The sequence below is a fragment of the Mixophyes fleayi genome, chromosome 8, assembly GCF_038048845.1.
Source record: "Mixophyes fleayi isolate aMixFle1 chromosome 8, aMixFle1.hap1, whole genome shotgun sequence".
NCBI lineage: Eukaryota > Metazoa > Chordata > Amphibia > Anura > Limnodynastidae > Mixophyes > Mixophyes fleayi.
This window is the reverse complement of record NC_134409.1, coordinates 30,530,339-30,602,427: the sequence shown is the minus strand read 5'-3', so window position 1 is coordinate 30,602,427 and position 72,089 is coordinate 30,530,339. Positions and strand designations below refer to the sequence as shown.

Below are 72,089 nucleotides of genomic sequence, written 5' to 3'. Positions count from 1 at the left end.
TGGATGGTCAGACCCAGATGCTAGATGCACTGCTTGTGAATCTGAGGAGCTGTAGTTGCCTATGGGAGATGGGGAAGACCTGCTGGAGCCAGCCTGGTTCAGAGAACTGGCAAAATCAAGTGCGGACCTCAATTGTGCTTCTACATGTTCTGGGATGGTAGGTGACAATGTTATCTCTTCTACCTCCCAGGGAACTCAGTCCATAGAGACCCTTCCTCAGGGCACGGTGTCTTTAAAAGCCCCTGATGACTCGCCAGCATCACAGGAACCACCCTGGATGCAGAACCTTGAAAGGTCTGTTCAGGGGTTGGTTAGGGTGTTTTAATCCCCAGAGAGACTGCTAGTAACCTCATCATCCAATAGACACAGTAAATGCCAGGGTCATTTTCAGGTCCAGGGATTGGTGGACTCTGATTCTGACCTTTCCATTCAGGAGGAGGGAGAGATTCAGAACACATTAGATAATGATGATCAGACATCCTGGGAGGATGATTCCTCCAGCAGACAGAGGGTGGAGGACCTGATTCTAGCAGTCCACAAGACTTTAAATATTGTAGAGGTGTAACCAGTAGTTCAGGAGGTGTCCCGCTTCAAAAGGAAGAAAAAACAGCTGATTTCTCTTCCTTCTTCTCTACATTTAGCTGAAATTTGGAGGGAATCTCATCTAAAACCTGATAGCAGATATCAAATACCTAGAAGGTTTTGCCTCTCATATCCGTTTGAGGACACAGAGGTTACATCATGGGTGACGCAGCCTATTATAGATTCACCTCATCTGGCAAGATCTACCACCATTCCTCTCCCCAGTGCTGCTATTTTAAAGGACAGCACAGACAGGAAATGTGAGGGAATGTTAAAATCTATTTATCTTGCTTCAGGAGCTACGCTCAGACCCATAACAGCAGCTGCATGGGTGATTAAGGTAGTGAGAATTGGGCTTGTTTCCTAGGTGATGGCATACAGTCCGGAATGTCCAGATCTGAATAGTTCACACTTGCTCAACATAGAGGAAGATTCATTTTATTTGAGTGATGCAGGGTCTATTCAGAACCTCATCCTTGGCAGTAGCAGGGAGGCGCACTCCATGGCTCAGGTCCTCGGAGGGGGTGTAGCACCATTTAACGATACTGACTACCCCGACAGTGACTACAACAACATGGCAATTCCGAAGAGTACTCCCCCGACTTGAAAAAATAACGACTTACCATAACACAGGTGAAGTAATGTGACGACCCGATGTGTTGCCGACTGAGGAAAATGACGTCACGTCAAAACGCGACTCCTCTTAAAGCACTGATAGACGGACCCGGCGGGGAGACCAACCTTTAAAAATGGACCGCTACTTATGGGCCAGTGCTATTTGCTTGCCCCCCTGGGCTAAAGTCTGCCAGCCAGCCCCTGAATAGGGGTATATGTTATGCTAAAAACTATAGTGCTATGGATTTTTTCAGGGAGGGGGCCCCAAACCAGTATCTTGCCTAGGGCCCCATGAGGTCTAAATCCGTCTCTGCCATTACCGATACAAATGGTCAAGGGCAGTCAGCAAGCAGGGATATAAAACTCAAGACAGAAGGTCAGAGTGGGTAGCGAGCAAAGGATGGTCCAAAAAGAAACAAAAGGTTTGAGACAGGCAGCAGATAAGGAGTATCCAGGAGTGTTCAGGAACAAGCAGGTTCAGACAACAGGTTCCAGCAATTCAGTAAGCTTCACAAAGAATGCAGGGCATAAACGCTATAAACGACAGGGATGCTATGTACTCCTTGACATTTAAAGTAGAGAGAGCCAATCAAATTGCTCTATCAGGACCAAGTCCTCCTGCAGCGACAGGGCAAGAATGGTCAAAGTTTGAACATAGCATTCTGGCAGCTAGGCAACCAGAAGGGATGGGCGAGGTGTTGTTTGTGGCCAGTTATACAGAAAGCATCCCAGGTGCCTAGCAACAGCCAGGAAAAGGATTTTACAGTGAGCCATCGCATGTAGTGCAGTGGCTTGTATTATTGTGTGGACAATAAAAGGCAAGGCGTCCCAATCAACACCAATTGGCAAGATATTTCCTTATGCAAAATATCACTCACTCCACCCATTCTACCTACCCTCACCTACACTCCCCAATCCACCTTAATTCATTCACTTCAGTAACTGAAAACAAAGTCTCTGCACTTATCTCATCATCTCACCCTACAACCTGTCCCCTTAACCTTATTCCCTCCGAACTTCTACACTCCCTCTCCTCCACTGCATGCCTACCTCTATCTCACCTCTTCAACCTGTCTCTCTCCACTGGTACATTTCAATTCTCCTTTAAACATGCGCTCATCTCACCGATTCTAAAGAAACCATCTCTCGATCCAGCCCCTCTCTCCAACTACCGCTCTATTTCTATCCTCCCCTTTGCCTCCAAACTACTTGAGCGATTACTGTTCAAACACCTTTCTCACTTTCTCTCCTCTCACTTCATTCTTGACTCTCTGCAATCAAGCTTCCGCCCCAACATTCCACTGAAACTGTTCTCACAAAAGTTGATCAATGATCTACTTACTGCAAAGTCTAAAGTTCATTTCTCCATACTCATTCTCCTGGACCTCTCTGCTGCTTTTGATACTGTTGATCGCCCTCTTCTTCTACACACCATTCACTCAATTGGCCTTCATGACACAGTTCTTTCCTGGTTCAATTGCTACTTATCGAACCACTCCTTTAGGGTTTCTACCTCGGGCACATCCTCCCCTCCACTCCCACTATCTGTTGCGGTCTCTCAAGGCTCTGTTCTTGGCCCTTTAATTTTTTAATTGTACACCACTTCTCTCGGGGCACTAGTTTGCTCATTCAGCCTCCAATGCCAACTCTACGTTGATGACACTCAAATCTATATCTTTTCCCCTGAACTCTTTCCTTCTGTACTATCCTGTGTAACCGACTTTCTGCTATCTTCACATGGATGTCCCAATGCTAACTAAAGCTCAACATGTCCAAAACAGAGCTTATTATCGTCCCTCCTGCCAGAGTCACCTGCGGCCCTCAAATCTTCCTCACTGTCAATAACACCACAATATGATCAGTCTCCCAAGCCTGCTGCCCTGGTGTCACACTTGACTCCACCCTCAGCTTTATTCCTCACATCCAGACTCTCTCTCCGTCCTGTTGACTACACCTTAAAAACATTGCCAGAATACGCCCTTTTCTTATTCAATATTTCAACATGCTACCAAAACTCCATTCTCTCATCATCTCTCGTCTTGACTATTGCAACCTCCTGCTATCTGGCATTCCTGAAATCCATATATCCACACTTCAATCCATCCTAAATGCTGCTGCAAGACTGATCTTCCTCTCTCACTGCTCCACATCTGCTTCTCATCGCTGGTAGCCACCTCTCACTCCCGCCTACAAGACTTCTCCCGTGCAGCTCCCCACTTCTGGAATTCCCTGCCACGCTTAATCAGACTTTTCCACAGCCTTCAAATATTTATACGCTCTTTGAAACCCCATCTTTTTTTTAGAGGTGACCTTATCCCTGATAACAATATTCACACTAATGCACCTGCTCTACTGTCCAAATCTCCACTCTGAGCCACATTTGCTCATCTTGTTTCCGCTGTGCCCTCTTCCACTTAGGCTTTAAGCTCTCTAATGAGCAGGGTCCTTCATACCCTTTGTTTTCATGTCTGAGTTTATTTTGTCTACTTTGTATGTTCCTGTTTTATTTATGTACTGTTTTCCCTACTGTACGGCGCTACGGAGCCCTGTGGCACCTTTCAAATCTCCGAAAATAATAATAATAATAATAATAATAAGGGGAGGGAAAAATAGGATGATGAAGTCTAGAGAGAAGAGGTGTCTGGAGAGAAACTGAATAGGAAAAAGAGAGAGTGTAATCTGATGAGGTGCATGATGGAGAGACATGAGAGATGTGGATGAATATTACTATACCTTTTACATTTGGAATAAACCTACCCCCATAGCCAGAGAATGTTGCACACTTGCCCTTATATATAGGAAACTGGGTGGGAACTATTTTAATAAACAATGTGTGACTATATGTCTCTGTTAAAATATTCTAACTTAGCTGATGCACCTTAAAATGCAACAAACTTACTGTATGTAAGGTGTGTATTATCAATGGGTTACTAATCACAGAACAAGACTGTAGCAGTATTTATATAACGTACAGTTCAGGTGTCTTCATGACATTTGTCAGCTTCTCTGCAGCACACGTTTTCCACTAATGAGGATGGGAGACTATTTTTATTTTTTTGCCGCAATCTGTGCTACTCATGCTGGTGAAGCCCCTTATGTCATTGTGCCAGCTGTCTATACTACTAGTCATATCTCTGGCTCCAGATAATCTGGGTACTGGGGGATCCGATGTTTGCACTCACAGAGGAACCCATCTGTTAAATCCTCATGTAACCAATTGGATGGTATTATGAAACAAGTTATCCTGGGTAATCCCTCTCCTACCCTGCTGTGGATTCATAGGGGATAACTGAGCGGCTGCTAATCAACTCTATTAAGAGCTGGAGGGTGCAATCCGATTTGATCTGTAGTATAGGGATTTAATTCTGGGGCAGAAGAAAACAGTGACACCAAACAGGTCCCGGTACACATTAATTGACTATACAACATGGACAGTGTGCTGTGTGTTATTTAAAACTGGACACAAGATTGTAAACTCATATAATTTCACCCATTATATTTCTCTCTCCCTCCTATCCCTGTTTTAATTCTCTCTCTTCTTTTTTACATGTAACTCTTTCTCTGTTCTCTCTCTCTCTCTCTCTTTCTCCCTCCTTCATTCCTTTCTCTTTCTTTCTCTCTATCTCGCTCTCTCTCCTTTGCGCCACAAATATAATTGCATTATGGGATGGGAGGGAGGTTGGGTTATCCGTATCCCAAGGCTGCACATCTCACACAGCCCAAATCACCAGAGTTCAAGGTTGTCTCTGTGTGACCTTGGGGAGGTATTAACTGCACCAGTGCCAAAAGTGGGTCTGAATTTCTGAACAGAGACACTTTCCAATCTTTCTGATGCTAGGCATTTATGCATCCAGCAACTGGCTGGTAATGCAAGTGTCAATTTAATTGTCAAAGTTCACAGTCTTTTACTTTTGCCACTGCCTGTCAGCAGAGCTGCACCAAGGACAAAAGTTATTAGCACATTAGTATTTATTTACACCGATTAATCCCAGCAGGACAATAGCTGCACAGTTGCGACACATGGATTTTTGTAGGTTTTGAAGGTCATTGTATTATCCTTTACAAAATACATATTCAAATGTGATGCACAGTTTGTCATTATCATACATTATCGCTTTCTAGCAAGAGATCAACATGTAAATCTAGTCAATATTTAATATTTCATTATATAATGTATATAATATATAATTTATGGAAATGCTATAAAATGAGTTTTGCTATTTTAATCAGTAGACACATATTTCCCTCCCCATGTTTGGTATGTTATGTAGTTCCTTCTTCTCACCTGCAGGTGTCTCTATTGCTATTCCTCTCTATGAAATAATAGTTCCGGATTTAAAGTTCCCCGTAGATTTATATATGACTATGAAAGCAATGGTTGATTCATTTATCCTCTATACATAGCATTATTTTCTTTTTCGATTATATGGAAGTGGGTGGAAATATTTTTGTCAAAATTATATATTTTGTTTTGGCATAGCTAAAGAGAACTGAAGTGAAATATGAACCAAGACACCCCTCAAATAGCCCTAACCAGGTGTTGGAGTGGATGTCAGTGGCGCACGCAGGGGGGGTTTCTGAGTCTCTAGAAACCCCCCCCCCTGCGCTAACTAAGTGGCCACTGTCCTATACAGCAGCCGCGGCGCTGTCAAAGAAGCGTCCGCGGCGGTGCTGTATTGTATACAGCACCGCCGCAGACGCTTCTTAGACAGCGCCGCGGCTGCTGTATAGGACAGCGCTGGCGAAACGGAGCTGCCGCGCAGCAGCTCTCTCTCTGTTTTTTTTGGGTTTTTTTTTTTGGGGTCGGCGGGGGGAAACCCCCCCCCCCCCAACAATCCTCCGTGCGCCGCTGGATGTGTATACGGTGGTATGCTATACCACCACTTCTCCTACTGCCTTCAATGTAAAACTATCAAATTCCATTCACTTACATTCTCATTACTTTTTTTATAGCGCCATTAGATTTCCACTTCGACCGCTGCCCCTAACACTAAATACACCCATGCTGAATTCATACATGTCCTCGTTATATGCTCAGCTTCCCTTGACTTTTGTCTGTTCCTCTTCATGACTTATTTGATCATATGTAGCATATATTGGTTGCAAAAGGCCACTCCTCAGTTGGGTTTGGTAGCAATTGTTAAAGCTATTACCCAAACTGCCCAACCACTGCTTTAAACACAACCTAATTCCATGGGTGCCTACTTCCCAGAATGTCCATGAGACTCTTGAATTAGGATGAAACCTCAGAGACAACCGAGTGAGCGTGTAATTCTCCTTGAAGGGGTTTGCCTGCCCCCAATGTGAGCAGGATGTGAAGTGTTAACTGTGACATCAAGCCCCACCTACCTCAGTGTAGAGTTGGATGTAAGTCCTTTATTTGCATAATATATTTCTGTACAATTAATTTCTGTACTGTGCATGTGCACAACAGATTTCATCGCATCTTACACTTACGACTCCTTGTAATTAGAATGGTTGCACAGGGGAGAGAAGGGGCGGAAAGCGTGCACCGAATTCAGTAATGGTGTGGTAACATAACTGTGACTCTTATTATTACCGTAGATTTGTAAGGCGCCACAGTGTTCCGCAGCGCTGTACAGTAGGGAAGACAGGACATACATAAAACAGGGATATACATTAAACAAGGACATACAAGGGTGCTCCGGTTTCCTCCCACACTCCAAAAACATACTGGTAGGTTAATTGGCTGCTATCAAAGTTGACCCTAGTCTCTTTCTGTCTGTCTCCCTCTTTGTCTGTCTGTCTGTCTGTCTGTCTGTCTGTGTGTGTGTGTGTGTGTGTGTGTGAGTGTGTGTCTATATTGCGGAATTTAGACTGTAAGTTCCAATGGGGCAGGGACTGATGTGAATGAGTTCTCTGTACATCGCTGCGGAATTAGTGGCGCTATATAAATAATTGATGATGAAGGCATACAAAATAAATACAGACATGAAAACAAAGGGTATGGAGGATCCTGCTCATTAGAGAGCTTATATGTATATAAGTGGAAGCTGAAACAAAAGGAGCGAGTGTGACTAAGAGTGGAGATTGGGATAGCTGTGAGGGTGCATTAGTGCATATAACTTACAAACCCTTGCATTCTCTCTCTCTCTCTCTCTCTCTCTCTCCCTCTCCCTCTCTCTCTCTCTCTCTCTCTCTCTCTCTTCCTTATAAAGAGAAGGTATTGTAAAAAAAACTTTGTTTTGAACTCTGTATTCTGATTGGCAGGTATATGTGCTCCCTGAAGTTCAAGTTTATGCATCAATAGTACTTCCTCCGATTCAGAATTAGGAAAAAAATGGATATAGCTATCTACTGATCAATAAAGAGCCATGACATTTCTCTGGGAAGAAACTCAGAAACCCTTTTTAAAAGTAATCTGTTATTTTAAAACATTAGATGATCCATTTTACAGCATAGAGCTTTAATGCCAGAGCACTGAGATTATACCAACCAACAGTAAGAGCAAAGGAAAATCTTCTCACAATAGGCGCAGCGACCAAAGTGAAATCTAGGTTTTGTTTAACCTTGGCCATAACTTTAATGAACCTTATTATGAGGTTGTATCATGATCATAAACTTGATACATTGTTGCTGAAGCTGATAATGGATATTTCATTGGGTTCACGATGAGTTGGTCCTTAGCTTAGTCCAGCAGAAGACACTGAAGAATATGAGAGACTGGCAGACATCAGCCAAATCTTACAGTACTTTTTGGAAGTCTAAATTTACAGCCTTGCATCAGAAATGAATTAAGGAAATCAGAAAGGTCCTTATCTCTCAATATCTCCACTCAACTCAAGTCCAAAACCTTACATTGAGATAATATATCTGGGAGCAGGTGTAGTTTCCTTGGTTTAATGACTGCCAGACTACTATAGAGGAAACCAAGGTTTCACCAGCCAATGTTGTTGAATAATAATTGCTCTGCTCTTTCTATCAATATTATCTGGGTAAGAGGAAATGGAAAAAACGCGTAGAGCACCTTGAGTGTCAGGCGCCGTCTCCGCACTGACACTTGGTGCAGGAGACAGACGCCTGCACCTTCCAAACAACCACGTCCTGTTGCCTAGCAACGGGACGCTATATCTGCTCACCTATCTGCAGCCAGCATGTCTTACCGACAAAATCTCCCTAACCCGATCAGGGGGCACCTTAGGGTATATAAGTCAGACTCTGACACATGTCTAGTGCCAGAGTGTTTGGTCTTCAGCCTTGCTCCAGCGTTTGTTCCTGTGTTGCTGCTATTTGGATTCTGACCCAGGCTTGTTCCTGACTTCTCCTTTGGTTCCTGATTCTGGCTTAGAGTGATATTTGGTATTGACCTGGCTTCCTGACCATTCTCCTGCTTCTGATTTGGCTTTATCCGTTCCTCTGGCTTGTTGACTACTCTTCCATCCTGCATCCTGGTGGGCTATCACCGCTGCCTCAATTGTTACCTCGCCAGCTGACTGATACTGAGGGCCGCGACCTGCACGTCGCTTGCAGCGAAGTCCATACCTCCTTGCGGGGGTTCCTGGTGAAAACCAGTGGCGTGTTAGACTCCGCGCCTCAGTACTCAGTAGCGCCAACTGCTGGCAGGTATCCTCAATTCCACCTAGTGATTCTGACATTGAATCAAGAAACTACTAGACAGTACGTGTGTTCTCCTTAAGACAAAACAAAGAACCTTGAAAAGATTTTTTGACTTCTTACTCCTGTTTCATTGTTATAAGGGTTAAATTACAGACTACCTAAAATGCAGAGATGAGTGAAACAATTAGACACATTCTAGACTTTGTCAGATTTTGGCAGTTTCAAGAGTTACAAAATAGGTTGTGAAAGTGCATTAACTTTGCTATAAAATATTATTTTGAAAGTAAAATGTTTAAAAATTGGAGTTTAAATAGATCTTTAAAAAAAAGTAAAAAATAACACATTTTAACAAATTTCACTATGTAAGTTATCATGCCAATCTGAGGAAAACCACTTGGAGATTACGTACACCTGGAAGATATACCGCAGACACACCCACATAATTCTGCTCTGTCTAATAGAGAAAAGCAGCTACTGACTTCCAGGGCAGCACGGCGGCTAAGTGGTTAGCACTTCTGCCTCACAGCGCTGGGGTCATGAGTTCAATTCCCAACCATGGCCTTTTCTGTGTGGAGTTTGTATCTTCTCCCCGTGTTTGGGTGGGTTTCCTCCCACACTCCAAAAACATATTAGTAGGTTAATTGGCTGCTATCAAAATTGACCCTAGTCTCTTTTTCTCTCTCGGTCTGTGTGTGTGTATGTTAGGGAATTTAGGGAATGTAAGCTCCATTGGGGCAGGGACTGATGTGAATGAGTTCTCTGTACAGCACTGCAGAATCAGTGGCGCTATATAAATAAATGGTGATGATGATGACTTCTCTCGCCCCTTGTTTGATGACATATGTTCCTGCAGAAAGAGGTGTGAAATGGAAAAGATCCAATCCCGCACAAATACTCTGCAGGTCAGATCAAATGCCCTACTCATTTTAACACCAATCCAGGAACAATTTAACTGTCTATGTAATAGAATTGTTTTAGACAAATCCATCATATTAGGATCGCAATGGACAGATATTTTTTTTTTTGTAGAGAGTCCAAGATGCATATTTTCCTTCACCGTAGTACAGCAAAGATAAAACCACAAAAATAGACAAGGGTGTGGACCTAAAGAAGTATGTCCCCTGTTTCCCCAACCCTCAGGACCAGAAGCCTCCAGCAGAGGTAGAGATCTTTATATCCCTTTGACTGCAGGCATGCCCCTGAGAAATACTGGAGGTTCTTCAAGGAAAGTAAGCCGCTGAAGGGACAATGAGAAGCTAAGAGCCAGGCCACCTTCACTAGATCTTGGGGACCGTTTCAGGGGTCTGCAATAACATTTGAACTTGCTTAAAAATTTTAAATACTAGTAATTTTCATTTACTAAGGGAATAGAGGAACCTCTTTGCAGCTATGCTATGCCTCTCAATATTGTAAAAGATAGAGGTGTGACAATGCCAAGTAGGCAGTGGGCCATGCCCTTTCCCTGTAACACACAGACGCACAACCCTTGGGTTGCTTGAGGTCTGCAAGGTCATTTTTTTGCAGCTTGCAAGAAGCAGATACAGGAGTATCCAGGACAGAAATACTACAGTACTACAGTATTTGAAGTCTCATTTTTCTGAGACTAAAGGGGGAATTCAATTGTCGGCAATGTGGTGTACGGACATCACTCTTTGCAAACTGCCGGCAATTATGGTAGAAATCTCCACTCATTTTACCTCGAGTCCTATAGAAGTGTGAGGAACAATGAGCGGAGATTTATGTCAAATCTCCACCGTGAAGTGTCTCACGGACGTTCTGGATACTCTTCGTGGCTAATTGAATTCCCCCCTAAGTTTTGCTGCCTGTGAGCCACATTGTCCTCGCCACAGGGCTGGTAAATAGAGTGATGATAATAATGCGGACTGTTTACCTTAGACCGATAAATGTTCTGCAGGAGAAGGCCGAGTTCAGATATTTACTACAGGTAGGTGGTAGGGTGAAGAGTATGACTCCATCAATGGCGATACCATTTAACTATAACTATACATTTGGTGAAGGAAGTACACTGCACTCAGAGCTTCCTGAAAGATAGATGATGTTTTAAAGCCTTGGTTTACTCTATTGTTACAATACAGGAGCTGCCAGAGAGGAGCAGCTTACTTATAGCAACCAGCAGACAGTGAACTGGTTGCTCTCTGCTCAGCTGACTGCATTAATGGAGGCCACAAAGAAAGACCACCAGGTACTACATGAGACAGAGAAACATCTGGTATATTAGACTGTGGATATGGCTAAACCAGGACCTGCTCTACATAAGATTCATTCATACAAGCCATTTTCTCCAAAACATGACTGAAACAGACGAGAGGGAGTTCAGACCCTGTCCAGGTGTCCAGAGGGATTCCAGATTTTTTCCTGGAGTACAGAGGTAGTCTGGAATTGTTCCATTTGTCCGCAGGGTGTCCAGATTTGTTCCAGCTGTGCCAGGTACTGTTTTTGCTACTGCTACTCTTTAGCCTAGAGAGGAGATCCATTAGGTACCTTTGATCATTAATTTAAATGCCCAGAAGTTCTCCAGAACTGGTCAGTGTCCACGGCATGTGTGAGTCACTTGTTAAATACTGTCCCATCATCTGACACCACTCATGGCCCATGCTCTGCTCTCTGAGCATGTGCAGTCTGGTGCTTGCCACAATGCATGAGCCAGATCAGAATGGGGGCCACAGGGGCCTCTGAGTGGGGGACATCCCCCCTCACTTCCATGGTATTGGCTGCACCACTTTTGCAGATGCCAATAGATCACAGTTTTGTATGCAATTCAGAGGGAGAACATGCAAAACAAAATAGCACGGTGGCTAAGGGGTTAGCACTTCTGCCTTGCAGCACTGGGGTCATGAATTAAATTCCCGACCATGGCCTTATCTGTGAGGAGTTTGTATGTTCTCCCAGTGTTTGCGTGGGTTTCCTCCGGGTGTTCCTGTTTCCTCCCACACTCCAAAAACATACTGGTAGGTTAATTGGCTGCTATCAAAATTGACCCTAGTCTGTGTGTTTGTCTGTGTGTGTGTTAGGGAATCTAGACTGTAAGCCCAATGGGGCAGCGACTGATGTGAGTGAGTTCTCTTTACAGCGCTGCGGAATTAGTAGCGCTATATAAATAAATGATGATGATGATGATGATGATGGTAATTTCATGCACGACAAGTATAAAGAGAATTGGTTTCCACCCAGATTACATACAGTCAACGATGGACCTGTACAGACTAACAATAAAACACTGGCTACAGTCTAACAGCTAAATACAACAGCCAAACTGAACGAGGTACATGGGAAAGAACAATCATTTATATATAATCACAGATGAGATATGGCAGCTAAAGACTCCATCATATTCCTCTCATGTATGGGCAGCACAGTGGCATAGTGGTTAGCAATACATGAGTTCAATTCCCGACCATGCCCTTATCTGTGTGGAGTTTGTATGGTCTCCCCGTGTTGCGTGGATTTCCTCCAGGTGATCCGGTTTCCCCAAACACTCCAAAAGCATACTAGTAGGTTAATTGGCTGCTATCAAAAATTGACCTTAGTCTCTGTGTGTGTGGTTGTGTATGTTAGGTAATTTAGACTGTAAGCTCCAATGGGGCAGGGACTGATGTGAGTGTGTTCTCTGTACAGTGCTGCGGAATTAGTGGTGCTATATAAATAAATGATGATGATGATGATGCAAAACATGATATAATGCTTTAGCAAGATAATGCTGCATGCCACAAGACAAAGGAAATCCTGGAGTAGCTTCAGGAAAATATCATTGAATTCCCTTTAATACACTGGCTTCCCTAGTCACCATAATTTCAATCCTATCAGGTTTTGGCATTGAGATTGCCAATCAGCTGTTGTGCAACAACTATGGGACACATTGGATATACAGCATACCTGTGCTGCTTTTCTGACAATTTGATGACTCTGAAAGGGTTATAGGCTATAATAAGGCAAATAGGAGAGTAACTCACTATTGGGGGTAGCAATGCCTAATAAAATGGTCACTCATGACTGAGTTGTAGGCAATGTTTACTTTGTTAAAACACTATTACTGCACTCTAAAAATAATTAACCTTCATCTGCAGACAAGATTATATTATTAAAAAAATGGATTTTACGTTAAGCCAGCAGACAAATTAACAAAACAGTGCCCAAATCACTGTTAGTATAAAATTCAGCTGATGTCTGCTTTAGTTTTGTAATGGAAATAATTGTGTTTAAATACATCTTTGAGCAAATGAAAATGGGTTTTATTTACATATGCAGTATCATATTATATAATATACTTGTCAAACATGCTACATGCAGATTTACTTGAGATAAATGAGTACAGTAATAGCTGTTAAACAAATCTGTTTGATTTATTAAAGCAAGAATTAGCTGAATAAAACCAAATCATTTCTCAACTAATGAAAAATAGAACCAGGAAGAAAGTCAGGATATGCACAAATTGGTATACACACTTGGAAAACATAATTTCTTACATTAAAAGCGATTTTAAATTGTACATTTTCTAAATATGATTTGTGAGCTATCTGCAAGAAAGTGGATCCACCCAAGAGAGATCTGGTGATCCATAAGGGAAGAGACCACATACATGATTCAAAAGAGAAGGAAGAAGACTATGCAGAAGACAGATATATTTATCATTTCTGTAACTACAGGAGCTACGAGCTGAGAGCTGCATTCAGTAAGAACAACAGCACTCATCCCAGTGTTATACAGAACTCCAAGGACTGTAGTACATTAAGAACAAATATCTACATCTCCATTTGATACATTCACGCAGTCTGTGACTGTGTTTGGGGGTGAGGGGTATTGGCACTATTTTCAAACTCTCAGCATGCAGTGGTTTCCATTCCCTCCATTCCCCTCCTCAAATCATGGCACTTCCCCCTGAAACATCCAGTCCTGTCACTTGCACAAGTAGAAAAGTAAATGCCTCCCAAAAGATCAGCAAACACATATCCTTAAATAATCTGCAATGGTGTGAGCATTATGATAATCTTGATTGGCATCAGGTTGTTTCTCCCTGTCTACTTCAAAACTGGACTGATAGATATAAGCAGGTGATAAAGATTGATATAACATAACCTAGACGTCCTTTAAAAAAAAAAATAGAAGAGGTGGGGGGAGGAGAGAGAGAGAGAGAGAGAGAGAGAGAGAGAGAGAGAGAGAGAGAGAGAGAGGAGAGAGAGAGAGAGATTGATTTCTGATTTTGCACAGTGCAGCTTCAATTTCAAATCATCTTCTGATATGTAAGTAATTCACACCAGTGGGTAGCTATGAAGTGTAATTGAAGGGTAATTTTTCTTTTCTTTTTGTTTTATTTTGTTTACAATATGTGCCAAAGATAAGAAGAAAAAGTTCTAGACTGTCAAATCTGTATTCAACTAATCCCAGCAAGTAAAGATGCTGCTATACAGAAAAGTTGTGCTCTCTGTAAATGACAGTGATAACACCCGTAGACATTGCAGAACACCCGCTGCACGGACTGAAGCCCTTCTCCATAGACTTGTCAGTGCCATCATAGTTTAACTCTTTCATTTCCAGCACATGGCACAAGTACAAAGTGCTGCATATGAGCAGTGATCTACAATGGGATGGTGCACCAGATGCGCTGTCACTTGTTAGCATTGAGCTGTACAGGGGTCTGAGGGTGCACAGAGCAGCGGGGTTATGTTGTGAGCACAGACACCTGCTGCTGCTGCTGCTGCTGCTGCTGCACTTGAAGCCCGTGGGGGTGTGGCGATCAGAAACCACGCCCAGTTGAAGGAAGCTCACGCCTATTCTTAGTATTCACTTATGGGGAGGCCGGCCACGCCTCTCTGCCTCTGATTGGTGGGGGGACGTGGTGACCCGGCGAGCAGTGACGTCAGAGCAGCTCCTGCAGTGTGAATGAATCAAACTGCCTGGGGTGTAAGCAGCACTCAAGCTGGGAACTACTGCAGCATCACTAAGCCAGGATCCCCCCCGACTAACCCGGGACAGCAGCTCCAGGAGCAGAGCCTGTGGCCAGGCCCACCTCTCAGCCAGGACACCCACCTGTCATCCACACTCATGCCTGCCTTGGAAGATCTAATCCCCCCCTGCACTAATTCCTAGCAGACCAGCCTCCTTTACATCCCATTTTTTTATTATTTTCTCCTATTTGATCCTATTTCTACAGCGGCGTCTCAATAAAATGATGCAAAGCTCAGCACTCGCCACAGACGCTTCTGTCAAGGGGCTTCCAGAAATTCTTGGGCTGCCAATGCAACGTAAGGCATTTTATTCTCACATTGATTTAATAATAAAGAGATCTGGCAGTACGGAGGGCCGGGATGGTGCAGGGAGGGTGATGTACAGCATTGGGACATGATGGTATGGAATGCAGTTTTCCCAACCGATTATCTGCAGATACCTTGCACAGACCTCTCTAATTCCCTTATTGATGTAGCCTGTTAATATCCTGGGTCAGGGGGTGCTGAGGATAGGTGTGGGGGGTATATATGAATAAAACTACCCCCCTTTTATCTGATAAGGATCAGGGGGTAAGGGTCTCCCCAAATAATCCATGCCTTATCCCAAAAAGTTTATTGCAAACTTTCATGCTCACCTCTCACCTGCTGCACTATCCAATCCACTGCTCTCCAGCTCCATCCCAAACTGATCACAGCATCCCAGTAATTCATGACTTTCTAATTATAAGATAGCACCTGTCAATTTAAATATAAATCATTTGTGTTCAAATATGATAGATTTCATCTCTACTTTATTTTAGAAACAAGTTTTTGTGTATGAATGACGTGTTGGTGAAGTGGGCATCAGATTTTCCAAGCTTGATTTATTAAGGTCCAGAAATGAATTGTCTTCGCTTGGTCTGAAAGGGTTAAGTGGAGGTGTTGACAATAATGTATGTTTGTCTTTTAAAGCGGATCATGTTTGGGGTAATTGAATTATGTCTATTTGTACGTTGCATCCTCGCTGTAACTGTAGTAATAGGAGCATCATTTAAGACTAAGGATGTTTTATAGAGCAATCTAGAGAATTACTCTGCCGTACTGGATGGGTCTGAGCTTCACGGTGTGTTTTATCTTTCCTGGTCACTTACTACCTGTAGCTGACATGGAAACAAAAATCTTGCTACCATAGTGTATGCTTGTTAAACTACAACTCCCATCATCCCCCTCCTTCAAATCCGAATGATGATGATGCTATCAGCAGGAGCTGTAGTTCAGTAGTAGTTGGAGTGTGAAATGTGTATGTGTATATATATATACGCACACACACACACACACATATATAGAGAGAGAGAGAGAGAGAGAGAGAGAAGGTCACACTCGTATGAGTACGGAAATGGTTATTTCTGAATATACCTATCTCTTCCAGTATCCACCATATAATTTATTGTACATATATCGATTTGACTAAATCCTTTTGGACGTTATATTACGGTGTTTGCAACTTTGCTGTCTTGTGAGCAGAGGGTGGCAGCTGCAGCGTTAATCCCATACAGCATTCTGTAGTTATAGCAATAAAATAAATATATTGTCATTACTGTATTTCTTGATAAACGGCAGAAGAATCAAAATGTACATGTACAACTGAAGCAAAATATAAACTCGGCTAATTATTCTTATAGGACGTTTTATTAACTTTTCCGTTGTGGCAGTAACGATGATATATGGATAGAAAAATAAATGTGTAGTGGAAATAGTATTCCTGTAATGGTAATTGATGAAACGTTAATACTGGCAATATTAGCTTTTGAAGTGTTTAATAAAAAAAAAGATTTTTGTTTTGTTACATAAAGTATTTGTCTAAGTATCTGTGTGTCCAGGTTGTATTTTGTAACTATATGGTTAATTATTTTCAATGAAATGAAGTGAGATGGTTGATACATAATATATATTGTATTAGAAAAAATAGCATGTGATCTTTCTATTTTTAAACCATCCAGTGCATCATTGGCCTATGTCTTGCTAATAATAATAATAATAATAATAATAATAATAATAATAATTAATAATATTGATGATCAGGGACTATATGGGTTTGGTTACCTCCTCTTCATCCCCCTGTGAAAACTTTGACAAATGAAGATTTTTCTAGCGGTGCTCAGTGGAAATGAGTTTATAGGAGTCCCGACCGTCATATTCTCTCCTATTTCCGTGGATATTAACCCTAAGGTGAAGTGCAGAGAGCTACATTCATATATCACATAACCCTGTCTTACAGTGCTCAGTATCTGCTGAAAATAACTTACACTAGTGAATTACCCTTCCAATCCCTCTCCTAAAATCCCTTTATTCTCCCTCCTGTTACTTACACATCTATTATGTTCCATTTTTAGCTGTATATTTATTTAACCAATAAACAGATTTCTTCTTGCTATTGTTTACTTTATATGTAAACCATACAGTTTAGACTGAGATATAACCAGGAAGCGGATGTTTTCTTAGTTTGTTATATTTTATTTTATTTTTTTATCAACATTGCTTTTCTTTTGATTTTTAACCCCTGTATTGGGTAATTTGTTATTATATATATATTTAATGCCATGTAAACAACTTAACAAAAGCATTTACTGCGTGTATGTTCCTCAGTCCACACGTTTTATCTCTATTTTGTTTAAGAAAATGATCTACAAATATTATAATATTACATAGGAATGGATTGTATTTTTTTAACTGTTTACTATGCTATATTATTGAGTTATTTCTTATTTTAGCATCACTGTATATTAATCACAATTTGCATTTACGAATTCTAGCTTTTCTGTACTATTATATATACTGCTTTTGTTTAGGTTATCTTTTTTTATCCAGCATTAGTCTGAATTAATTTTGTGTGATGCACAAATATCTATCTATGTATCTATCTATATATATATATATATATATATATATATATATATATATATATATATATATATATGTGTGTGTGTCTGTCTATTTCAGTGGAATGATATAGATTACTTGTAAATCAAAAAGGAAAAAGTTTCCAGTGCACAAATAACTTGGTCAAATGATTGCCTGATAGAGACCTAATATTCCGATGATAAAATCTACATTAATATTCTGAGGAGTTCAGTTTTACGTCGAAACAGCCGCTGTAGATATATGTCCAATAGACAGTACATATATGGATAGTGTATATTTAATATATATTATACGAAGATGCAAACACTGAATGATAAATACGGCATGCATTGTGTCAGTTTGTTTATAAATTCCTTACAGGCTAAATTCAATTACCACACAAACACATGCACTCTAGGGTCCATTTTTGTCTAGGGTCAATTAACCTACATTAGTAGGTTAAGTAGAGACTGTTCTTGGGCTGTGTGTATATGTGTATAGATAGCATGATAGAATATATATATATATATATATATATATATATATATATATATATATATGTATATATATATATATATATATATATATACATATACATATATATGTATATATTTATATATATATACATATATTTGTATATATTTATATATATACATGTATATGTATATATATATATATATATATATATATATATATATATATGTAAAACTATGAATAGATATATATACTGTTTACCGTATCTGCTAACAAATTAGTCTTAAAAGAGAAGATCGACTACTGTTTCACTGTTTCTTATTTTCTTAAGTATGTCTAATTTACCTAATTATTGTCTATTCATATATGTAATTGTTAGTTAGCCCATTAATCGATCTCTTCGTTTATGTAATCAATAGTCCAGCCATTACCTTCTCTATTCATTAATATTTCTGTGTTGTATATTTACTAAATGTCCCTATTTATCTAATGCTACTGCATTGTATCTCGCTGGCTATTGGGAGCTGCTACTGAAAATCTACCAATTTCATTTCCTGAGCGCATCTTGGTAATCAAATATATTTTTTGTGTGTATCTATTTTTCCATCAATCTTTGCCCGCCTCTACTCTAAAGAGAATAAGCCACTGATTAATATAATATGTCATATGATTGCTAAGGACATAGTTTATTATGACTATGGTTTTAATATATTAATTATCAAGATTCTATCTCTCTCTTCATTCAGATGATATTGTAAATGATGAGAGTGAAATATACAGTTTATACAAATGACTTATGGACAAGGCTGCCAGTGTTTAAACTTGGAGAACTTTGTGGAAAGCTAAGTTCTAGCATGAAGCTTGCAGAAGTTGATGGCTGGGACTTGTAGTTACACAACAGCGTGTGGGTGCTTGTTACTTGTATTATCTGTAGCAGTCAGGCAGAGATATTGCTGGTGAGCCGAGTCTTTGTTCACACTTGTATAATCGTCTATATGTAGATGATCGTCCCAGATATTACGCATTGTCAGGGACCTATAGACCCAGACAGATCCATCACTGGCAGGAACTGTGCATCGAAGCTCAGCTTTGCCAGATGAACAGTTCTTTGGTATAAAAATATCCACGCACTGGAGAGCTGACTATTGCTCCATGTAATATGTGTTAGGATTGTGAGAGATAATCATCTCAGTATAATATTAGATATTAGAGATCTGTGCAATCTGCAGAACCCGGTGGTTTCAGTATTATGTAAATGAAATTACACCAAGCGGTATTAGTCACCATACATCAGATATATATAAATATATACATATATATATATATATATATATATATATATATATATATGGACATGCGTATATATATATATATATATATATATATATATATATATATATATATATATATATATATACATATACACACACACACACACACACACACACACACACACACACACACACACATTAGTTGTTTCTCTCCATTTTGTCATTATTGTATTTTATCAAGTACTTTAAATGGAATGTTATATACACTGATATCCATAGTAATGAATTATGATCGTTTGTATGCTCATCCCTGCTCTATGTGAAACGTGCTGTCATTAGCGGAGTGATAGGTAGGCGAGGAAATAAAGCTATGTTGATGTATATATGTATGTAAGATAAATTTGAAGCTTCTGTGATACAGATTGTCCATGTAGATCTATTAGATATTCGATGGATATGTATATTGTGTGTGTGTATATATATATATTCAGATGGAAAGATATGATATAGGTAATAGAGATATGATATAAGTAGGATAGGGAGATAAGCTAGAGAGATATATTGGAGAGATGATAGTAATACGGTATAGAGATAAAGGAGAGATCAGCTAGATGTTAGGGAGACAGACAGATATTTATATTCGGACAAATTCCCGCACCAGTCAGAGATTGATGTATCTGCCCCGGCTCTGTGACAGTCTCTAAATCTCACATCAGCCCTAGTAATTAGTTGATTGTATTATCTATTCTAGTTTAATATTTCGGGCTACATAAGTCAAAGATAATAATAATAATACATATATGCAGAAAGGGTATTTTGTGTCACCAGGCACCGTCCATGTAACACAACCCCCATCATCCTGGGCAACCAGTGTCTGCAGCCGCTTCCACATCTCTAAGCTACCACACATACAGCAGCTTCATCAGCCAGTGCATGTATATGTGTATGTATATGTATATTATGTATATACATATATAAGTATATGTATAAACACACACACATATATATATATATATATATATATATATATATATATATATATATATATATATATATATATATATAGTGAGAGACATCTTTAACCTTGCTCAAAACAAAGAAATGACATAAAACTATAGTAGTAAGCTTCCAGATATACTCCTGTAGTGCAGTGTCACAAATACAGCGCTGGAGTCCTGATATATTTTACCAAGGTCTAACACAGAAATCCATATCCTTGAAGCACACCGTTAAATATGATTTTATGACGATGTATTTAAAATATAATTTATGCGATCTCCCTACAAGAGCACAATAAAGATTAAATACATGCAACGTGTTCACTCAATGTAACACAATAATAATATTACCGTGTGGAAGAGAAGATACACAGGTGGTCCTGATAGGGTGAGAGGGATAGTTATTTTTGGGGGGTATCTTACAGAATAATCACTATGGATGGGAGAGGTGAAAGTTACAATGAAGTGTAAAACATTTATATGAACACAACCCACGCATACCCGTTTGATATCATATGTAATTTGCCGTAGTATCCACTGTATGACATGCATTAAAACAACATAATACTACATTTAATCGAGGTTATTTACAAAACATACATTACAAATATATATTTTTTTTAATTAATGTAAATCTAAATTAAGGCAGGTGAACCTTTAATCTAGAAGAATTTCACTGTCTCAACAATAGTGTCAATTATCCTAGTCCTTTTTATATTATACATGATAGCCTGGTTATTCAGTGATTTTTAATAATTTGACTGGCATGTAATTGCTGGGGGTAGAGGGATAGGTAGGTGAGGAACAAATCATATTATTTCTGGGAAATGTAAAGTTTACCACTTTACATGCAAATCGTATTAAAAACTGTACAGTGAGGATGACTCTATAATAAGGGCAACTGTCCCGGGCAGCAGGATGGTTTTAAATGAGGGGGTTGATCTGTGTATACAATTTAAATATTTATATTGTCCTGTAATAAGTCGTACATTATAGAGTACACCTCAGTAGTACAAATGTAGCTTTGTGTAAGGTCTGGAAGATCCCATTCAGCACAATCTCAGGAAGCAGAATGATTAGGTGTATATATATATATATATATATATATATATATATATTCCAAAGGCACTTTAAAGCTATTTTTAATTTACATTTGTTTACTTTGCTATTTTTTAATTAAATCGTAAAAGAATAGATTTGAAAGAAAACATAGGGTAAAAATGACTTTTTAAAGAACAATGTTGTTCCAACATCACAAACCTCTTTCTGCCTGACTGCTGCAGACTGATTGACCAAAATGTGTCTCTAGCAACTGGACAATGTGTATTGTCACCAAAGGTAAAGACTGCGTCACTCATTCTATGACCTGTCACAGAGTCGATGATATTATACGTTTGCTGCTTAGCATTGCTCTGTAACCCACATTTTATCCTTGGTGTATTCTGGATTTCATCTGGTGATCAAGACAGACCTACCAGTAAAGACTAAAAGAAAAGCACTTTTAGCCAAGGATGCGTCTCAGTTTACATTCAGACTCAGACAGATCTCCCTCTTGCACCTATCTGCGCTTAGAGTTAAGTAAGTGGGCGAGCCTAGCAATGTAACTATGTGTTCACGCACTTTACATGCTACGCTGAGTTGAAAGCAGCCGCAGATAGGTCTCTAGGTGACATATGTTTTGTGGGTACTTTCTGCTGGGGCAACAATCCTTGCAGTATTAAAAAAAAAAAAAGAATTAAAAGAATGATTACATTAAAAAAAAAGGTGCATACCCCCTCCCAAACAGCATAACCCTAATGCTGTTTGGGGGAAAGAAGCACTTTTGTTTTTTTACAGGACTGTTGTGACTGATACACTTAAGTGTATCATGCACAAAGGCCCATAAGGCAGATAAAGAGATGTGTTTTGCAATTTGCATAGTATTTTGAGTTGCACTGATCTAAAGAGCCCTTTGACTTGAAATACTGTGCAAATCACAGGATGCAATTTACACTTACTAATGAAGTCTAAATTGCGTCCGACCCAGTGGTGGATCCAGGGGGGGGGGGGGGGGGGCGTTTGGGGCAATCGCCCCCACCCCCCAACAGGGACTTGCTGCCGGCGGCTGCACACTATGTGCAGGTCCGTTCGGCAGAGACAGGCAGGGAGAGACACTCTCCCTGACTGTCTCTGCCGAACGGACCTGCACATAGTGTGCAGCCGTAGCTGCCAAAAAGAGGGCGGGGTCTAAATCGCCACCGGTAAAATTATTTTCGAGATGCGCCCCTGGTCCGACCCTACATCAGGCCCTAAGTTTTCCTGTTGCTTCTCTGAAGTATGAGTGAAAGTGAATACACACAGTGCTGCATCCCCATTGTGTTGTTGCCCCCCAGTACAGTTGCCCCCTCTGCCGGCTATATCCTGATCCAAACACACACAGTGAAGCTCAGATCAATTGTCTCATCAGGAGTCAGTGATACTTATGCAAGTACATATGTTTTGTTATAATGGAATATAATAGTAATAATTATTATTTTAATTATTTGCATATTCTCTGTTTAAGGTGTTACTGATACAAGAACAAAGTACTGTAGTAAATATTGGAAACTACTAATTATTAATGTGAATATGATTACACAGATTAAATGATTATTTGAGGCTCTGAAGTCTTTAGAGTACTAATGTATAGTTGTTCTAAGACTCATGGTTGTCCATAGAGCTAAGAAATAATTATTTACTGATCGTTAGTAAAAATAAACCAGAATAAAGCTATATATTGATTAGTAAATCCTGATAAACAACCTGGCAGTAACAGTGTATATAGAAAGTGATTTATTTTCTGAATAATATGACTTTGAAAGTTTAATGGTTAGTGTCGTAAACAAACTGAGCTGCATTAGCCAATCATGTGTCCACAAATGAGTGCTACCCCCAACCCTCTAGAAAAAAAAATCAGACTAAAAAGTTGAACTGATCAGTGCAAAAAGCACCCCGGCTGAGATCTTCCTTGCTCCTCACTGCGCTTAAAGAGGTGGAATGCTCTCTACATTTTATGCTGAGTTGGAAGCAGCCACATATAGGTCTCTAGGAGACGTATCTTTTGTGGGTGCTTTCTCCTGGTGCAACAGACCTTGCTATGTTAAAATATAGAAGTAAAAAAAAACAAAGATAAAAAAAAACAAAGTGTGCACTATTTATTTTTACATCACCACCATTTATTTATATAGCGCCACTGATTCTGCAACGCTGTACAGAGAACTCATTCACATCAGTCCCTGCCCCATTGGAGCTTAAAGTCTATATTCCCTAACATACACACACAGATAGACAGAGACTAGGGTCAATTTTGATAGCAGCCAATTAAACTACTAGTATGAAGTGTGGGAGGAAACCGGAGCACACCCACGTTAACACGGGGAGAACATACAAACTCCACACAGATAAGGCCATGGTAGGGAATTGAGCTCATGACCCCAGCGCTGTGAGGCAGAAGTGCTAACCACTTAGCCACATGTATGCCTGGGTTTCCTCCGGGTGCTCCGGTTTCCTCCCACACTCCAAAAACATACTGGTAGGTTAATTGGTTGGTATTAAATTGCCTTTAGTCTCTCCCGGTCTGTGTTTGTGTATGTGTAAGTTAAGGGATTTAGATTGTAAGCTCCAATGGGGCAGGGACTGATGTGAATGAGTTATCTGTACAGCGCTGTGGAATTAGTGGCGCTATCAGGGGCGCACGGAGGATTGTCGGGGGGGGTTCCCCCCCGGGCCAAAAAAACCCAACAACCCAAGAGAGAGCTGCTGCGCATGCGCCCGCGCAGCAGCTCCATTTCGTCAGCTCTGTCCTATACAGCAGCCGCGGCGCTGTCTAAGAAGCGTCCGCGGTGGTGCTGTATACACTACAGCACCGCTGCGGACGCTTCTTTGACAGCACCGCGGCTGCTGTATAGGACAGTGGCCACTTAGTTAGCGCGGGGGGGTAGTTTCTAGAGACTCAGAAACCCCCCCTGCGTGCGCCACTGCCTATATATATAAATAAATAGATGATGATGATGATAGCTGTGTTTTACGTAGGGTATATATGTAGTGCATATAAATAAATGTATAAATGGCAGCTATATGTCAAGCGCTGTTTAAATACAGTTCTATAATATCATTGAAGTCAATTATAAAGAGCTCTATAATTATTAATTTATTTATTAATTTATCTGCTATACAGGGCTGCTCTGACTGATACACTTAATTGTATTGTAATTTTCATAGTATTCTAAATTTATACCTAAGATTTTAGTATAAATTGCATCCAACTCTACATCAGGCCCTAGGTTTGGTGAGCATACATGTAGAACAATCTATTCTTATCAGAATTGGTCCATCTAGTGTAATATTTAGTTGTCCGTATGTAATCCGGATATGTACTTCAGCCATTATGTAATTATATAACATGTTCTTAGGCTGGCATATTTAACATGATTACATAATTAGAAGCCACAAGACATGGAACACTATAGTGACATTAAATATAGAGAGCAGATTTTTTTCCTTATATTATATAACTTTCCATTTGAAACAGGGCAAGTTGCTGGTATGAGGTGATCCTTATATACCAGTGGTTTTGTATTGTTACTGACTGTTATATATTCCATCACGGAACATGTTCACAAAGAGTGACATCATTACCCACCAGATATAGGAGTAGAGTTGAAATATTTAAATAATAGGTGCAGTTTTTAAGTTAGACAATATAACTTATTAGCATAGGTGCCCTCTCAGGCTAGCTAAGAAAAGCACCGAACTTAGGGCTCCAGAGAGTTTGGATTGGTAGATGCTTGATGAGTAAATTTTTGCTTGGTCTGTGGCACATGTCTCATTCGTCTGGGCAGAATTGGGAACACACTGTAAAGGTATTGCTTATCATAGTTTTAGGCTGTACTGCGCTTGTCTATGTGCTGTGCAAATTATATGGCTGCACACAATTTCTGTAAGGACAAAGGGTTGGTGAATGCAATTCATAGGCATTTTCCTGCAGGGAACAGTAATAAGATATCTTTATGATCTTGATATTTAAATTTGCAATAAGAATTGGGGAACTTGCAGGGTTCATAACCAGGCTCGAAATTACATAGGCAAAAGACCAGTGGAAGTCTAATTTTATAGGTAATTGTTTATAAAAAGGTCCAATCTTACTTCATAACAGAAAAGCTCTGACGAGAACGGGGTAGACTGGGCACATGCAGAGACAAGACATTCATGTTGAAGGACTTGCAGAGCTTTGTCAGAGTGCAAACAGGTCGGATATGTATACTCGCATTTCCAATGGCAAGCTTTACCTGCTCCAGTGCAAAATACTTAATAATGTGGGATCGGTGCAGGTCCCTCTGTGGATGGCTGGAGGTAAGGATGGAGCCACCACAGCTATGTGTTCAGAGAGTTTAAAGCAGGGCTCTTGCTAGGTTCCCAGAAGACCAGGGTCAGAGACCCACACCCAACTTTAGCATGTTCATAAAATATTTAACTTAATATATTACACAAGCCATGAGTACATTGTATTCCACTGAAAAATAAGCAAACATGCTAACAAAGTGTGTATAAAGTATCCTGCAAACATAGATTGGAATAAAATGTAAAGAAATCAATGTTCTATAAAAATATTAAAATATTGTTCAGCTGGTTAGCACCGTTATATATGTATTGGCATTTATTTATGTAGCGGCAGAATACTCTGCAGCATTTTATAATTGGGTACAAGGACAGAAATAAAACAAGACTCCGTATTAACAAAGAGATAAGAGAACCCTACTTGTGAGCTTACATTCTGTAGGGGAATAGGTCCAGGCTGTAATGGGAAACATTGCTTAATGGGGCTATTTGATTCCATCGGTCTAGCGGTCAGTTGGTGGTTGGAGCATAGAAGAATAAATGTAGGTTTTGCATGAACTGTATAGATGGGTGATAATAGGGTAAAATAGCCTAGGGAGGCTAAGAACAGTTGGACATTTGATAAACATGCCTAAAAAATGTGAATATCAGGGAAAAGTTTGAAGGCTTGGAGGATAAGAGGAAGTCTTGTTATATGTGGGATAGCAATAGAAGTGAGTTTGGTGAGATAAATAAATCTAGCTGCTGCACTCAAAAGAGATTGTAGGGGTGAAAGTCTGGTTAGAGAAAGACCAGAGGCATAGGAAAACAGAGGGAGGGTTTAATAGTGCCTGGAAACCCCCCATCCCAGCCTGGGGTACTGTATGCTTGAGGTGGCTGGACCCTGCCCCGAGACCAGCCACTTTGCAGCTTGTGTGCGGGTTGTTTCTGTCTGCACTGTTCACAGCCATCTCTCCCCAACAAGTATTAAAAGCAGCAAGAACAGGTAGGAGAGCGCAGGACAGTCTGCCAACTGTTCTGACACACTCAGTCAGGACTTTGTCCTGATTGTAGGGACAGTTGGGAGGTATGTCTCACTTCACACAGCTCTGCTTGAAAAGAGAGAGCTGTGTGCTCCTAACAGTAGTGCACGCAGCATTGCCCGTGTATATGATTGGGATAGGAAGAGTTAGAGAGCAGCCAAGCACTGTCTAAAATTATAGTCATGCCACAAAGCATGCTGGCCACGCCCACTGGCGGTGTGGCATGGAAACCCCCCTCTACAAATCCTGCGTTTTCCCCTGAGAGGGAACTGTAATAGTCAATGCGGGACATTATGTGCACATGTATTAGTTTTTGCAGCTCCTTGTGTGAGATAACTGCGTATTCTGGAGATGTGTCCTAGATGTATGTAATAGGGTTTGGCTATAGACTGGACGTGGGGTACAGAGGAGGGATAGGGTTTTATGTCATGTTGTCAACAGAAATAGAGATACCGGGTAGGTAGGTAGCTTCTGTTGTGTAAAGATTAGTAGCTCAGTTTTTGAAATATTGTATTTGAGGTGGCGATGGGGCATCCAATATGAAATGGCAGAGAGACATTCAGTAAGGAGTTCTGAAGACAGCTAATGTAACATTTGTATGAATAGTGAACAGTCGACTGTGTAAAATGTAGCAGAGAGGAACAGGAGAATTGTAAGCAAGAAATGGCCTTTATCAGTGTTATTAATACAGTATCTGCTGAGTGACGGAGGCGAAAGCCTGACTGACAATGGTCCAATATATTGTGTGAGGACAGGATGTGTTTGGGTAGAGTGTAGGCAAGTCTCTCAAAAAGATTGGTGGGTACGAGAGTTGAGAGATGGGATGATAATCTCTGATGGGTCACAATTAGCTTTTATCAGTATAATAACAGCATGTTTGAATAATGACGGAAATATATCAGTGGAGAAATTACCGATCGTCAGACAGTCCATCAGTATTTTCCATAACACTAGTAATAACTTGTACTGGCTTACATAAATTATCAGAACACAAAGCTCACTATACACAGCCTTAAACATCACAGACCATTAAACCTAAAATAGGTTATAACAGGTTATTATTATCTATGTTCACAATGTTCTGCAGCACTGTACAGGGTGGAAGACAGCATGATTATAAATGTAAGAATAGCAAAAAGTTCAGCATAACATTGTACATAACACATAGGGCCTGATTTAGAGATGGACGCAAGTAATTCTGTTCAGCGCAAAAAGCACTTTTGGCCAAAGATCCGTCTCAGTTTGGGCTCTGACTGAGACAGATCTCCCTGTTGCACCTCTCTGCGTTTATGAATTTAAGGCACAGAAAGATACTTTGGGAGTCAATGAATGGTTTAAGCTATAAAGATCCATATTGTAACTGGATTGTGAGAAGGAGAAATGCTAATATACCATATATTTTACGTAACACTACAGATCTATAAGACAGTATTACAGTATTATAGCCTTTTGTGTACAAATCACAAAGCAATATAGAAAAATAAATTATATTTGCACAGACATGGTAATAAATATATACATCATCCTAGTTAAAGATTCGGCCATTATAGTAACCTTATATGAATAAACACACCTTAAGTGATAGAATGGCCTGACCCAGGGCCATCTCATCAGCATTATAGGCCCCCGGGCAAAACAGTGCAATGGGTCCCTCCTACGCAACCACTATCGATAAAATTAAGCTTGTATTAAAATAACATGCTGTACAAATGTTTGGGCAATATAACATGAGCCTTGAAGTAGTTGAAAAACATGAAATTAAACATAAAAATGGTACTCCGTTGGTAAATCATACAGGTGGAGTTGGCACAGTACGAAATTACTATGAATTATTTATTAAGTGTTCAACACAAACATTTGCAAAATTTCTTTGCATAGAATTGATTGTAAAATTGCTTAAAAAAATAACGCACAGCTTTAGCCCTGTTTTGACGTGTGTTGCGTCTGCGCCTCACTGTGACTAGGATTTATTTACATGGTCACACCTTCACAATTCCGCATTCCTCTCAATCTCTCGTAGTGAGTCGCAAGCTGTCGCAAATGTTTATTGCGTCCAAGATGGAGGCGGATTTGGAGCTTTCTGCACATGCGTGGTAGTGTTTTTTTATTGGATGCGCCTAAACCGGACTCTAAATGAGGTCCTGTGTGTTGATTTTGTCTCTTATGTACAATTAGTACGTGTATGTTGCTTTCGTCAAGGTCAAGATATGTTTTTGCAACAGAAAGATCACATGTACAGGTAACAGTTGAAACTGAGTTGACTGGTCCACCTAAACGTTTTAATAAAGAGGGTTTGAAAGTTCTGAATAAGTTCTGAATAAATCTCTTGGAATTATATACTGACAGTTGGCAAGCCTATGGGGCCCCTGTTTGTGGGGCCCACGGGCAACTGCCCAGCGCGTCCATGCGTTACAACAGCTCTGGTCTGACATGGAAGACCCTTAGCAGCAGGGCATTTGTATAAGGATAATGTCATACACTAATACTCAGTGGATATTCTCCCCAGGGATTGGCGTTTATCTGCTCCTTATATCTGCCCGTTGCTGGAAGCCTAAACACTGGGACCCTGTCACACTACACTGATAGATATAATATTCTGGCCACTAACCTACTGTAACAGATAATACTTCTGGTTTCTTATGAGTGGGCTGAATCCTGCCTTATGGTGGAGTCACACAGGTCATTTTGCTCCAAAAGCTTCTTTCACACAAGAAAACCTTTTATTGGGGGGGGGGGGGGGGGCAGTGGCCCTCAATGTAAGACAGGTTGCCCATCACTAGTTTAATAAGTTAAATACTGACTGTTTTTTCATGTAGCACACAAGTACTTGATAGCTTATTTGTACACTGAAATTTCAAGTTGATATTTGTGTGCTACATGAAAAAACAGTAAGTATTTAACTTATGTGCAAAACAGAATACTAGTTTGAACCCCTTGCATTGTAACATGGTTTTGTCCAGGAGACTTAGATAAGAAACTTCTTAATTTAAGATCCTTAATGAATCAGGCGCCTAGTGACTGCTTTTTACAGTCAACGCTAGTGACATTGACATTAATTAAGTTACATATGGTTACATATTGCAAGATAATAAATCAACACACAGGTTAATTCTTTATTTTTGTAAGACTAGGGGTAGATTTACTAAAAGTTAAATAAATGTGGAGATTGTAGCTACTATGTTTTGGAATGTACAGGACAAAGGATAGCTAGAATCTGGTTGCTATGGGCAACATCAATTGTATGCCCAGTTCCCTGGGCTCCCTTAACCACTGCTTAATAACAACTTTAGCCACAAGCTGTGGACCTTTTAAGTGAAGACCCGTCTCTCTTTCACTCAAAGCATCCAGAGATGGACATGCTTCTCCCCCAAGTTCATCCCATTGGGCCTTTAGATTGAGCATTAGGAACAATAGGCTCTTGCCTATTAATAACATTTTTATTTCATCGGCAATGAAAAATGTACTTAAAGAATGAGAAAAACTTTAACTGACACTTGGGAATGTTACATTAACTAGCTGTGTAGAGAATTAGCAGAGGAACATCATTTGTCCACAATTGTCTACTATCCTGGCATGTCTGGGAGACCCATGAAATTCTGGGATTTCTTCTGGACTTCTAGGAAAGCAGTGAAGAGGGCGGGGACGTGGCTTGATGATGCCAATCGCTGTGTATCGCGCCATCAGGGTCCCGCCTCCTGCTATGACATGACAAAGGGGCGGGGCAATGATAACATGAATCATATAGCCACGCCCCTGCCCTCTCCTCTTGAACCTCCTCTCTGGGATCTCCCAGTGGGTAGGATACAAAACCTAGCATGTACGCATTTACCTGAGGCTGGGTGAAAGGTACAGGTAGTGCACACTAATCTTTCCAATGACAGGACTGGCCCAGCATCAGAACATCCTGTGATAGGAGTAGTTGATAGGGAATGCTTAGGGCACTAAAGGTCGTCTATCTGACATCATACGAGCCTATAATGAGGCTCTCTATATGTGTATTTAACCGCAGACGCACGCACACAGATGTACACCAATCTGCCATCCATTAGCTTATTGCAGACTTTCATAGAAAGTATATGCTTATTGCACAGTATTTAATGCCAAGCAAAATCCTATTTACAGATAAACAGCAGCATTTTCTTAAGATTATTTCTGTTCTGCATCCTTTAGTGTTTGGAAGATTTTCCACTAATTCTTTGCAGTAGATCTTGGGGGTGAGATTGTGATCTGACCTTAATCCTAATCCCCCATTGGCCTGGGGACCTGTAATAAACTTAGACAATGTGTCATCTTAAAAGATTTAACCAATTGCCTGCTGAGTGCAGTTATAGAGCGACGGTGGAATTCAAATGCAATGTGCTGATTAATATACCAGGCTTCTTAAAATCATTGTATTGATTTATTGTCATAAAATGTCATCTGTACTATTCCCAATTCTACGAGACCTGAATCACCAGACACTAGTTGCTGACCAGTTGAGCAGTAGTACAGCATATATCAGGTACCTCTAGTTAAAAATTAAACCTTATGGGCATTCGGTGAAGCTTTGCAGTAAGGATACAACTAGTCAAATAAATGTTTAATATTCATTGATGCACGAGACAAATATAAAACCATTTGGATGTAGACCTTTCATCTTTGCATAAAACCAGATGGGTATTATTGAATATGAACTTGGGCTAGCTAAAAGCAGAATACTATTTAAATTAGCTTAGATTATTCTTTGTCACTTTTAAAATGCCCTGTGTCCAAATATCATTGATCCGTAGGCCAGCCCACCTCGTCTGTTTATCACTACAGTGCATTCTAAGCATCAATGTGGCAGGAACACGTTCTGACTTCTTTATATAAGTGCACTCTATATTGTGGTGACTATAGGGAGCAAGGATCCCTAGGTGTGCATCACAAGTGGCAGAGACGTGGTCAGCACTTTCTGATCACACTGCTTGGTGGATGATAAATCATAAGGCACACAAGGATTATATTATCTGTTAAACTACTAGAAAGTGTGATGAATATGTCTTCTCCTTCATATTTGTATATAATGCCACTGCAATGTAATGTGAAACCTGATTCATGGGTAAACCTAAATATTCAATGCATGTTTAAATAAACCAATATTGTTCTAAAAATGTAAAGCATCGAAAAACAAAATTTAAACATAAAAAGTGCTAAAATCCACATTAAGTATTTCCTATAAAAACATGAGATATGGTAATAATCTGCTCTACAAATAAACTGGTAGGCAAATAATGCCATGAAGTGTTACATCACTATTGTTAGAATCTCAAAATGGTTAACATCAGTCATCATCATCATCATTTATTTATATAGCGCCAGCAGATTCCATAGTGCTTTAGAATTGGGAACAAACAGTAATAAAGCAATACTGTCTAATACCTACATACAGAGAGGTAAGAGAGCCCTGCTCGCAAGTTTATAATCTATGGGACAATGGTTTTATACAGAAGAGTAAGTGCTACATTATATTGAATATTTGTCCATCTTAAATGCAAAGGTTACAAAGTATTTACTGGGCTGTATGCTCAGTCACACAGCAATGTTGGTCAGAGGGTTGCTGTCTTGTGTTAGCTGTGTAGAGGGTGGTAATAGGGTAACCAAGGGAGATTAAGAGGCTGGTTGAGGCATACTATAAGCTTGTCTGAAGAGGTGGGTTTTCAGACAACTCTTGAAGGTTTGAAGACCAGAGGAAAGTCTTGTGGTGCGGCCCGAAAAAAGTCCTGTGACTGAGAATAGGAGGAAGTGATAAGAGTGGAAGAGAGGCGCAGATCTTGTACAGAATGGAGGTGTCGAGTTGGGAGATATTTTGAGACAAGTGAGGAGATGTATGTTGGTGCAATTTTGTTGATGGCCTTGTATGTTAGTAAAAGAATTTTAGATATTTTTTTTTAATTAGAAGAGAGTAATGGCCTTTAGTTTTAGATGTGATCAAATCATTGACAACCTTAGTCAGTGCAGTCTGTGGAGTGTTGAGAGTGAAAGCCTGGCTGAAGAGGATTCAATAGGTTGTTTGCAGAAAGGAAATGTGTGAGGCGAGTGTAGGCAATTCTCTCGAGAAGTTTGGAGGGGCATGGGAGCTGAGAGATGGGGCGGTAATTTGAGAGAGCGTTTGGGTTAGAATTTTGTTTTTTTTTCAGAATAAGAGTAATCACTGCGTGCTTGAATAGTGGATGAAAGATACCAGTAGAGAGACATACATTACGGAATTTAGTTAGAGGTGGAATGAACACAGGAGACATGGATATAGCTACCTAAACATCCATGACAAGAGCAAGTTTACTATAAGAGCCTCCGTGGCCTTGCACTATAACTAACCAGAACATTCCTGACAAGTGCAAGATTAATACATGCACCTTGGAGTCATGTACTATAGCTATCTAAGCATCCATGAAAAGAAAAGGTTTACTGCAAATGCCTCTGAATCCTGCTCTATTGCTACCTAAGCATCCATCACAAAAGCACATTTATTCATTTATTACAGGTTAAGTCCTTTACGTTGGTTAACTAAGCATTCATGACAAGAGTAGGTATTGCAAAATAATTTTTATTGTACCCTACATCATGCTTTTTGCAGTGAGCAGCATGTAAGCAGTTTTCTTTGTATTTATTTTGCTGCGTGATGACAATTTTTTTTAACTTGACGTTTTCATAAGAATTTAGAGGAGTAAAAATGCACAAATCTTATTACAGTATCTTGTTTAGTTGGTAGAGAAAATCCTATATTTTCCTGTATATTATGTATATTGTGTGCCCCTTGAGAAGGCTTTCTACATGTCTCAATGAAGTGTGTTTTTCTGCTCATAAATCAATAATATTGAGCGCCCACCCTCCCATGATTCAAAGTTGATATTGGCAGACAGTTTTATTGTAGAAGCCAAGTTGCAACTCATTGCAAGACATATTTATTTATTTTCAGTAAAATTCCTACTTCTAAACAAAACTGAGTGTTTGCATATTGACAGTCCTGAAATGGGCAATCCTCAATTTCAGTCTAGTTGAATTTCTAGTTTCTGGTGGGGTCAGTGACAAAGCCAAACAACAGCTGAATCCCCACTAATTGTCCATCCCTGCAGCTGAGGACAAAAAAAGAAAGAGAGAGAGAGAGAGAGAGAGAGAGAGGAGAGAGAGAGAGAGAGAGAGAGAGAGAGATCAGCCTCCTGTCACCTAATATGTTTTCAAAATGCACTTTTAACAAGTTGATTAAATGCAGAGATCAATAGAATATAGACAGCCAACACACACACACACACACTCACATATATACATATGTACACAGTATAAACATATATATGTATGTCATACTTGCCAAAATTCGGGTCAGTCTCATGGACTCCCGGGAGAGCTGGCAATTCTCCCGCATCCCACTAATGCCGTCCCAAAATTTTCGTCACAGGGGGTGGGGCCAAAATGACGCGTTTGGCCGTGCCCCACCCCCCGCCACACTCCCATCACGCCCCTCTCCCAGAAAGAACTATATAGCTTGTTGTATCTAAGCATAAAAGGAATGTCAACGCACTTTTGTCTTTAAAAAGCCTCTCTTTCCCCCATTTGCTCATTCAATGATCTGTGATGGATTCCAATACCTTACTATGGAAAAATAAGCATTCTTCGAAGGTTGTTTGTTTCTAACCTCTACTTCAGCTTGCATGTGTCAATTAATTTCGAAATCATCTGAGCTACTACACCCCCATTCCTTCACTATTCTGGAACTTGGCAGGGTATTAATGACAGTATATATTGTTGCAGCCCTCTGCAAAGCAGTTAGCGTTCTTTGATACAGAGATGGACTAGTTCACACATATGCATTGTGACAAAGAATAAATGCAAGATGGATTTAGATGTGTTTTAGTTATGTGTTCTTAATGCACTACAAAATATGAATTGCAACTTTATTGCAATACAATTTATTGTACTGGTAACATGCGCTACCTAATGAGAAACAGGTCGTATTGCATTCTAAACTTGAGAAATGTGGCATTTGAATTTTAGACTGCAGTGGTGGATATAAGCTCATAGCAAACCATTCATGCTATATTAGTCTATGTGTCCTGTAACCAGGGCCGGATTAACCTGAGGTCTAACTGGGCTACAGCCCAGGGGCCTCGGGCATCCAGGGGGCCCTTGACAGAGTTCAGCAGAGGTATTAGTCGGGACGGGGGCGGGGGCGCCCCCGGCCCAATCAATGCTGAGCTCTGTCACTGCAGTCCTCCTTCTCCGGCGCTCAGTAATCTCCTTACTGAGGAGATCTCGCGAGAGTGTCACGAGATCGCCTCAGTAAGGAGCTTACAGCGCGCCGCGGAAAGAGGACTGCAGTGACAGGAGAGGAGAAGGTAAGCGCTTGGAGGGGGGGGGAGGGGGCGGTCGGTCGGCTAACAGGGGGGCCAGGCTGCTAATGGGGGGGGCCTCACGGGGGAATGGGGGCCCCATTAGCCCACACAGACACTCACACTTTCACATTTTTATAAATGAATTAGTTTTTGCACTAGAGTATTGCAACTGTTATATCCATGTGACTTAGGGGTATATTTATCAAAAGGAGAAAAGCCCTATTGCTGGTGAAACGTGTGTACAGCCAGCTATAGGGTGGCACTCAGCGACCACTTTATTAGGTATACCTATCCAGCACTGGGTAGGATCCCTCTTTGGCCCCAGAACAGCCTGAACCCTCTATCACACGGTTTCACCAAGGCGCTGGAAACATTTCTTGGAGATTCCTGTCCATATTGACATGATATTATCACGTAGAACTGTCAGCTGCACATTCATGATACCAATCTCCCGTTCCACCACATCCCAAAGGTGTTCTAACGAGATTTGGTGACTGTGGTGACCATGGGAGTACACTGAATTCATTGTCATGATTATGGAACCAGCTTGAGTGACGTGCGCCTTGTGACATGGCGCATGGTCCTGCTGGAAGTGGCCATTAGAATATGGGTATACTGTGGCCATAAAGGGACGCACATGGTTAGCAAAAATACTCAGGTAGGCTGTGGCATTTAAACAATGCTCAATTAAGGGGCCTAAAGTATGCCAAAATACCACCCCCCACACCATTATACCACCACCAGCCTGCACCGCTGGCACAAGGCAAGATGTGACCATGGATTCATACTGTTTACATTACAGTCTGACCCTGCCATCTGCATGTTGCAGCAGGAATCAAGATTCAATAGACCAGGCAATGTTTTTCTAATCCTCAACTGTCCAGTAATTTGGGTTACTGTCAGCTTCCGGTCAGCTTGAACCAGTCTGACCATTTTCCTCTGATTTCTCTCAGGTTTTTTGTTTTACGGAAACTCTAGAGACTGTTATGCATCAAAATCCCAGTTTCTAAGATACTCAAACCACCTCTTCTGGCAGCAACAATCATTCCACTGTCAAAGTCACTTAGATCACATTTCTTCTCCCTTCTGGTATTTGGTCTGAACAACAACTGAACCTCTTGACCATACCTGCATGCCTCTATGCATTGAATTGCTACCACATGATTGGCTGAGTAGATATTTGCATTAACGAGCAGGTGTACAGGTGTACATGATAATGTGGTCATTCAGTGTGTGTATGTATATGTGTGTGTGTGTGTGTCTGTGTGTGTATGTATGTATGTATGTATGTATATATACACACACGCATGCACGCACACACACACACATTTATAATTTTCTTCTCATTGATGTTTTCTTTGCTTTCTCTTTGCACAGAGATCCCACGCTGCTCTGGATGTAACGAACACATAATGGATAAGTTTATCCTGAAGGTCTTAGATCGTCACTGGCATAGTGCGTGCCTGAAGTGCTGTGAGTGCCAAGTACCCCTAGCTGAGCGCTGCTTCTCCCGAGCTGGAAATGTTTACTGCAAAGACGACTTCTTCAAGTGAGTTCCAAACCCTTAATCACATTACAGTTTCTCTGAAGATTTATATGCAAAAAAAAATGAGCAGATGGGCAAAGATTAAAACTTTGCTCTAAATTCCCTGAATTAGACCATTTTTTGGAGGATTCAAAATCTGACAGATTCAAAAGGGATGAAAGTGGGAATCTACAACAAAATGGAGTCATTTCTTTGAGTCTACTTCTAATTGGATCACTTGAATCTGAAAGATTGTGTACATGTTTTTTTTTTGACAGATTTAGTGCATGTGCTTTCATGTGATAAAATACAGTGTTTCCCATTGAATATTGTGTGTCAGTAAACAAACTTCTGAATGATATGTATCATTGGCTGGGAAAATGTGGGGACATATTGAACTCATGCAACACTTACCCAAGTAATCAAAGGATTGTAATATATAGAAACGGTAGTAGTGTAAAGTAAAGTTTATGAAGTACTAAAATCACATACTACAGGGCAATATGTTTATTTGTGTTTTTTATTTTTTAAAAGCTCACTTACCACATACTTGCCAACTCTACCGGAATGTCCGGGAGACTCCCCGATTTTGGGTAGACTCGCGGGAGATTATGGCATAGTCCCGCATCTGCCCACTTCACTAGGAAGTGGGCAGAATTAGAGCCAAAATGCAGCAATTCTCAGTGAATTGTTCGTTTGCGTCATTACGTCGCAGGGCGGGGCCATAATGGCACAATTTGCATAGCCACTCCCCTAAACACCCACCTCCTCAGGCAGCTCCCGGACGCAGTCTTTAGAAAGTCGGCAAGTATGACTAACCACCTGGAACTAACTAGCTCCTCCCCTTTCCGAGCCACCCGAGAGCTGCTCCATGCAGCCCAATTGTAAAGCGCTACGGAATTTGCTGGCGCTATATAAATAAATGTTGATGATGATGATGATTTTTCCCAGAGGGGGGGATGCTGTTTGCAGGGTGCTGGTGTTCACACCCCCGTGTTCTGCAGCCATTGTAAATTGGTGAACGAACATGTTTTCCACTTTCGGTGGTAATGCAGCTATAAATCGCTATATTTTGAATCATGTTTGCATGTTTCTACCTGGTTTTATAAAACTTGTGCTGCAGTGCTTCCAGTGATAAAAAGGGTCAGATTCAATATGCCCACGTTAGTCTAGGATTATTGCGCCGTTAGTACTATTACCTTTAATACGGTAATTTTAACGCTGATTTTTTACTCATGGCCCCGAGAGGTTCGAGCAAAAATCAACGTTAAAATTACCGTACTAACGGTAGTACTGCGCACTTTTACCGTGCTAACGGTAACACGGGGGGGCGTACTGGGCCCTATGATTTCTGAAGGCAGCCCTGACCTGCGCTCTGTTCCAGAAGTGACAATGGAGCAATTGTCTAGAAAAAATATGGCCTGCAACGTGTTTGTTTCTGTTGGCTTTTCTAAAAAACAAATAGAAAATGTTAAATACTGTTGTATTGTTGATTGTTGTCTGGCTTTTTCCACTTAAAATAATTGTGATAGTGGATGATTTTTAATAGAATCTCCAACCTATGCTACCTTGGTGCTATCTGACAGCGCTGTATACAGTTACAGAGAGATGAGGACCGTGATGTGTGGTTTGGTAATATGTTTACAAAACACTGATTGTCCTAATAAACATGAACTCCTTCATGCAAATACTGTATAGCAGATGTTAGGCTGCCGGTTTGATAACTAACTTGCAGAACAGATGACAGAGGTCTTCACCTATAGCAGCCGCCTTTCCCATAGAGCTTTATGTGCTCACAAGTACTCGGATGCCCCCAGGACTTAACTCTTAGTGTAGTGCAAGTTCGTAATACAACACCGCAGCGGCAGGCCAGAGGAGGCTGAGTAGATGGTAGCGGATAGTCAGACGTTAGCCGAGGTCAGGGGTCACAAGCAAGGTAGAATGGTCAGATAACACGCCAAGGGTCAGGGTCACAGGCAAAACAGCAGAGTCCAAGATACAGGCCAAAGGGTCAGGGTCACAGGCAAGCAGGCAAGGTTCAAGGTACAGGCAGAAGGTCAGAACAGAAAATCAGCAATACAGGAATCCAGAGCAGGTCAGCAACAGTGCAGACTGGACGCTATAACCGGCCTCCCTGCCTTAAATACCAATACTGGCCATTCAAGGCATTGCCCTGTAACAATTCCCAGGAGCAGATTAATTAAATAACTGACTCATTAATCAGCCCGCAGGCTGTGTACTCTTTCGCGAACACGCCTGGCTGCCCTGTGTTGCCGGGGGGGCGTGCTATTAGAACACTCGGCGGGGCCGGGAAACTGGAAGTGACGTCCGGGTCGTCATTGAGACGGCCGGGACGCCAGGGAGAAGCAGAGAGTGGCGGTGGTGCCCGCGGCCGCCGCGGCTCCTAACAGCAGATAGTATAGTTATGTCTTGTTGATTTTCACTGATAAACTCTGGATCTGTGTGCTGGCCGAGAATCATAACAAGCTATTACTAGTCTTATAGCTGTCCAAAATATATCAAATCTTATTTATATGACATATATAGCGTCCAAGAGTTCCACATTATTCTGAATCACAGTCTTTTAAGCTTGTTAGGAGAAACAAGCTTTAAAGACAGTTCACAATCACAGTTATTCTTCTGATGATTTGCAGGATATTTATTTATTGACCTTTTCAGTGGATGTTATGGCATCAATATGTATATCCTCCAAGAAAAGAGAGAGCAATGATAGTGTAATAGTCTAATTCCTTTGTAATACACCCTGTGTGAGAAAAACACCCCCCACACTATAGGTGTTAAACACAAAGTGCCAAAGATTCCCAAAGAGATGAATCCCGATATGAACTAAGTACGAGAATAGAAGAAAATAGATATATATGAGAGGACTCCTTCACCTGTCTGTTGGAGCCTCTCTTGTAAATGTGCATATGGGTAAAAGGTCAGCGCCGATATTAATTTGATCCATTTCTTCTACCATACATAATCTTGGGATAATTTGGTGAAATCCCACAGGATAAGGTCATTGGCTGCAGATTTATGTACGCGGTTATCAGCTACATTTTGCATATTGAAGCTATTTCTAGTCATTACATTAGATGTCACTGACAAGGACAGTAATGTCTTCCAACTGGGGATTAAAAAATGTGTAAAAGAAAAGTGGAAATAAAGTAAAACTAAGCAAAAACGATGTACATGCCATTTATATATTAATTATGTCATCTGTATTTACATAGGGATACACATATTGGGTATCCCTATTAATACTATAGAAGTAAAATAAATGCCAGTTCCTATGTTTGCTCCTTTTCCCTGTAGTATCCAAATGAAATAAAAAAAATAAAATAAAAATATATATATATATATATATATAAAACCCAATATGGTACCAAAAGAAGTGCTCACTGTCTAAAAAGCTGAAATTCACTTGGGTGGGATCTAATGTTTTGTTTGTTTTTTACCATGGATCTGGTCTGATCATGTAATTATGTTATAGTAGATTTCATAGGAGTTATTTTTTATAACTGGTACCTTTAATTTATTGTTCATCATAATTTATTATCAGCAGATATTGTTTGTTTATGGTCTGTTATTGTGTTTAGTTCCTGTTATTATCTTTATTGCTTAAATCTTTTTTTCTCTCAAATAACTTTCATTTATAACCTGTTGTATCTGATCCTTGCACTGTGACTTTGCTTTAAATAAATCTCTTACCTACTCTGTACTTGGATTAACCCTATTCACAGAAGGTTTTTGGTACCTGTAGGTACTGTTGTTATTTTGTTTCTGTTTATGTTGAATATTTATGATACAAATGGCATTGATTTAAAAATGTTATGTTGGTCTGAAAATATTTTTATACCATTATCACAAAAAATGACACAGTTTCACTAGCCCGGCATTAACCCTTAGGGGTATATTTGCTAAACTGCGGGGTTTGAAAAAGTGGAGATGTTGCCTATTGCAGCCAATCAGATTCTAGCTGTCATTTTGTAGAATGTACTAAATAATTGATAACTAGTACCTGATTGGTTGCTATAGGCAATATCTCCACTAAGTAAATATACCCCTTAGTGCGTGCTCACGCTACACTACCGTAGTGCATTGTATAGGGGATAATACCGTGCACCAGTGTAAAGAGAGGAGATGATCCGGCAGGGGATCAATGATCCTGCTGATTGCTCTGTTCTCAGTGCGCTGTGGTTTGTCTGACTTTCAACGGTCTTTTGACCACTTTGTAATCTCCAACTCTCAATTAGGCTATGTGCACAATGAATATGTGTTTGGAGGGCATCTTTTAAACATGCACAGGGCGTTGTTATATTATTCCAACCAAACGCATGCGGAAATGCATATGTAAATGTTTTCTTAACCGCATCACATTTCATTTACAATGTGCTCTGATTGAGATGAATATAAGTCTTTAGATGCCTTGACACACGTTAGATGTACTGAAATGGAACAAGAGGTGCTAGAAACCTGCCCTAAGTCATACGCATGTAAAGATGCAAATATATTACATATAACTATTTTTATTTTCACATCTCTTTATATCCGCTTAATTTGTGTTAAAAGTGCATCTTAAATGTGGCTTTTGGTAGACTGGGGCATGTGCCCTGATTTTCTAATTGGGATTATTGGAATTTATTGCTGTATTAAAATGGAAGATAATAGAGGAATGGGGTCCAGATTCTCTCTTTATCTCAGCTGCTGGAACGGAGTACCGTTGCTATGTTATTGTTAATGTTACATGTACAGAACAACACTCATAATTACCCAATGGGAGCTCTTATATTGCAGGTTTTACATCTTCCAGAGTCCGTCAATGCAGCAGCCAGAACCTCACTGGGCCAACGTTGCAGCCTACTAATTGCCCAGGCAGAAACGCACTGTACATTTATTAGTTATTTTGTTCAGCCTAGATATGTAAATATGTATATTCCTATTGATGTCTGCAGATGAAACACACTTTTGAGCTCATGCACACAGGCATTAGTAACCGGCTCTGTTCCATTATGCCATTAAATAATCCATTGAACCGTATGTGCTTTTTACCTATGACATTCCTGGAACAAAGCTTGTTCTGATTGCTCACTTTCCGCGTTGATAAATATAGCACATGGCAGAGGCAATGCGGACCTACAGGTCCCGTTTATACCCCCGTATACAATAATAGATATAATAATAGCAGATGGAGTGAAAAACCTGCAACACATGTTGTTATTAACTTAACGCATTGCATTTTCCTTCAGTTTCTCTTTGCAAAACAAAAAAATGATAAGCAAGATATTGCATAATTATAGAAACTGTGAAAATTCCCTATTAACCCCTGCAGCCCAAGTATTTACTTAAACCGGGACGGATTAGTTAGAACTTTGTGCTCATGAGCTGAATACTGTTAAAAATTGAAGTAATACAGCAGAGACTATTGAGGGTTTCAGGGAAGGTGGGGTACCACAGCCCTGCACTAGAGCATGTCCTATATGGATTATGAATAGGGCCTGATTAATCCAATAGGCTGACTAGGCTGCAGCCTAGGGCGCGAGGCTTTTAGGGGGGTGCAATATTTTTGGAGTAGCAAAGTTGTGACAGTGAGAGGTATAAACTGAAATGACTTTTAAAATGTAAGAGAATAGTTGTTCTCCACAGTAAAAAAAAAAAAAAACATTAAAGAAAAATGAAGCAAGGTTTTAATTTTTTACGTATTCCCATATTAAAGACTGGAGACAATGAGACATCCTTGGACGGGAGCTTGAGGATAAGCGAGTAGGAGAGACGGTGACAGGTGAAATGTACCTGCACTCTCAGTAGCGCTCATTCATTCCTCCGTTCAGCTATACACTTCTGGTTTTCATGAAAATGAATTGAGTGACAGAGATTGCTGTAACTCTTTTAAAAAGCCAGTTGGAGCTGAGTTTTTAAAACACAGCAACATTAACATTGTTAGTTGTAGTGTTGGTGTTGGTGGTGGTGGTGAGGGGGGGGGGTTAAGAAAGCCAGATTTGTTTTTACCTGACGCGTATTATCCAGGCGTTGATGGTGGGGGCCGTTACATGCGCTTTTGCCTAGGGAGGCCTAAGCCCTTAATCAGTTCCTGATTACGAATAAACCAGGTGATCATGCATTCAGAGAGCCCAGTAATCCCTGGCACAAGCTTTCAACACAATACCTATAAGCCCATACTTGCCAACTTTTCCTCGTTGGCTTCAGGGAGATCTCGGGGGAGGTGGGTATGCGGAGGCGGGGCTTGATGAATCACATCATTTTGGCCCCACCCCCTAAACAATTGTCCCAATGTTGGCCAATTACAACAGGGGGCAGGGCTAAGATGATGCAATATTTGTGTCATTAAGCCACACCCCCCACAACTTATCTATTGTTGGGCGAGAAATGGGAGGTTGCCCTGCTCTCCCGGGAGGTCAGCTAAAGATTCTCTAGGGAATTAAGTGTCTTTTACATTTCTGTCTGAAGTCATGTTGTCTTACCTCTCAGTCTTTGATTAAATCTTGGTCTCCATGAAAATGGCCACCTCCATAGGTATCAATACATGAACATAGGACACCATGTCTGAACTGTGTCATCATGCCACAGATGGCGAAGCCAACCCCGTCTTGTACTTGCTCAGCATCAGGGAGAATGCCAGACTCTTCAGGGAGTGAGGGAGATCACCCCTATTTCAGGGAGTTGGCAAGTATGTATAAACCTAATACAGCAACACTAGATTTATCTATATCCTTCAGTGCTTGTTCCCTGCTGCTAAAAATCTTATGCGGGTAAGTCACACCCTTACCTAAGTAATAGTAAATATGGAGGGCCGGGAGGTGTTTTGTTATTAATAATGCAATTTCTACCCTAGCAATGGCTACACTGCCCTCAGACAACCACCTTACTATTAGTACCCAATCACCTCTCTTCTCACCGTACCAGTTACCCCTCCACTAAGCAGGATTTTGTGTCTCAGATCATTCCATTGCAATCCTCCAATCCACAGTTCTACAGAAATCTCGGCTGATTTGTCTTTTGAATTTGGATTCATCTGTGTATAATTACTAACCTTCTTATTTAATATTGTGTGACCTTGGATACATCTCCCATCATATAACACCCAATCACAGGACTCCATACCAAAATTTTGGCTGAGGGTGGCAATGCCAGTCCTTCCTCCCATCGACCTCAGTTGGCTTTTCTGAGTATACACAGGGCCGGGGTCATTCACAGTGACATCCCGTTTGGGCTTTCAGTTCAGTTAAATGACGCATTTCTATGCTCATTTTACCTCTGATTTTATGAAACCACTCTCCAGTTTCCCTCAGAGAATAGCTGAACTAATTGCATTGCAGCAATGGTCTATTTTGTATGTGGTTTATATTAAATAGCTGACCTGACGACCTTACAGCAGTGTCATTTTATTTTTAAGCACATTACAATAAAGTTATTTTGCCACCATGAAAGAACGTGATTTGAAAATACATAAATCCTTATATCATTCTTCATAATAGCAGTGGCATTTTTATGCACGTGAGAGGTCAAAATAGATTGAAAAGACACTAAAAGCTTAAAAAAATAATTCCTTCTACTGTAATTCCAGAGAAAGGGGAAAAAAAGGTCATTGATAATTTCAAAGATCGCCATTTGTGCATACAAAATTATGATCCACTTGGTTGGCATGATTGCTCAATGGCTGGATCTTTATTATCATCATCATCTATTAGCGCCACTAATTCACAGCGCTGTACAGAGAACTCATTCACATCAGTCCCTGCCCCATTGGAGCTTACAGTCTAAATTCCCTAACATACACAGACAGACAGAGAGAGAGAATAGGTTATTCAAACTTGAGCACCTGGAGGAAACCCAAGCAAACATGGGGAGAACATACAACGGCACACAGGTAAGGTCATGGTTGGGAATCAAACTCATGACCCCAGCGCTGTGAGGCAGAAATGCTAACCACTGAGCAACCGTGCTGCCCATTATCTAACTTGGCCAATCATGTGGGTGGCTAAATTGGACGTCTGATCATTAAGCAGATAAACCAGAAGGCTGGATCCCAAGGGTAGAGCTGCAGATAACAATTAAGGGTCGTCTGACAGTTTTTGATCCTGGGACCACCTCTCCTTGAGAGTTGAGTTTGAAAAATATTATATCTCAACACCTAATGAATACAATTAAGTTTAACATTTCATTATGTTTAGGGGTGGGTAAAGCAAACGTCTTAGAATTAGAATTTAGCCCCCTTTATCAAAAGTTTCTTCATAATGTAATTTCTAGGAATAATAGCCACGGGCCCCTGATATCATGGTTCACCCTGTTCCCACCCCACCCCACAATAATGGGCTTTAGTGGTCCCCAGCCAATTGCATGGAATAATTAAAAAACAGATTTCCATCATTCCCTGCAGTCTTTGGTTCAGAGGCAGGCTGGGCAGGAGGGGAATATGCCCCCTGGGCCGGTCCCATAGTGGGCTACCTTGGGCTGGGTCACTGGCCCACCTGCATTTTTTCTCCTTTAAAATGTTCCTAATGGGCTGCTGAGTCGAGTCTTGCCCCCCTGGGTAAAATTTGCCAGCCCTCCCCTGATTTGGTTGATGGTTGAGCCTCACTCACGTAGAGATTTCGGGCCAAACTGGTTGACAAAAAAGCCACATGTGGCCATCTGTACTTCCTGAGCACTCTCACAGGAGGAAGCAATAGAGAAAATGTACAGCAGAATAAATGCTGCAGAGGATATATTTCCCTCAGGAGACTACAAATAGTACTCATGATTTTATATCAAAGTGTACACACAAATGTGAATTGTTCTGACAGGTTCCACTTATCTTTTTTAATTGCAGGAGTTCTTTATACACTTGATATTTCACTTAGTTTTTTAATCATAAATCAGCAATACATATACAACAATGTGTTAGTTACGATAAATTATATTTACATACATAAGTGAAAAAAACAAACAATAATATAGAATATTCACTTACACTCACAGGTGTAACAATTTGTCTATGTAGCTGCCAATATTTGGTCTATGAGAAACATTCTTATTTCTGGCAATACTTTGGGCTAGATTTACTAAATTGTGGGTTTGAAAAAGTGGAGATGTTGCCTATAGCAACCAATCGAATTCTAGCTGTTATTTTGTAGAATGTACTAAATAAATGATAACTAGAATCTGATTGGTTGCTATAGGCAACATCTCCACTTTTTCAATCCCGCAGTTTAGTAAATATACCCTTTTGACTCAACTAAAAGTTAGTTGTAGAAGTATAAACCATGTTCATCATATAAAAGCTATATATTAATTTGTATCCCTCGCCTACGCACAAGAGAGGCAGCCATTTTGTGGGTTGAACCAATATTAATAAGAGAATGCAGCCTGAAGCATGAGGTGAATACATACTTGCCCACTTTCCCGGAATTTCCAGGAGACTCCAGAATTTCTTGTAGGTCTCCGGGGAGAACAGGTCATTCTCCCACATCCTGCCCACTACCTAGTGAGGTGGGTGGGATGGGGGCCAGCATAATGCGATATGCTGTGAATCACGTCACTTTGCCCCCCCCCCCCCCCCGCAGTGAAATGAGATCTCCCAGACAGAAATAGAAATAAGTTAGCTAGTATGGGTGAATGTCTAGTGAATTGATAGACAGAATATTGGCTCAGCCGCCTCCCCTATGAGTAGGTGACAGGTAGACTAAGCCATTGTGACTCCTCACTCCCCTACGCATGAAGGTGCCACTGTAAATTCAAGTAGAAGAGAGAGAGGAAGGATAATGGTAAACAGCTTTAAAAAAAATTCTGGAGTTAATGGCTAATATGATATTAATGTATATTTTGACTATTGATTCAGAAAATGCTAATTCACGATGACAGGACCATTTTAAATGTAATTAAGCCTAACCCCAGAATAAATGGTCCTGACTGTTAAACTTGGCTACCGTCTCCAAATCCTTCCAAGCTTCTTGAAATTCTAAGCATCGAGACTGTGACGGCTTCCAGCTATCTCAGTACCTTCCAAGGATAAACCCTGCATTGCTGGGATTACATTTTCAAGGCTGCACAGTATATGTTCAGTGGCTCTGGCAATTTCAGTATATCAGACTACAAGACACACATCCTACAAATACAAGAGAGCTATCTGCTGCTCTTCAGCAGTGATTAGAGAGGTTAAGGTGACCATCAGCTGAGGGAGGGGGGGGGGACACCGGGAGACAACGTGGGCTGAAGATTGTATTTAGTATTCTGTGTCATAAGTCACAGCTGGTCTTAGGCTGATTGAGAATGCCTAACGCCATGAACTGTGCCATTTCATGCTCTGTCTTTGTATTTGGGTGAAAGGCTAAAACACTCCTCTGAATGCTACTTTTCTCCCTTTTACTCTACAACGTTGTTTTATCAAGTAGTATATACAGAAGCAATTTTACTTTCTGTGTGCTGAGAATTAACTGACTTGAGTCATGTTCAGAAGAACCTGAGCATAGTTCCGACCGTATTAAAATCCAAGCTGATCTCAAGATACGTTTCCATTTGAATCTGGGTGTAAGTACGCTCTGCCTAAACGTTACTTGCCGCGTGTTAACAGACAGGACAGTGCAGGATATGCACATTCATATGTGCAATATAAAGTCACGTCACAACGCTTGCAATTTTTTTTTTATAAAATAAATTAACATATCATAATACTATAATTATTAATAAAAATGTGTTTTAAAAAATCATCAACCCCCCCATTAAATACATAAATGAGGATGTTCCTAATGCAAACATCCTGTGCTATCTAGTGGCACGCATACATGTAGTTTTTAATGCAAAGACGATGCCATGACAGTCATCACAATCAGTTGGCACTGGTACCCGCCCTGTGGCTGGGCATACTTTAGAGAAACCCAGGACTTGAATCGGCCACATCTGCGTCGGAGTGCACTAGGCACTTACTGAACATTGCCTACGTTCACCTACCCTGCCCACCCCAGTTCCACTCTTCGTGTTGTTGGTAGTCGTAGGTGTCATTTGTGTTCAGACATGAATTTCATGTAATTGTGTTCACTGGTTTAAGGTGCATTTCTGAGCATGTGCAAATTTCATGCAAGTTACATCAGGCAAAAAGACTTACAACAATCAGGACCTAAGTTTACAACAATGATAAATACTTGAAGGGGAAGGATACCTTAAACTCAATTATCTTATTTATCACGATGTGCTGGGAGCCTTCCCCAGAGTGGTGCATGTCTGGCCAAAGAGGGCGTCACATGATGTAATGTGACCTGATCATGTGATGAGCACATCCACTTATGTCATACACTCTGCTGCTGAGAACCCCCCAACCAATCACAATAGCTAATGCAACTTGGGGGTGGTTTATGTCCCTTTAATAAAGACAGATCTGATTGCCCATTTTAGTTGCTTGCCAAATTGGCACGGCATCTCACTCTGTGCGGGCCTGAAGCGATTATTATGCCAAATCAGAATCAGATTGGGATCGATAGGATTTTGATCGGGCATGACGGAAACCGCTAATGAATGCAATAGACCTTTGTATGGTTATTGGCTGAGTACTCTACTTTACCCCAAATCATCCTGTACTTTGATCTGACTTCTTGAGCCACTGGGTCTGTGCAATGGGACCAACCATACAGATGGACAATGTGCTCATCAGTCTAATTGGGTAGTGAGCTACATAAATTTGTGTGTAAGATGATTCCGAGACAATAATAATTAATCACAGCTCATTCAACAGCTAGCACTTCTGAAACAGAAGTGGACCACAAACAAAAACACATTTTATATTCTCAGACTTGAACTTGCATATAATTGCAGTTTGTCTATCTTTGTCTATCCTTTAGTTAGTGCCACCAAACTAACAAAATACAAAGAAATAATCAAAGAATCGCTATTTCATCATCATCATCAAAATTTATTTATATAGCACTAGCAGATTCCGTAGCGCTTTACAATTGGGAACAAACAGTAATAAAACAATACTGGGTAATACATACAGACATAGAGGTAAGAGGGCCCTGCTCGCAAGCCTACAATCTATTTGGACTCAAACAATGAACCATTACAGGGAAGAATTAAGTGTACAGTATATTTGAATTTAACATAAGCAACATTTGTACTCCAAAAGTATGCCCTCAATTTATTTATCTATTAGCAGACTCTGCCCTCCTAAAAGAAAAACAAGTGCAGACAAAAATATTTAATCTTTAAATTGTCAGCCACAGCCTAAACCTAACTGCCCTGTTGTAGCCTAATCCTTATACAGCTCCTAGCAATGGGTGAGACGTTGCTGCGCACCATAGTCCCATTTGGGTAGGGGCCTGGCGATGATTCCTGGGCAACCCACTCTGCTGTCCATAGAGCAGAGCGGTAGTCTCAGGGGGGTGCAATGGCCTCGGAGGTGGGGGCAACACAGCATAGCCACCACACACACCCTATAATTCCGCCTCTGCTCCTAACTGTAACACCCTGCTCCAATCCCGAACAATTCTGCAACCTATGTTAAATGTTTAATATTCAAGTAATTGTCCTAATTACTCATGAGTCTTTGTCCCCTCAAGCAATTGTCCTACTAGTTTGAGGAGTATCTGGGAATTATACAGATACAATGTAGGGAACAATTGGAGTGTGGGTAATGAAAATGATAAAAATGTGGCTTTAAAATATACTTTATATATCTCACTCTGATCATGGTACTGATATTGTCTACTTTACTTTTTTTCATAATAATTCCATTTTCCATAAACCTTTTGGGAAGATGTTCATGTTTTCTATCTTGCTCATGTTGTTTCTTGCTTTTATCCATTTCATGACCAGAGATCATTTGAACCTGAATGCCCAGAATAACTAACTGTTCTTGTGTCCTCAATTGGCTTCACTGGGAATAAATGTCTAACTAGGCCATGTTATATATTTGTTTCTTTTTCTCCATAGAGAGAGACTTTCATTTGGTAGCAGATTAGAATATATACATTATTGTATGGATGATAGAAAAATAGGAACAGTCACCAAAAATATACATTTACAGAATTGTTCTCGGTTGTTTTCAAGCAATGAACATACATTGAAGCATTCCAAAAAGCAAAATTGAGACTAAAATAGACCCCTTCTGTAATCCATCTAATTCACGCTCAGATCCATCCAAACTAGACCCATTGTCTCTGAAAGGAGTTCCTTAATCGGGACAGTCCCGCCAAATTAGAGAGTTTTGGGAGTTATGCAACAGTACAAAATGTTATACTTCCTATGAGTATGCAAATACCAAATATAGTTATAGTCAATCTAGTTATAGGGCCACAAGAAATTGAGAGTTTTTTGTATATTTTATTTCTCACTACATTTTTTTGTTTAACTAGGGTAAACCCCATTAAGTGTGTTCTATTTTCAGCACTTACCCATCCAGTGCTGATTGGATATAATACCTTCCTCCCAACGTTTGCATTTTTATAATTGGGACACTGGACATGTGCCGCTCCTCCAAAATTGGGAGTTGTCACTTCATATAGGGGGCATAGCCAAGTCTAAGATGGGGTGTACGCTAGGTTTGCTCAATTCTCCTTTTCTCCCCTAAAACCACTCCCACATTTTGAGTGCCCCACAAACACGTGAGCGGGACACATTTTCCATCAGTCCCGGCAGTCCAGATGATGGAACAGTCCCCTAAAATCAGGACTGTTTCACTTATATCGGGTGATTTGTACAATATTTCTAATAGTAACTAATACAGCAGTCACTATTATAACTGTTTTGCATGTATCACACAGACACACAGATTAATGGCTCCCATGCTTTTAGCAAGCAGTTCTACACTGCAGGGAGATCCTATGGGTGCACAGGGATTAACCATTTACAGATACAGAAGGGCACAGTATTTTGGCATTTAACAAATGGGATTGACTGACAGCGAAATCAAGAAGTTCATTTAAAGAAAACCCAGCTTTTAGGAAAGGAGAAAACCACAAAAATAACATTGTAAATTGAATTGGAGGAGAAAGTATGAAAACAATCAGTGTAATGTAAGATCAGTTCCCAGACAGATATTTAATAGAGAGACTTCCAGGGTGACTTAGCTGAATAGTATCAACTGCAACCATGCAGCGTGTATCTGCATTAATAGTGATGGAGCCCTGCAGCATGTGTATACCATACTTACCTTCATGTCATAGAATCCTATTGGGAGAAGGTATGAAGAGAAGACATGGGCAGGGATAAAGGGCAAAATTTGTGTCTGACCACACCCACTTCATTGGTCAGAGAGTGGTCTCCAGGGGGAAGGTCTCCCAATAATCTAAGAGTCTCCCAGTCATCCCGGGAGAGTAGATAACTGTGGTTTAATTTTAACGATTTTTAATTTATGAAACTGAAAAAAATGTGGGTGCTCTGTCTAGAATTTTCTTGCAAATGCACTTGTCATCTGTGCACAATGCACTTGTCCTCTGTGCACAATGCACTTGTCCTCTATGCACAATGCACTTGTCCTCTGTGCGCACCCACTTTCCTTTTTGGGAATTATACAGATGTTTTCTTGGTCATTTGCAGGATTGTGGTCTGAGAATGTGCATCCCAGGAAAAGAAAACACGATTTCACCTTTTATTCTAAATTATTACATGCTAGAGCCTCATGTATGCCTTTAATTCATTATTTCTGCCTTATTTCATATGTCATAATTGTACATTTTAATGTTTTTATTACTCTGTAAATGCGCTGTAAAGTGCACGTGGGTAGTGCAGACGGCATCCATGGGAAGTATTTCCTGCATTTCATGTCAACACCTCTAAAGATGTGTAAAGCCTTATAAATGCCTATAAAGAGCGTGGGCAGCAGCCATGCATAGCTTTCTGTGGACAGAGCAGGCATATTTTTTGCATTAGGGTAATATGCAAGGCCCATTTCTCTGGCCAGCCCATATTCATAAAGGAACAAGAGCTGCCCCATCAGAATAAGAACAGTGTTGACACATTAAGACATGCAGTTTCCAATACAAAAGGATGCAACATTGTAAATGATCCTTTTTTTTATTATTTTTGATTAGACTTAAAATGGAACTAAACCTGAAAAAATATTCAATATGTTGTAGAGGTGTGAGTTTTTCTTCAATTTGACCTCTGGCAAATCAGAAAGCTATACACAAGTTGCTCAGTACATGCTGTCATATATCTGTGAAAGTGTATTCTATTGACTTATTCACTAATTGTAATCAATAAATAAAACCTGCTTTATCATCAATTTATATAGTGCCACCAATTCCACAGAGCTGTACTCTCTGTACTGAGAATATTTGTCAGTCGCATCAGTCCCTGCCCCACACAAACACAGGGAGAACATACTCCGCATAGATAAGGCCATGGTCGGGAATCAAACTCACAACCCCAGTGCTGTGAGGTAGAAGTGCTAACCACTGAGCCACCGTTCTACCCACAATCTGTTTATATAACACTTTGGTAGACCAGCAAAACAAACATTTGCAAATTTACACAATATTGTCTCAGCAAAAGACAGCACAGCACTGTACTCATTGTTGGCATGATAGCAGCTCCAGGTCAGCAAATGCGGAGAATATAAAACTGATGCAAGACAGAGCTTATTACCAATGTGTCACATTTACAGATAGGAATAGATGCATGGAGCTTCAAAATAAGTGTTTTTACTTTAGTTCCTTTTAACTTTAATCTGCATAGAAATATAGAAAGTTGAATGCTGAGGGATGAGCATAACATTTGGTCCATCTAGTAATTAACTTAAGTAGAAATATTTCTATTTCTGTATTGCTGTTTTTGTTCATTAGACCTACTGTCATGCATTATACAGAACAGATTATTTTATTTTTTCAGCATATTTGCATTTGTTAATAAATGCAAATTAAAATGAAGATGTGAAAGTTTAAATATCCAGAGCTGATTCCAGATAATAATGCTTGTGTTGTACAGTAACACTGCTGCCACGTGATATTAGATGTGCAGTGTAAGTAATTGTTTATACAATAACGCTGGGCACACAAGTGACAATTTTGTTGGCAGATTTGGTTGTTCTAACCCCCCCCCCCAAAAACTTGAACTCTCTAAAAGTTGGCTGAAATCTCCATCTGGGTGTTAAGGCCCACAACCACCAAGATGAGCTTTTAGAACAGTAGGGTAGATGTCTTCACCTTTAGCAGCCACCTTTCCTGTAGAGCTTAATGTGCTCACAGGTACTCAGATGCCCCCAGGTTTTAAGCTCTGAGTAGTAAAAGCTCATCATAGATGGCTGTAGCGCAGATGGAACCTGGGGCACTAGACCAGACTGGAGCGGGTGGTCAGTGGCAGGCCGAGGTCAGGGGTCCAAAGCAAACAGGCAAATCGATATCCAAGCAGAGGTCAGGGTCACAGGCAAAACAATGAAGTCCAGAATACAAGCCAAAAGGTCAGGAAAACAGGCAAACAGGCATGGTCCAAGGTTCAGGCAAGGGTCACAACAATAGATCAGGCAGACAGGAATCCAACAGCAGGTCAGCACAGCACAAGACTGGAAACGCTATAACCAGCAGTGAGGTCCAGTCCTCCCTGCCTTAAATACCCAGAGCAGCCAATGGAAACCAAGCAGCCCAGCCTAAACTAATCAGCCACAGGAGGCTGATAATAAATTCTTTCCTAATATGCATGCGCCCGGCTAATTTCCCCGTCAGGACGCGGTGTTTGACAGTTTGGCGTGGGGCCGTTGTCTTGGCAACGGTCGGCCGGAAACCGGAAGTGACGTCCCGGTCGTTAAGGAGACGGCAGAGACACCAAGCACAGAGGAGAGCGAGCCGCGGGGGCTATGGATATCGCCGCGGCTCGTAACACTGGGAGCATAAAACAATACCAGAATATAGGTAGTTTTATGCAATCAATGACTGAAACATTGTAACAAATATTGTGCTGGGGCCGTTCAGCTCACCCAGTCTGCATCAGCTACATCAAACTGCAATGTGTCTAACTTTTATAAGGTACTGTTGTGGATTTTTGTGCTTCTCATAAAATCATAGCTAGATGACTCTTTCACCATAATATGAGGTTACTGCCTGCCGTACATGCTATATTACTGAGTAGTTCTACAAAAATAAACAAACAAAACACTCAGGAAGTTAAAAAATGATTCTAGTAGATTGAGGGTGCCATATTGGGTATATAATCAATTAATAATTATGCAGAAGATCAATAGAAGTAAATTTCCTCTAAGTAACTTTTTCTCAACAAGGGGTTGTTCAGTTATATAAAATGTCTCCATCCACTTCTATTTTTACCACCTCTAATAATTATTTCTTCTTTATTTACACATGCCTATCCAGAAAGCCAGTACTGAGAGGTGTGCAGACCCTACCCCAGTCTAAAGAATTTGACAGGTCTGCAGACCCGTGTCTCTAATCACAGATCTTCAGACCCTCTAGTACATTGTAATGTGCTTTATTTTATGAAACATAGCACAATTAAAGCAAGATATGTATACAATTCTGAGTGCCAGTTGTCCCCCATCCTGGCCTCCGAGGCTAAGATTTGCCCCAATCCTTTATTCTCACAGAAGATATTCTAAATCTCAGTTCTTTGGGGACAGTTATTTGACACTGATTCAATATTTATTCTCTTAATTCTTTATCTTCTACATTTGTAGACTTTACTAATAAGACCCCCCAATATATTGGTCCATACTTTGGAAGATCCATTCTTGAAAGTGTTAATGATATTTGCATTTTAAAAATGTCGAGTATAAATTGCAGAGAATGTGTGGTGTGTAATTAAGTTTTCCATACAGTATTTTCAATGGACAGGTGTTCACAGCACTGGGGTCATGAGTTTGATTCCCGACCATGGTCTTATCTGTGTGGAGTTTGTATGTTCTCCCTGTGTTTGTGTGGGTTTCCTCCCACAATCCAAAAACATACTAGTAGGTTAATTGGAGGCCATTAAATTGACCCTTGTCTGTGTGTGTTAGGGAATTTAGACTGTAAGCTCCAATGGGGCAGAGACTGATCATCATCATCATCATCATTTATTTATATAGCGCCAGCAAATTCCGTAGTGCTTTACAATAGGGAACAAACTTTGGTAAGACAATACTGGGTAATACATACAGATAGAGAGGTAAGAGAACCCTGCTTGCAAGCTTACAATCTATAGGACAATGGGAGTTAGATACACAAGGGCACGTGCTACATCATATTGCACAATGGACCAGCTAGAACGCAAAGGTAAAAGTACTGAGTGGGCTGTGTGTGTTGCAATGTTGGTCAGAGGGTTGTTGTCTTTCGTTAGCAGTGTAGAGGATGGTAATAGGGTAATCTATTGAGATGAAGATGCTGGTTGAGGAATATCATACGATTGTCTAAAGAGGTGGATTTTCAGTGAACGCTTGAAGGTTTGAAGACTAGAGGAAAGTCTTACTGTGCGAGGGAGGGAATTCCACAAAGTGGGTGCAGCCCGAAAAAAGTCCTGTAACCGAGAATGGGAGGATGTGATGAGAGTGGAAGAGAGACGCAGATTTTGTGCAGAACGGAGGTGTCGAGTTGGGAAATATTTTGAGACAAGTGAGGAAATGTATGTCGGTGCAATATTGTTGATGGCCTTGTATGTTAGTAGAATTTTTTTTATATTGGATTGGTTGAAATACAGGCAGCCAATGTAGAGATTGACAGAGTGGCTCAGCAGAGGAATAACTCACTGATGTGAGTTCTATTCTAAGATTTACTATTCATTGACCTGCAACTGTTTGAAAAATAAATTTATTTGTGAGATTGGGAAGTGTTTTAGACCATGCTGCACCAATCAGCAAGCACCAATATGCCCTTCCTGTCAGTGGTTCCCAATGCATGCTGGAACATGTAGTTCCACAATAGCTGGCAGCAGTCCCTCTTTGCAGCTGGGAAATCAGCAACGGCTACAGAACTGACTGTCCTGCTCACCAGCTCCCATGAATTCCACATGAGGTCCCAGAAAGCAAACAATTCCATTGAATTCAGTGAGTCATCAGGCTCAGACAGGTGTTCTTATTAGAATGGATTAAATTGACCCCTGTGCATTACTAGGCATTAGTGACATCACTAAGGTACATCATAATCAATATTACTGAGGTACTGCTTCTGGAGCAATGGCTTTCTCCCCTGTGTGACAAGTGCACTTTTATTTCTTGCACAATATCTCCAAAAAAATAAACATATTTTATGGCTGTAGTTTCCTTTAATATAAGATGGGATAATGGAGCACTAGATGGACAACTATCAGAGGCGTTGTCTGTGTTGTGATTGGCTCACCCCACTGAGCATGCATCAGCTGCTCCCAAAGATCACAAGCAGGGCTTCCTTCTGCTACAGATTTCCCAGTTCAATCACGTTTTTTGCTTCTGGAAATGTTTGCAATGCTTATATGCTGAGAATTCTTGAGTAGAATCTTTTAGAGCAAGTGAGTGTTTCTAGTTATTAAAATATGTCCATGATGCTCTTTTTTACCCCCCTGCAGCAGGTTGGCAAACAGCAAATATAGAGTGACTAACAGCTAGGCAGCCCTGTGTTGCAGTAATGCACTGCATGGATTGGTTGATTCATACACAGGGGCAGGACTAGTTGATATCACAGTAATGCTAAGGGCTGCATCTATCAGATGCCATAAGGATGTGTGAGGAACCTCAGCTGTTTGTAATGGAGTGGAGAGGTAATACTGTATTTATAGCAGAGCTACAGTGAAATGTCAGGGTGACACTGAACTGTGTGTTTTACCTTCATGGTTCATATCTGAACATTTAAATCTTGGTAGTTTAATATTCTTTTAATATAAAAATTATCAGTGTGATATTTTTGTATGTTGTGTCTAAGTATTACTTAACGTAACTCTACAATTAATTTAAGAAGACAAAATCATAGCTTTAGTGTATGTGCCGTCTTGTTATTATGATTCCAAATTTGCCGGACGCTACAGGAGATTCCTGAATTTTGGGTAGTTCTCCAGGTCTCCCGGGAGAGCAGGCCGTCCTGACACATCCTGCCCACTTCCTGGTGAACAGGACGGGAACCTCAATGACGTAACTTGCCTCATTTTGTCCCTTTCCACCACGGCACGACGATGCGCAGTCAGGGTGGGGCCAAAATTATAATTTGTGAACCCCACTCCCCCCACCCCCGTACACACAATTAATGTCCCGGATGGGAGACTTCTACAATTAGTATGTATGAATGATTCTCTTTATTTCAGTAAATGTAATTTTAATAACCTTAAGTTTCAGATTAAAGCATCTAGTCACTGCTGTCAATGAAGAGGTTAATTTTGAGACTGACACATTGTAATCAATCATCATCAACATTTATTTATACAGAGCCAGCAAATTCTGTAGCGCTTTACAATTGGGTACAAACACAGTAATAAAACAATACTGTGTAATACTGGCAGAGAGGTAAGAGGGCCCTGCATGCAAGCTTACAGTCTATGGGACAATGGGAGTTTAATACAGGAGGTTAAGTGCTACATATTAGTCCAGGCAAAATGCAGAGGTACAAAGTGCTTAGTGGGCTATATAATAAAGTTATACAGAATTGTTGGTCCGAGGGTTCTAGTCTTGTGTGAGGGTGGTAATAGGGTAACCTAGGGAGATTAAGTGGTGGATGAGGACTATTATAAGCTTGTCTGAAGAGGTGGGTTTTCAGACAACTCTTGAAGGTTTGAAAAACAGAGGAAAGTCTTATTGTGCCAGGGGCGGACTTCCACAAAGTGGGTGCAGCTTAAAAAAAGTCCTGTAACCGGGAATGGAAGGATGTGATGAGAATGGAAGAGAGATGCAGATCTTGTGCAGAACGGAGGTGTTGAGTTGGGAGATATTTTGAGACAAGTGAGTAGATGATGTTGGTTCAGTTTTGTTGATGGCCTTGTATGTTAATGAAAATAGTGTGATTTATGGTCATGTTTTCAACAGAAATAGAAATGTCAGGTAGGTAACGTTTGTTAGCAAGTGGGAATATTCACTCTTTTTTAAAAGATTTAGTTTGAGTTGGCGAGAAGACATCCAAGATGAAATGGCAGAAAGACAGTCAGTAACACGAGACACAGATGGTGAGAGATCAGGAGAGGATAGATAAATTTGTGTATCATCCGCATAGAGATGATACTGAAATCCAAAGGAGCTTATTAGTTTTCCAAGAGAAGTGATATAGATAGAGAATAGCAGAGGACCAAGGACTGAGCCCTGTGGTACTCCAACTGATAAAGGAAATGGAGCAGAGGTGAATCCAGAGAAACTAACACTGAAAGAGCGATTAGCTAGGTAGGATTAGACCCAGGATAGGACAGTGCTATCAAGACCTAGGGATTGTAGCGTTTGTATGAGGAGAGAGTGGTCAACAGTGTCAAATGCAGCAGAGAGATCCAGGAGAAGTAACATATGATGTTATTGGGGGCATGGCCAGGTCTGGAATGGGAGGAAAATATGTCAGAAAGCAGATAATAAGGGTAGCAGACACAAGGCTGTAATTTCCTCCAATCTTGAACAGAGAGAAAACATAAGTTACAGGTCTATCAAGTACATTCCCCCTGTAGTAGGCACAATTCCGCAAATAAAATATTTCAGTAACATGTAACAGTCCCCTGAATAATTATAGAGATACTCTACCCAGCAAAATATTTCTTGCAGTTGGATACGTTAGAGAATGGTCCTGACTCTTTAACAATACTGCAGGGTAAAACCACCCCACATGTAAAGAACCTTTAGATTAATTATATATATATATATATATATATATATATATATATATATATATATATATATATATATTATTTGCCAAATTTACATTGCATCTAAAAACTGACAATTTCTGATCAAAAACTTAATAGATTTTGTATAATAGAGAACTTAACATCAAGTAAGTAGGCCAGTGTTCAGTATTAGTGACTTGCTGATATTAACTAACTGTACTGGTCTGTTTTCTAAACATAAGTTCTGAGGGTGGAATGATAAGCTATGTGTACTTAAATATATATTTAGATTATATATGTATATTATATTTAGACTATGTAGTACAAATCTGGTGACAGGACATCTCCAAAGTTGCTCAGCCAATAAACTAGGGACTTTCATGAAAACTGGTGCAAGGAAAAGGGTGGTTTTGCTCATAACGACTGAACAGCTTGAAATTGTATTTCCTGTAGTACAGTGTAGAAAGTATCTGATTGGTTGCTATGGGTAACCAGTTTTTTTCCTGTGCATCAGTTTTCTAATAAATGTCCCTGGCTGTCTTGCTTTGCCCGGTGCTCTAATGGCAACTTTTGTTTTTTTTTCAGACGATTTGGCACCAAGTGTACAGCCTGTCAGCAGGGGATCCCCCCGACGCAGGTAGTACGGAAAGCCCAGGACTTTGTATATCACCTGCACTGCTTCTCCTGCATTATCTGTAGTCGACAGCTGGCTACCGGGGATGAGTTCTACCTTATGGAGGATGGCCGATTAGTCTGCAAAGAGGACTATGAGACCGCAAAGCAGAATGGTGAGAAATGAGAAGGATGTAGAACTGAAACTTTCATTCAGGAGGAAATAGGCACCTTGGCTGCTTGTTTACATATATATATATATACTATGGGCCTGGGTCGTATTAAGTGTCCATCATGCGCACTTCTGGTGTATCCACCAGCAAGCACATGTGGGCACACATCGGTTTTCCATGGGCAGATCCACAGACTAGGAAGTAGGATGCACCTTGGGATGCGCTATGCGGACTAGTAGGCACAGTTGTGTAAATAATAAACAATGCGGCCCCACATTTTGTGTTTCTTAATTGAGTCTTATAGTTGCAATCATAATTTTCTTAGCTATAAGGTGCTGGCAGTTTTCATTCGGGGGGGTGTTTAATAAGAGCAAATTGCATTGAAAGCTGCTCTATAAGATCCCTAGCTGTAGAGCTAACTGTACAATAACACATTCATACAGCATAAGCCACAAGTAGAACAGACAGCAGACCTCCTATTATGGTTCTTGTGAAATGTTTCAGACCCTATGCTTTTTCTCAGGTTCCCTTGTGGGTAATCCAGTGCTGTTAACGATTGCAAGTAAGAAAGCATATTTGACATGAATGCATTTATCTATAATAGGGATGTACTATAGAGTTTGGATTTGCTGGATTCATAGGGTTTTTAATGAGATTTGAGTTTTACCATTTTTTTTAGGATTCAGCCAACAGAATCCGATTCTTGATCTCCTGTGGTTTTAATAAGCAAGAAGAATATATTAAAAATTAAATGTTATCATTTAAGTTTTTTTTGGAATATAATAATATACAAAAGGATTATTTATTCAGCCAAATACTAAAGTGTAGATTATATGCCACCCAACAAGCACTTTTTAATAGCACCTATGATAACACCTACCTGTCACTTGTTTTCCCAAGTACTAGATTGATTTGTATTGTAATTAGTTTTCCATGACATCATCACTCCCAGGAAATAGTGGAGCAGTCAGACAAGGTTTCTGTAAGTAGGTGAATTATTCTACCAGTTGTACTTTGCCATTTACAGTCTTCACATTTTATGCCAAATTTCTATTTATTTAATTGTTACCAGACCCTATCTTATTCTGCAGTGGTGAGTTGGGAAGGAGACAATTTTTGAATTATAATATATATACTATGTGTATAGAAAAAGGTCAAACAAGTTGATCATAAATAAATTATAGCTGTCTAAAAGTATAATATATTGTAAAATAAAACAAAGGGGTCGCACCCTCTCAAACTCATGATTCTTATTTAAATATCTCTTCCTGCAAAATGAAATCTAATTTTTGCAGGTGGGTATAACACAAAGTGTATAGCTCAAATATAATGTCCCAATATCTCTGCCCTCAGAAGATGCCAAATGTTCCACCCTCTATAGACGTCACCATTGTGATATACAGATCTATTTGCATAAGAATATGGCCATGACATTATAAACTGACATGTGCTGCATAAAGGACCCTTATTGCTTAGTTCAGCAGAAGAGCAACTTTACTCAATTTGCCATTGTCATTTTTGTAAATCTTTTCAGATGGAGTTGTTGTTGCTATTGCTGTCTATGTACCGCTTTTCATGTTTGTCTTTGAAGAGTCAGACCTTGCAACTAGGACTGTCAAGTGTCCTGCTCTTTCTTTTGTTTTCTATTATCTTGGCATCGGAATTTAGAATACCTATTTTCCATCAGGTCGGAGCCCTGATGCTTCTGAATTTATAGCATTAGAGGGATAACAATAGTACAAAACTGAATGCCTGGTTTTTGAAAACATGGGAACTGTACTTATTGAGCACAGCAATAGCACACATGTAAAAAGGTCAAGTTTTTTAATACAATAAATATATTATCTGCCTTACATTACATTATCATATGTTGATATATAATATTCTTTCCTCTTTCAGTCTTTGATCATCAGTGCAGCCTCATAAACACCTCTGTCTTTATTTTATCCAGATGACTCGGAAGGAGGAGCCAAGAGGCCTCGAACCACGATAACAGCTAAACAACTGGAGACATTAAAGAATGCTTACAAGAACTCGCCCAAACCGGCCCGTCACGTGAGGGAACAGCTGTCCTCGGAGACTGGGCTAGACATGCGTGTTGTGCAGGTATCAAACCATACAATGTGCTTTGGAACGATAGTCGTTCATCGTTGTAACGTACACACAAATGCGATATCGGGTCGAACGGTCGTTTATCGTGTGATTGGTCCGATAATCGGGTGACAACCTGTAGTGTGTACCCAGCCTAACATGTAAAGTTTACATATCCGTCACTACCACTAAGAAAACAGTACAATAAAACTATTTCAGATTATTCATGGAATGCTGACACTAACATAACATATCGAGAGCTGTTTCTTTGCTTCAGCATCTTCACTGGACGTTACCAGCTAGACAACCTAGGCACTTGTGTAAAGGCCTACATGTCTTTGTTATTAGTTATAAATTTGTGGAATGCGACTTTTTGGCAGCAGGATCTGTGCAATGTGCTTCCACACAGTCACGATTTTCCTGGGACAGTCACAATTTTCAGTCACTGAAAGGGATGTGACCTGTTGGTTATAAAGACATGTTCTAGTCAAAAATGTATTTGCCCTGTGCCGCTCTGTATGTAATAGGTTCTGTTTAAAATTGTTTGTTTACTGGTAAGAAAGTCTGTGCAATGTGGCTGTCAATGGGACTGTATTGGAGCTATGTAATGTATCTGGTAATGGGGCCCTCAATGCAGGGTCGGTGGAAGGCCCATGGGCATCCTGGATTCCGCCTCATACCCTGAGCCCTACTCCTTCATCAGGCTTCCAGCTTCTTACCTTAGCAGGAAGGAGGGCACCCTCTGCTCCTGTCAGGCTGGGTTTGTGGCATTGGGCTGTCACATCCAGGTGCTGACTGGCAAATTTTACCCTGAGGGTGGGAAGAGAGTGAGACTGGACTCAGCAGCCTATTAGGAACATTTTAAAGGAAAAAAAATACAGGTATCCCAGTGACCCTGCCTGAGGTAGCCCAGTAAGGGACCAGCCTGGGGAGATGCCCTCAGTTCAGCCAGCCCCTGGTGACATCATAATCCTGCGACACACTTCCGGCCCATCATTGACTTTGAGGAGCTGCAGCCAGCAGCTTCGTATGTAAGTAGCTGCCGGCTACTGTCCCTCCATGTCAGCTGGTGTAGGGGACATTAGAAACACTGAATGGGTGACATTATGTTAGTCATTCAGTGTTTTAAGGCTCACTCTAAATTCATGGAGCCCTAGGTGACCACCAGCCCTGCCTCAATGGAATAATCATGTTGTCATCTCACTGATACAAGTGTTGGGGTCACTGTGGAAAATGGAAGATGGGGTACTCAAAGTGCTACTCTACATATAGCCCACTTTGGTCTTAATCTAACTCTGGGTGTTGACATCAAGCGATAATAGTTGGTGCACTCCCTCCTCCTCCTATGCCGCCTATCCTCCCTGCACTATGCAGAGGGCACGTGATGCGAAAGTCGGCTGCCCATGTTCTGGTAAAATCGGGAGCAGCCGGCTGGGGAGCCGCAGGTGAATGCTTGACAGACCGCTATTATGGGACAATAATGGGCTGTTTAACTTTTGCTTCACATAGTACAGCTGGAAGATTAATAAAATACATAGTTATTCCGAGTGTGATTTGAAATATTTATAATATACTACAATATTGCAGATCAAAAGATGCCTACAGTATAATATCTTCTTAATTCCAATACAGCACCTTTTTTTGAACAGTTACATAATATATCTTATACATGGTGGACAGGGAACTCAACCTACCTTCTCTCCTCAGGTTTGGTTCCAGAACAGACGCGCTAAAGAAAAACGTCTGAAAAAGGATGCTGGGCGGCAACGATGGGGTCATTTCTACAAGAGCGTGAGGAAAACACGGGTAGGGAAGCCTGGGAAGGAGAGCTCTACGGAGGACTGTGGAGTGAGCGATAGTGAATTAAGCTACAGAGGTAAACATCATGATATGCCAAAATTATCATGTGTCTGCTAACACAATTCATTTTGTAAACCTTAAATAATTTTCTAAATTAAGATCCCAAAATTTAGAGTTGGGCCACAAAATCAATTTTGTGACACAGAGCAGACTTTGTAACACAAAATAATCTTGTCAATCAAATGAGTGGTTTTTGTAACGATCAATTTTGTATAACCAAAATGGGTATTTGGACACAAACTCTATTTTTTCATTTGTGATACATTTCTAGTATAAATTTGTAGCCACAAAATTAGTAATGCAAAATCAATCCGATGCTACAGGAATTATATAGCACTATTTTGTAATAGAAAATGTTTTTTCTAACATAAAATAATCTGTTTATAAAATAAGGTATATTCACTGCTTTAAACTAACCAAAAATGGTTGGCATTTGCAATACATTACCATTACAAAATCAATATTAGTTACTAATTTCTGCCATACATCACATTATAATGGGTTTCTCCATAATGGGTTTAGTTTACAGAATAGTTAAAATAGTACAGAATAGTATTTGTGTAAATGATGTCAATGAATACAACATGTGCCTCACTTAGATTTCTGATTTTCCTGCAACGATATCAGTTATCCCGTTACTGCCTGTGGCATTGTTTAGTTCCTTTGTGTATGGGTGAGATACCTGAAAATGAAGTTGAAATAGTAGAGAGAGTGAAACAGGCAGGTCTGGCAAACTTACCCATCGATTATCTATTCTAAAGACAAATACCATTCCCCAGTGGTAGAAGCAACTAAGAGGCTCTGTTGCTGGATCTAATAGAATAGGCAGTCTATGTCCTGTACAGGTGATGGGGACATTTGGACAATACTGATCACAACAGGGCATAAGACTCGAGTTTCAAAACTTTCAATAAAAGATTTGTAAGGAAGCTACAATAACTATGAATTTTAGAAAGGGCAAATTTATTCAGCTCAGAGGAGCACTGAAGCCTGTAAACTAGGAAACTGAAAAAAGCAACTAGTTTTTTTTAAAAATTATAATATTATACTATTTAAAAAAAAAAATACTGTTGCAGGTATATAATGTAGGACCTCAACTGTTCTGGAAATATAAGGCAACCAATGTAGTTGATTAAGAGAATATTAGAAGTGAGAAGGAAATTTATTTTTTAAATAGTTAAAACATGAAGGAACTGAAAATGTATTATGGAAATAAAAGTGTAATCCCAAAATGTTTTTCAAGAACATAAGCAGTAAGTAAAATAAAACTGATAATATTGGCCCATTAAGTCATAAAGTAGGAAAATAATTGTAGAAGATAAGGAGTATTTTTTTTTAACAAAAAAATGTGAATTCAAAACTTGCCAGTTAACAGGTTATGTGGCTATAGTAATTGTACACCCTGATTTCTGATGTGGATGAATTATTTTAAGCTTTTCTGATGATTGGAATTCTGAGATATATTGTAGTAAATAATTTGATAGTACGATGTCGGCATAGGTTTCATGAAAGGCTGGTTACGACCAACAAGTATGATTCAATTTATAAGAAGATTAGTTTTAATCTGGATATTGGTAGTGCAACGGATGTGAAATATGGAACACTAGTGAATACTTTCTCAAAATCCAAATATAAGAGTCTCTCATATAAATTGAGGGTACTGGGGCAAAAATCAGCACATGGGCAGAGAACTGGATGGAAGTCAAAAGACGAAGAGTATTTATAAATTAAACATATTCAGACTGGGCTAAATGTATTAGTGTTGTAGCATAGGGAATAGTGCTGGCCCATGTCTTTTTGAATCTTTTAAATAATAACCTGTTAGATGGCCTAAAATGTAAGTTGTCCTGTAATGGTAGGTGGTCTATAATGTAAGCTGGCCTATAATGTATGTTGTCCTACAATGTAAGGTGGCCTATAATGTAAGCTATCCTACAATGTAAGGTGGCCTATAATGTAAGCTTTCCTATAATGTAAGTTGGCCTATAATGTAAGTTGTCTTATAATGTAAGGTGGTCTATAATGTAAGGTGGTCTATAATGTAAGGTGGCCTATAATGTAAGCTGGCTTATAATGTAAGATGGCCTATAATGTAAGGTGTCCTATAATGTAAGATGGCCTATAATGGTAGTTGTAATATAATGTAAGCTGGCTTATAATGTAAGTTGTCCTATAATGCAAGGTGTCCTATAATGTAAGCTGGCTATAATGTAAGTTGTCCTATAATATAAGCTGGCCTATAATGTAAGTTGTCCTACAATGTAAGGTGGTCTATAATGTAAGCTGGCCTATAATGTAAGGTGGTCTATAATGTAAGGTGGCCTATAATGTAAGGTGGTCTATAATGTAAGCTGTTCTATAATGTAAGTTGACCTATAATGGAAGTTGTAATATAATGTAAGCTGGCCTATAATGTAAGTTGTCCTATAATGTAAAGTGGCCTATAATGTAAGTTTACCTATAATGTAAGTTGTCCTATAATGTAAGGTGGCCTATAATGTAAGGTGGCCTATAATGGAAGTTGGCCTATAATGTAAGTTGTCCTATAATGTAAGGTGGCCTATAATGTAAGTTGACCTATAATGGAAGTTGTAATATAATGTAAGCTGGCCTATAATGTAAGTTGTCCTATAATGTAAAGTGGCCTATAATGTAAGTTTACCTATAATGTAAGTTGTCCTATAATGTAAAGTGGCCTATAATGTAAGTTTACCTATAATATAAGTTGTCCTATAATGTAAGGTGGCCTATAATGTAAGGTGGCCTATAATGGAAGTTGGACTATAATGTAAGGTGGCCTATAATGTAAGGTGGCCTATAATGGAAGTTGTCCATATTTACTTATGATGCTATGCAATGTAAGGTTATTAACACAAAGCAGGATAGTAACTTGCTACAAACTTACTTAGATAAAATAGTAAACAGGCAGCGACCTGCCCCATGAATTGTAATGTAGATACATGTAGGGTTATGCACCTAGGCTGTGGCAATAACAATGACATTTACACTTTAAATGGAATAGAATTGGGGACAACAGACATGGAAAAGGACTTCAAATACATGAAATTAAAATATAGTAATACCACTGTAGAAGTCATTAGTTAGAACACATCTTGAATATGGGGCTCAGTTTTGACACCTCACTGTAGGAAGAACATGAGAGGGTTCAGATGTGGGGAACTCCTCAATAAAGGGAATGGGAGGGTTACATTGTAAACTGTAACTGTAAAGAGAAGTTAGAAAAACTGGTTTTGTTTACTTTGCAAAAAAAGGCAACCTAATGACCATGTATAAATATATTAGGACCAATATAAAGATTTGTCTAATGGACTTTTCATACCAAGCTCCATACATAGCACAAGGGATCATCAATTGTGAATGCAAGAAAAACTGTTTCATTCTCAGCATAGGAGTAAAGTTGACCGATTCAAAGAATTTATCAATGTTGGTGTCGTGAAGAATATTTTTGGCTTTTGTTTTATATTCCTCTAGATCAAAACAATTAGAGTTTATGAAAAGGTGAACTTGACGAATCGGTTTCTTTTTTCAACTTTACTATATATGTCATTAAATCATTAATGCACTGTTAGAACCTGACAAATATGAAATACATATAATCATTGATGTGTAGGTTATTTTGCTGTATCCCTTCATAGTAAAAGCTGCAGCCATGCAGCATGCAGTTCAATCGATTACAAATGCAATGCAATTTGTTGTATAAAGCCATCGTTTTGTCCAAAAATTTATTTTGTGGCACATTTTATAATACACAAAATTGATTTTCTGGTACAGAAAATATTTCTAGCACTGGATTGTGTCCAAAATTATTTTGTAATGTACAAAATAGATTTTGTGACGTACAAAATAGATTTTGTGACAGAGACACAATTATTTTGTCACACATCCTACATTTTGTACTACCCAGCAGTCTCCCATAATGCCTTTTACTGGCTAAAAAAATCGAGTTGAGCAACAGCTGGAATGCTGAATACTGCCCTTCATTTTAAAAAGTGGAAAGCAATTCACTGGGTCTAAAAGTTACAGTGAATTATGGAAGTTCATGCTCTGTTGTTATGAAATATTGTGTATTGTAATGAACTTTATATTTGTCAGCGGGTTTCCAGCGCTGCAGAAAAGTTGTAGCCACGACCGAGCTGACAGCCATCGGTAGTTACAACATCCTCTCCATCTCCAGTAAATACCTGAGTAGTATTCCCTGCAGTCCATTTGTCAAACACGGCCATGAACTAGGCAATTGATCAAATAAATAAGGACGCAGAAGGAGCATTAATCATACCTCTAGTTCAGCCATCAACTGGTTTATGATGATTTTTGTGTGTGTGGAATATTAAACAGTTTATAATTCAAAACGGCTGCCTATTATTTTAGTTCAAACTAATTTCTTTATTATATTTATTCTTTAGTGTACTATAAAGAAGATCTTTATAGTGTGAATTGTCATATTTAATGACAAACTAAGACCGCAATGGATTCTAGCCACTCGCCAGCACTCACTACAAAATAATACCTAGAAACCCACGGTTTTTGCATAATATTTTGTTTTTTACTTATAAAAAGCTTTTTATAACATCTTACTGAAAATCAGTAGACTTTAACCTCTCTTTTTCATTTGATAAAATCTAATGTCTCTGTGTTATCAATACATAAAACAATTCTAGTTACAAACGTTAGCACTGCACAGAACCATCCAAAAGCACATTTATAATATTTATTATACAGTCTGAAATATGTATACAGGATCCATGGTGGTCATCCAGTGCTGGGTGCTCTCTCATATCCTGCATGCTTGGCCGTCTCTAACCCAGCTGTATCAACCAACCAACCAACCTGTACATTTGACGGAATGTCCCCATTCCTTGCTATGATAATGTTCTGTCAATTGTACTGGATGGCATCGTATGACAGAGCTGTCAGGCAAATAAACAAAAAAAAAAAACCACTAGGGGGTATATTCACTAAACTGTGGGTTTTAAAAAGTGGAGATGTTGCCTATAGCAACCAATCAGATTCTAGTTATCATTTATTTAGTGCATGCTTCAAAATGAGAGCTAGAATTTGATTGGTTGCTTTAGACAACATCTCCATACCAGTGTATACACCCCCACTTCGACCACTGGTGCAAATCTGTAAAGGAGTGTAATTCACAACTATGGATATTGGCTCTCTATAAAACCCTTTATGTATATATGTACCATGTGTAACTGATCAGATAAAGGTATATAGCACCTGCCAAATAAGTACAATTTAACAAAATATACTCTTGTCATCTACAGCTCTACTGGCCAGGTTTCTATTTGCTCACAAAACAAAGGTTGATGGATACACTTATTGTAATATAGGCATAGGAATTACATTAATGAAGAAACCTCCAATATCTACCCCACAAAAATGTTGTCTACCCCTTATACTTCCCAGAATGTTAGTCCAGTATACATATATCTGTTTATATTTCCAATATAGTTTATAGGAGCAATGTACACCAACTGACTGTATTATTCTTTTTCAACCACAGATGAACAGATCTTGTCTGAGCTGGGATCCACGGCTGGTATTTACGGCGCAGGCGGGGACCTTGTGGGCGTGCCTCTGGTCAATGGAGGATTCACAATAGATGCAACGGGACAGTCCTATCAGGATCTTCATGATGGCAGCCCGTATGATATACCGCAGTCACCGTCTTCTATCTCATCCCTTCCATCCCATGGGTTGCCATACAACATGGACAATGCAGGAGGTCTTCTGACCCACCCTCCTCTACGAGCACTTCCTGCTGCTCCCACCTCCGACATCTCAACAGAAAGCAGCATGGGCTACCCAGATTTCCCCACCAGCCCAGGTTCCTGGTTAGATGAGATGGACCACCCTCCATTTTAAAGAAAAATAAGGATTGAGCTTAAACCTTCTAGACGATTACTGAGTTTGCCAAACTCTGCAAACACCACACTCAGCCTTTGGAAATCTCTTAAATCACATTGCTCCCTCATTCAGGACAGTCCTGTAAATCTGCCGCAAATTACACCAACCACACCATGATAACATTGGAGTTGGTGATGTAAGGTGGAGGAGCCCTCACAGACAATGGTTGGAAACGCAATGTATTGATAGAAAATTGGAATGTTTGCACTTTTGTGGGTCATGAATCTCCCTACCTAATCCTGGGGGAATCAACAGACATGTCTTCCCACAATCCTCAACTCTTAAGAGTCCACGCTCATGAGTATTCATGTCATCTTGCCACAGGAGACGCTCAGATGGATCCTCCCCACAATACTACTGGCCTGCTTATAAGGCATAGACCATTAGTCTGACATGCAACCGACAATCTATACCCATTATAACGCAGCATTTGTTGTAGGGCAGAATCTTAGGTTTCTGAATAAATCAAACGGTGAGATATTTGAGTTTCTTATCTCATTCCCCAATGAGAAAATCTGCAACACATTCTTATTTTGAGCTACAGCTGCTATAGAGCCTTGCTGAACGTTATTGAGCCGAGCATCTTGGAAATGAATGGAGATGCTGACAATTGACAGCATGCAGTGATGTTATTACATGGATCCGAGATGGTTGTTTGAAAAACAGATATGAAGATAGTTATCAATAACTCAGATTATTAAGACAGGTTGTAGCACATTTTGATAATGCAACTTGAATCCCATTATCCAGAAATGAAGGCAACTCAAAACCATTTGCTTCTAGCAGATAATCCTTACATACAGTTATACCACTAAGGGGCCAAAGGGTATTTTTGCATAGCGCAGACGTTATGCCTTTGTAAAATATTTCACCAGTCTGGTCTTCCATTACAACAAAGTAACAAACCTGTGTTTTCTATTCCATTCGACATCTTGTTCTAGAATATCTCATCATTGCAATCAGCTTCTGTACACCTGATATTTATCATAGTTTCTTCCAATACCTCATCAATATCATTGACCAGGTATGCTATCTCTACCATAGACCTATTTAAATAAGAATAACTAAAGTAAGTTTTATGCAATGCATCATTAGTGATGGGGAGACTTTCAGTTAAATAAGCCTCTCCATAAGGAAAACATACTTCTGAAAAATCTGTCAAAATGTTCAGTGTGAGATTAAGGGGTAAATGTATCAAGCTGAGAGTTTTCCGGAGGGTTTGAAAAGTGGAGATGTTGCCTATAGCAACCAATCAGAGTCTAGCTATCATTTTGTAGAATGTACTAAATAAATGATCGAAAGAATCTGATTGGTTTTTCAAACCCGCCGGAAAACTCTCAGCTTGATAAATTAACCCCCAAGTCTGTGTCATGCTCTAATATCCTGTGAGTGGGACAGTGTCCTTCATCCTTTTGGGGAGGATTATTTGTAGAACATCCTCATTTTTAACAATTTTAGAAAAATATATATTTTTTGTCCAACAATCTGCCCTTCTTCTTTCTTTCTGCATAGGAAGGAGCTTAAATCCTTACAGTGCAAGCAATGACACTCTTTTAACTCTTTCTTTACCTATATTATATATGATTTGCAAAATGTTTGGCTTCCTGTACAGGGACAGGGCCAGTGTTGTACATCAGCTTAAGTAACTGTAATTTCAGCTTTTTCACCTCTATCAGATTTCTAAATATGTGAGGTTTGCCTTCATACCTGGACTAAATATTGATATTTACTGCAGTGGAATGTCAGGGTAACAATGAAAACTGTATTTTACCTTTATGCTTCATATATGGGATTTTCAATTTTGGGGTTTAACGAGCCTATTAAGAATTGCTATATTTGCTGACCAGAGACACCATGACACCTGTAACATTTCCCTCTACTGGTATTGGATACTGGCCTAGAAACTAAAAGTAGGAATATACAATTTTTTTTAAGAAACACAAATTAGTAGTATTATCTATTTAACAGGGTTTAACACATTTTAATTAATGATCATTGTATGTCCATTTTCAATAATGCTATGATGCGACTCAGTGGTCAAAGTGGACATTTAGAAGTGGCCTTATGGAAAATGTAATGGGAATGTTAGTGAATGGAATTTGATAGCTTTACAATAAAGGCAGTAGGAGAAGTGGTGGTATGACATACCACCATATACCAGCCCACTTTGACCACTGATCCTACTGGAACATGGCCCTTGGTCATACCTCTTGGTACGATCAGTTGCCCCAGCTGATATATACATCCAGCTGTTAGTGTGACAACTATCATACTTGGTGTAACTACACATAATTTTATGGATCTGCTCATACAAAGGTGCACGCTGCCATTAGGCATGCTCATAGTCCTTGTGTGCCACCATTATGGTTTTGAAGGTGTAATGTTGTTCAAATGTGCTTTACTTGCACCAATGAAAATGTCAGTAAACCCGCTATCATATTTGGGATGCCCCCCCCTCCCCCCTCCCCCCCGATACTTTATGCTTTTCCATTTCTCTCCCAGTATACCGCTCTTGTGACCCTCATTTATGTTTTATATGTCCCTCCAAGGAGACACTGGGAATGTCTTTATTTAAGGATCAAACATTTTAAGTATATTGGTTTACTTGACCGCAACGCGTTTCATCCCAGAAATATTGTTCGGCTGTCGAAATTACTACTTACATGGAATTAACCTGGGCTCAATTAATGAATTGTTATAATACAAGCTTTATACATCAAATTGATTGAGGCCAAGTTATTTCAGTCAGTACCCAAATCCATCATTAACTTGAAGCAGTGCTGAAGACCCCCTCCCCCCAAATCTGCCCAGATACACCTGTCCTTGACCAAGAATCCCAGAGCTCTGCAAAGGATGCTATTGTGCTGCAGAAATCCATATGTTTACCTGTAAAAATAGCTGCACGGTACAAATACAGTTTGGTGAAGTCACAACAGCACTAGAGGGTCTGTTGCGAAATTGCTTATAAATTATACCATGGTCTTATACTAACAATCATTTTCTCCAATGGAATATTTTTTTCTCCTTATAATTATGTCTTAATAGCACATTACCAACCAGACTCAATACTACATCTCAATGTGCCCCTCTCAATCCTGACATAGCACAATCTTGCCTGTTCGCACAACTA

At 39.9% G+C, this 72,089-nt stretch overlaps 1 protein-coding gene across 1 annotated transcript; it reads left to right on the top strand.

The window, feature by feature from the left end:
- The first annotated feature begins 14,719 nt into the window (after positions 1 to 14,719).
- LHX4 (LIM homeobox 4) lies at positions 14,720 to 70,407 on the top strand. The gene is made up of 6 exons (XM_075182280.1): positions 14,720 to 15,035; positions 36,464 to 36,635; positions 58,872 to 59,074; positions 61,023 to 61,177; positions 62,870 to 63,038; positions 68,556 to 70,407. The coding sequence occupies exons 1-6, from the start codon at positions 14,960 to 14,962 to the stop codon at positions 68,915 to 68,917; spliced, it is 1,137 nt and encodes a 378-aa protein (XP_075038381.1). The 5' UTR covers positions 14,720 to 14,959; the 3' UTR covers positions 68,918 to 70,407.
- The last annotated feature ends 1,682 nt before the right edge of the window (positions 70,408 to 72,089 follow it).

What these genes read in the sequence shown, in the direction of transcription:
- LHX4 (XM_075182280.1), top strand. Translation starts at nt 14,960, where the DNA reads ATGATGCAAAGCTCAGCACTCGCCACAGACGCTTCTGTCAAGGGGCTT. An exon ending in TGAGACCGCAAAGCAGAATG is followed by an intron (nt 59,075 to 61,022) that starts GTGAGAAATGAG and finishes TATTTTATCCAG; the next exon opens with ATGACTCGGAAGGAGGAGCC. An exon ending in TAGTGAATTAAGCTACAGAG is followed by an intron (nt 63,039 to 68,555) that starts GTAAACATCATG and finishes TTTCAACCACAG; the next exon opens with ATGAACAGATCTTGTCTGAG.